The 71,599-nt window shown below is 47.2% G+C and overlaps 3 protein-coding genes and 1 pseudogene across 3 annotated transcripts; 1 reads left to right on the top strand and 3 right to left on the bottom strand.

Annotated features, from left to right (window-relative positions):
* Positions 1-39,749: 39,749 nt before the first annotated feature.
* On the top strand, positions 39,750-42,109 carry LOC120674799. Its single transcript, XM_039955919.1, has 4 exons — positions 39,750-41,190; positions 41,359-41,702; positions 41,793-41,972; positions 42,104-42,109. Exons 1-4 carry the CDS (start codon positions 39,750-39,752, stop codon positions 42,107-42,109), a joined length of 1,971 nt encoding a protein of 656 aa, XP_039811853.1.
* A 12,491-nt stretch (positions 42,110-54,600) lies between these two features.
* Positions 54,601-56,228, bottom strand: LOC120674798 (annotated as a pseudogene).
* Positions 56,229-57,237: 1,009 nt separating this feature from the next.
* On the bottom strand, positions 57,238-62,556 carry LOC120672833 (probable RNA-dependent RNA polymerase SHL2). The gene is made up of 2 exons (XM_039953438.1): positions 59,744-62,556; positions 57,238-58,483 (listed from the first exon to the last, which is right to left on the bottom strand). The coding sequence occupies exons 1-2, from the start codon at positions 62,507-62,509 to the stop codon at positions 57,614-57,616; spliced, it is 3,636 nt and encodes a 1,211-aa protein (XP_039809372.1). The 5' UTR covers positions 62,510-62,556; the 3' UTR covers positions 57,238-57,613.
* Positions 62,557-64,160: 1,604 nt separating this feature from the next.
* LOC120673680 (protoheme IX farnesyltransferase, mitochondrial-like) lies at positions 64,161-70,912 on the bottom strand. Its single transcript, XM_039954642.1, has 7 exons — positions 70,551-70,912; positions 66,509-66,638; positions 66,128-66,265; positions 65,867-66,000; positions 65,125-65,250; positions 64,905-65,008; positions 64,161-64,834 (listed from the first exon to the last, which is right to left on the bottom strand). Exons 1-7 carry the CDS (start codon positions 70,820-70,822, stop codon positions 64,461-64,463), a joined length of 1,278 nt encoding a protein of 425 aa, XP_039810576.1. The 5' UTR covers positions 70,823-70,912; the 3' UTR covers positions 64,161-64,460.
* Between the last annotated feature and the right edge of the window lie 687 nt (positions 70,913-71,599).

Below are 71,599 nucleotides of genomic sequence, written 5' to 3'. Positions count from 1 at the left end.
GCCATCAACTTCATATACGGCGGCCCCAGCAAACCATCATGCCGACGCAAACTCAAGCTGGATGATCGCGAAGTCAACCTGGTGTTCAAACACCCGGTTGAACCCCTTCGGTGGTCGGAAACACCGATCACCTTCGACCGCCGCGACCACTGGGTCCACCTGCCCAGGCCGGGTGCCTACCCTCTCATGTTCAGCCCGGTGGTGAGCCAGGTCCGCCTGGCCAAAGTACTCGTCGACGGTGGCAGCGCCCTCGAGATTATCTTCGCCAGCACATTGCAGAGCATGGGATACGACATGACATCCCTGGTCCCATCCGACCAGGCCTTCTACGGCATCATCCCTGGAGCTGGGTCGACTCCGGTCGGCCGGGCCACCCTGCCGGTCACCTTCGGCACCCACGACAACTACCGCACTGAGTACGTCAACTTCAAGGTCATCGAGTTTAAGAACTCCTACCACGCCATCTTGGGAAAGCCCTCCCTCGCCAAGTTCATGGCAATCCCCAACCACACGTATCTTCTCTTGAAGATGCAGCTCCAAAGGGGGTCCTCTCGGTCTACGGAGATTTGCAGACCTCCTTACGCATGTGAGGCCAAGAACATAGAGCTCTCCGACACCCTAGAACGATCCAGGAACTCGGTTCTTGTTGCCCAGGCAGCAAAGAACCTCCCGGCGGACTAGCAGCACATTCCCGCCAAGGAGTCGACTTCCGAGTCGCAGCTCGCACTAGCTGTGGCGACCAAGACCATCGTCCTCCGGGACGATGAACCGCACAAGACCGCCGTGATCGGGGCCAGCCTCGACTCGGCGTAGGAAGGCACGCTCACCTCCTTCCTCCGGGACAATTGGGACATCTTCGCATGGAAGCCATCTGACATGCCCGGAGTCCCAATGGAGGAGGCTGAGCACTCCTTAGATCTAGACAAGAAGGTGAAACACGTTAAGCAACGGCTCCGCCGCTTCGCGCAAGATCGAAAGGAGGCTATTAGGGTAGAAGTAACCCGGCTCCTAGCCGCTGGTTTCATCAGAGAAGTCGCACACCTAGATTGGCTGGCAAACCCAGTCCTTGTAAAAAAGAAAAATGGTGAATGGAGAATGTGTGTTGACTATACCGACCTCAACAAACACTGCCTAAAGGACCCCTTTCCTCTACCACGCATCGACCAAGTCGTCAACTCGACGGCCGGGTGCATTCTACTTTCTTTTCTTGACTGTTACTCAGGGTACCACTAGATAGCCCTCAAGGAGTCGGATCAAGAGAAGACGTCCTTCATCACCCCCTTCGGGGCCTACTGCTACAACACCATGACGTTCGGCCTCAAGAATGCTGGCGCAACCTACCAGAAGGCCATTCAGAGATGCCTCCAGGGGCAGATCGGGCGCAACGCCGAGGCCTATGTCGATGATGTCGTCGTCAAGACAAAACATAATGACCAGTTCATTACAGACCTCTTCAAGACATTTGAAAATCTCAGGAAATTCAAATGGAAGCTCAACCCGACCAAGTGTGTGTTCGGTGTCCCGTCCGGAAAACTACTCGGCTTCATAGTCAGTAGCCGGGGCATCGAAGCCAACCCCACCAAGGTCAATGCCATCAGGTTCATAAAGCGTCCCAGGAGCAAAAAGGACCTGATGAAGCTCACAGGGTGCATGGCCGCCTTGAGTAGGTTCATAAGCCGACTCAGCAACAGAGGCCTCCCCTTCTTCAAACTTCTCCAGAAGTCCGACAAGTTCGAGTGGAACGACGATGCTTCCAAAGCATTCCAGGAACTCAAGGATTTCCTCACTTCACCACCCGTCTTAACGGCACCAGAGGACGAGGAAGTCCTCCTCCTGTACATTGCCTCCACTACCAGTGTGGTGAGTACTGTCCTGGTCGTCGAGCGCGATGAGCCGGGTCACATCTACAAGGTATAACGACTCGTCTACTTCATCAGCGAAGTACTCGGCGAATCCAAGGCACGCTACCCACAAGTGCAGAAGCTGCTATATTCTATCCTCATCACGTCAAGGAAGCTCCGGCACTACTTCCAAGCTCACAAGATCAAGGTGGCCTCGTCATATCCACTCGGCGACATCCTGCACAACAAGGACGCCAACGGCCGAGTTGTCAAATGGTCAGTAGAACTCGGCGCATTCTTGATTGAATTTACGTCACGGTCCACCATCAAGTCTCAGGCATTGGCCGACTTTGTTGCCGAGTGGACCGAGATCCATGATCATCCACCTGACACCAAAGCCGAGCACTGGATCATGTACTTCGACGGTGCCCTCAACCGCGATGGAGCCGGTGCTGGAGTCCTCTTCATCTCCCCGAAAGGTGAATAACTCAAGTACGTCCTCCAATTACTTTTCAAGGCTACCAACAACGCTGCTGAGTATGAAGCTCTCATCCATAGTCTCCGGATCGCTGTCACACTCGGCATCAAGCGTCTGTTGGCCTATGGCGACTCCAAAGTCGTCATACAGCAAGTCAACAAGGACTGGGAGTGCACCAAGGAAAAGATGGATGCCTACTGTAGGGAGATCAGGAAGCTCGAAGCCAAGTTTTACGGTCTGGAGTTCCACCACGTCTCCAGGGACGACAACGTGGCGGCTGATGTCCTGTCCAAGCTCGGATCTAAACGGTCCATTGTACCACCCGGTGTGTTCGTCCAAGCACTCAACAGCCCTACGGTCAAGATGGAAGAGGATCCTCCTACAAAGCCTGACTTGGTCCCGGCCATAGGGCAGGAGGTCCTAACCCTCGACACTGACTGGCGCTCCCCAATCATCGACTTCATCAAGAACAATAAAAGCTATTCAAAGGGAAAGGAACATGAGAATCTTGCTCGCCGGTCAAGCAACTATGTCGTCATAGGGACCGAGTTGTTTAAGCAACTATGCGTCGCACATGATGAAGGAGTCCGACTCCTTAGCGATATCCACTTGGGCATCTGCGGCAACCACACGGGGCGCCTCTACCCTCGTGGGGAAAGCCTTTCGATCAGGCTTCTACTAGCCCACGGCCCATGCCGACGCCCGAAACATCGTCACACAATGTCCCGGGTGCCAGTTCTTCTCCAAGCAGCAACATGTCCCGGCTCGGGCCTTACGGACTATACCGCCTTCTTGGCCTTTTGCTTGCTGGGGACTCGACTTGGTGGGACGCCTAAAGACGGCCGTTGGTGGATACAGTCACATATTCGTGGCGATTGACAAATTTAAAAAATGGATCGAAGTCTAGCCAGTGACGGCCACTACAGCAGCCAAGGCAGCCGAGTTCATTGAGGAGATATCACACCGATTCGGGGTGCCTATTTAGATCATCACAGATCTGGGTACTTCATTCACGGGCTCCGAGTTCTGGGACTACTACCAAGAAAGCTGCATCGCCGTCTACTACGCCTCCATGGCGCACCCCAGGTGCAATGGCCAAGTTGAAAGGGCCAACGGCTTGATCCTCCAGGGGCCCAAAGCCAGAATTTCGACCCAATTGAAAAGTATGGTGCAAAGTGGCTCCAAGAACTACCCAGAGTAGTTTGGGGACTCTGCACACAAAGAAGCCGGGCCACCGGCTACTCGCCATTCTTCATGGTGTACGGTTCTGAAGCAGTCTTGCCATCGGACATAGCTTTTGGTGCTCCGCGCATCCAGAACTACGATGAGAACGAAGTCGAAGCAACTCGATGCACCGACATCGACTCGGCAGAGGAGCACCGCCTGACGGCCTCCATTCAGCACACGAGATATGAGCAGTAGCTCCGACGCTATCATGATCGCAACATCCACGAGTGCGACTTCAACATCAGCGACCTGGTTCTGTGACGAATCCAGTCGACCACCGGCGCTCACAAGCTGTCTTCCCCATGGGAGGGCCCCTTTGTAGTCAGTGGGATTGTGGTTCCAGTAACCTACCACCTATAGAGGCCAGACGGTACAGACGTGGGCAACCCATGGAATATCGAACACCTGCGTCGCTTCTATCCGTAGAAGCGTAGGAAATGCAAAGCTATGTACCCATCTACTCATCTAATAAAGTTTGTTATATTTTACATATTTCATTCTACTTACTCTTCGTTCTTTACCGAGTCGTTTTCAACACGATCGGGGGTTGCGTCTCGGCCACCCAGCCAGCCCCCACTCGGAGTTCGACCAATCAAACAAGAACACCCCGGTTTGTCTTTACTGAACACAGCCGAGTACATCCAGGAACCACTCTGTGTCACCCTAACTAAACGCGCACATTGATGATCCGCTCTCAAGTGCTACTCAAAGGGCTCAGAGATCGCTTTCCACCTACTCGGAAAATTCAGAAAAGAACTCGGACCACTGGCATAACATTAACATCAAATAAAATTAAAGCATTATTTACATAAATATTGTTCCTTGCTGGTCCATGTAACACCCGGTTTATAAAAGGACATAAACCGAGCAATCATATACGTGCCAGGATCAAGTCACACGTATATACAACAGAATGAACAATATATCACAGCACATATCACGTAAAAATATATAATAACGCGAATACGAATGTTATTTATTATAATAATGACAAAATGTCTGATACAGAGTATGCGGAAGCGTAAAACATATACGAAGTCTCTCGGAAGCTAGGCACCATAGGGACGTCGACTGGGAGACGAACGCCTAGAAGTCCTTGTACTCCTGGTAGCTCTGGGTGAACTCCCTCATGTCGGCAGGAACTGAGCAGTAGTAGAGCATCCCCAAAAAGAACAAGAGGAAAAGAGTAGAGTAGGCAAGTGTGAGTACACAACTAGTACTCAACAAGTATAACACAAACTATGAGGCTCTAAGGTTGGTTGACTCAACTGCATTAGCTTTTAATCTTGATAAAATTTTATTAAAGCTAATGACTACAAGTGGATGAATTACCATAAACCCAGTTACATAGTAATTAATCAAAATTAATTATGATACTACTGAGAACCAAACCGAAACCACCAAGGTAACCCCACTAATCAAAAGGAGGATCCGGGCCGCTCATGACCGTGAGCACGGCTAGTATACCAGTTTTACACTCTGCAGAGGTTGCACATCTTTACCCACAAGTCATGAGCTACGCTAGTTGTTCATCACACTTCCGTAGGTGAGATGGCTAGCAAACTCACTACGAGGCCGTTACAAAGAATCTCGTTGGTAAGGAGTAACCGCGAGGGTTGGATCGGCGACGATGGGGCCCACCTCACGGGGTACAAGACATGGAGCACAGACCAAGCCGGAGGAGTAGGGACCATTGAAGCTTACCACTCTTGCCCTGCAAGTAAGTTACTCCAAACCAAAAAGACCTAATTAGTAAGCCAAGACCATCCCATTCAAGTCTTGTGGTTGCGCGATTGTCCTAGGTTGTCGCTCTAATGACGTACGGTCCTTATGGAGAGTAGCTAGCACAAAACACAGTGCGAGCCCCCCTAAACCAAGTTTCTAGAAAAACCAATTTTTAACGAGACGTGAGCCACTCAAGCAGGCCACTCCCAGAATTAAGTTGCATATACCATTAATCAAATTAATTAAAAAGGACCAAGTGTGTTATAGCGCAGTAACCTAGCACAACTACCCAAAATGCATCCCAAGGGATATATATAAGGTAATAAAGTGGCTAGGAAAGTCCTTATAGGCATATAGTATTAAAATGCAGTATGAAAATGTATTTAAAGGTGATAGGTGTTGTTCATGTTATACTTGCTTTCCTCAAACTACTCCTGCTGCTGCTCAAACTGCCCTGAAGACGGTGGCTGTTCCAGGTACTGGTACTGATGCTCCTCCGGTAGCTCAACGTCTACTCACGAACACATGGCCAAAAACAAGGCAACAACATAAACATACATGCAAACAAAGGATAACACTAAGAAATAGTACAACAATACATAAAAACAGCAAATAAAACTAAGCTAGAACTATTCTACGCGTTACAACGATTGCGTGGACATAAAGAACGCTTAAAACAGAGCTAGAACGCGAAAACTAGGGCTAAAACAGGGTCCAGGAGTCTATCTGCAAGAAAACTGAAGTTCCAGGGGGTTCTGCGCAAAAACTAAGGGCTTAAACATAATTAACGGTTAGATCTAGGGTCTAATGCGCAAAAACAGCAGGTCTGGACCGCGAATTCTAAAAGAGAAAAACACAGGGGCCTAAGTGCTAAAAACTGGGCCTCAATGTAAATACTTTTACACTATATGGCCAGGGCGAAGGGGTATCTTCAGATATGATCCGTTGGATCAAGATCTGAGGGCTAGGGTTTGATGGCTCTGCAATCTAATTAGGGCTGTCGGGTTTAGATCGGGCGGTTCACGGGGGTTTGGTCGCGCTGGTGGCGGCGCCGGCCACCGGCGGCTCTGTTCCGCAGCCGCGCGGGCTGATGCTCATCGTAGTTCGCCACAATGGCGTCACAGGGCTCAACTCGACTGGATTTCGGGTCCAGGGGAATGCGCGTAACGTAGCTAACCTAGCTACAGCCTCGGCGCAGGGCCGTGGCACGGCGGCGTGCGAGCGCAGCGGCGGGGCGGGTCGGCCTACGCCGGCGAGCGATTCGTGCGAGCTTGGAGGCGCAGAAAAGGGGGAAAAGGGGGCGGATCGGTTGCTTACCACCACACGAAGCTCCCAGACACGCCGTCATCGAGGAAGGGGTGGCGGTACCGTGGGTCAACATGCGGCACAACGAGCTCGAGCTCGGCCACTGCGGGGCGGCGCTGCGCTAGGGTTTAGGGGAAAATTAGGGTGGGGATAGGGTTTAGGGGGGTGTGGGGCGCGTTAAAAAGGCGGTGGGGGTGATCCACGACGTGCGAGCCGCGGGAATCGCGGCGCGGGCGCTGCGTGCATGCAGCGGAATCATGCGCGATTCGAATCGGGTGCGGGGTCGTTCGGAGTGCGGGCTGTGCGCGCAAGGAGCGGGACTGAGACCCTGCAGGTGGGGTGCGGGGCAGCTGACCGGTGGCTTGGGCGTGCGTGCCCCGGAAGGGAGGCTCGCCGGGGATCTCGGCGTGACGGGCGAGCGAGGGACGCGGGGAGGAGGGGGATGACAGGCGGGGCTAGCACGTCAGAGAGGGGAGGGGAACGCGTGCGAGCGGCGCTGCTGTGTGGGCGCGGTGAGATGCTGGCGGGTGGGGGGCCACTGATCAGGAGGAGGCGCGCGCTGCCGTCGCCTGAGCGGGGAGGCGTGCGGGAGTGGGTTGAGGCAAAAACTTGTGCTGGGCCGCGGGGAAACGTGTTTGCTGGGCCGGACAAAGAGAAAGGAGGAGCGGACCGCGCTAGGCTACTGGCGCGGGAGAGGGGGTTGCGGGTTGGGCCGGCCAACTGGCTACTGGGCTGCCTGGGTTGATTTGCTTCTTCTCCTTTTCTTCCTCTTTTCTTTTTCCTCTCAACTCAAAAGTATTTGAATTCAAATTCAGATTTAAATTCAAAACCCTAGCACTCAAACAAAATGAAAACCATGCACCAGCATGAATGCACAAACAAGTTGAACCTAAGATAAATTTTAATTACTTTATGAAGCAAAAATAAATTATAAATGCAAGGCTAAGCAAATTAAATCCTAGAAAATTAAATAAAGCCAATTAAATTTATTATTAAATGCTGAAATTTAAATTAAGGTGTTACAGTCCACTCTGACCAAATTTCCTTGCAGCAAAGCAAATGAAACAAACTCCTAGAGACCGGCAGCCTACAGCTCGGCCATGATGCGCTCGGCGATCTCCAGGATGGCGGCGTGGTTGTCCTCCCATTCTACGTCAGAGCAGTCTTCGGGGACGCCGTCTCCCACCGGGTACAGATCCGCTTCCGGGAGGTGGATCTTCACCAGACCCAGGGTATGTTGCACTGCATCCTTGGCAGCTCCCCTGATGCAGGCCTCCAGTCGGCCGCGGGATGCCTCTAGCCTTCTAGCCAGGCTCCCGGCAACCGCCACGCCCTCGGGCTCGAAAGCCCCAAGCAGTGCCTCTAGCGGCCTGCTCAGGCGATCCAGCGTCGTCCGGCCCTATGCCGCCTGCTCCTCTGCTTCTGCAAAAAGAACCCGATAGGGTCATCCCAAGCCAAAGAATATGACTGAAAGAACATAGCAATATGATCTCCAGGTCGTACCTCGCTGAGCCTGCCGCTCCAGGCGAAGCTTCTCCTCGGTGGCGGCCTCCCACGTCTCAGCCACCTCTCGGAGCTTCTGCAGCTCATCGTTGGCCTTGGTGCAGGCCACCAGCTCTAAACAAAAGCAAGTCAGAGACTGTTGATGCTCCTTAGCGCCGCCGATTTATATACCACAAGCGCACGGTTTCGTGTAGCTTTTCCCTCAGAGTATTCCCCCAAGGTTTATCAATCCATGGAACCAAAGAGACAAGAAAAAATCTACAAGCATAGAGATTCATTTGTGTCGAGATGGTGAAAAACGAATCTAATCTATTAAAAACGACAAACACCGAAGGTAGCAAGAGAAAGTTAGAGATAACCAATCTAGATCACCTAGATCATGCATATGTTGTAGTTCCAGCTAGATGTAGTGAAGTAAGATAGATGTGAATCTCAATGAAAAGCATCTTTAAACTCAAAATCTCCAATCCGATCCCTCGATACCCCACCTACTTAGTGGCAACGGCCTGTCACAATGCCACCTCTTTCGATAAAAGTACCCTGAAGCAAGTCGAACCCCCTTTGGTAGTTCCGCCATGAACCTCTAGCCACTATTACTACAAGATCATGCTAAGCGATCTATCTCGATAATAGATCTAGGATGAAGCAAACCCAAAGAAAAGAACGAAATCGAAAGAGAGAAAATGGTCGCTAAACATTCGGAATCACAAATAACTTCACCATGAATGATTGTACATCACAAGATCACAACCGGGGCCCTACCTTAATGTTGATGATCCTAGCTCCAGAACTCCGACGTGGTCTTCCTTGCAAGGTTCCCACGTCGGCTAGGGAAACCCTAGACAACTAGCACGACCCTCGGCTCTCCGAGAGGTGTCCCTCTATCTTCTCTGCTCCTTGGCGTCGTCTCCCGAATTGATCCCTACGTGAACCTTGGGGAGGGGTCTTTAAATAGCCTTAGGGAACCCTCGGTCAAAGGGGAGGTCGAACCGACCTAAAAAAGGGCTGGGCCAGCCGGCCCAATGGGCCTAGGCCGGCCGGCCTAGCTCATTCCTTCGACGTCTCATGTTCTTCTTTCTCCCCAAGTCTCCTGGAATCTTCTAGAGTTTATGTCTTTCACGATTGCACCCCATTAGACGTCGTTATCTTTGAGATTTCTTCGAGGAGAAGGATAGGATGGAAAATCCTTCCTTAAATATCTCTTTGCTTTGCTTAGCCCCGAAGTATCTTGATCTTATCTTGTGGGCTTTGTCCTTTGGGCTTCATTGGAGGGTGGATGTGCATGAACGGGCCTCTAATCATCATGGCCTTCGATCCTTTGTTCGGGCTTTGGCCTTTGTCTTTCTTCGTGTCATCGTGCGATCGTGGGCCTCGCCATTTCATGCTCCAAAATTGGTAAAAAAAACCTGCAAAAACGAAGTACCTCCAAAATATATGTGCAAACGCGAAAACGACCAATAATTGGGCTGAGGTTAGGATGGTTAGTGATTCTGATATTAAATTCATGCCATTATCAAAGTTAAACAGGGGATAAAATGGATACTTAAGGAGCGCCAACATTCCCCCCATGCTTAAACCTTGCTCGTCCTCGAGTAAGTCTTTGATAAAAATCAGCGCTGCCTTTCAGTGTCCAATCCCTACACTTGATCATACACAAGAAAACACAATGCTCCCAAAATATTTTGCAGTTAATAGTTCAAGTTGTAACCAGCTTTTTCAATGTGGAAGGTAGATACAAGTTTAATGCTTCCCCACAATTATTAAGCACATGCTCTCAAAATTAAACAAGTCTCAGAATTAAGAAAGTAAGTTCCATAAGTAATGCTAAACCAAGATCGATAATTTAAACCTCTTTGCAAATTGCTCATGGAAACTCTCAGCTCATCTTGTCTCTCAAACTTGCTAGAACTACCTCCTTTCTTTCTCTCATATGTATGTGTGAGGCTTTATTTGGAGCTCTGGAAAGGTTAGTCCTAACAAAAGATATTATAATCAAGATATTATCAAAATAAGAAATACTTCTTATGGATTTACCGAGACTTGTCAAAAAGACCATTGGAAAATAATTTCTTTGTGGAGAGGAAGAGAATGGAACACACACTTTGGATGGTGGACATGTGCAAATGGCAACGGTTGATCCCAAGGCACAACTGAAGTCCTTGTTATCGGATTGCACATGGTTGGAATAATTGAGTATAGAATAATCTTCAAAGTACCTGGAGTTCAATGAAGCAAACGGGACCGAGGAGCTTTTCATCATCATTCATTTTTTTTATTTTTTTCTCTTCCTCTTTTTTTTTGTTTTTTTCTTTCTTTCTTTTTGCTCCTCAGAACCATTGGCAACACAATGCACTTACTCCACCTCCCCCCATGCTTGAACGTTTGCTTGTCCTCAAGCAATGAAGTGATGATAACTTGATGGAGTGAGTGCACAAAATCTTTATCAATTCTCTGGACTCAACTTTGGAATTCAATGGGGCATCTCCTCGTAAAAGATTGAAGCTAACAGAGGAGGAAAAGGGGCAGGCCGGCCAGCCTAGGGGTGTTGGGCCAGCCGGCCTTCTGCATGTAGGCCTCCACTTCTTCAGATTTTTCTTCTGCGAACTCTTTGATGCTTCCCAAGCTTATGTTTTACTGAATTTTGCTCTTGATTCTGTTGTTTTGCCGTCGAAATAAATATATACTCAATATATAGGTTGTGGTCAAGGAGGTGTTTCACAAAAAGATGTTTTTGGTTAAGGGTGGATATCCAGCGATGTTTGCGATGTTCCCGGTATAGAAACTCACAATGCATGGATAGAATGGCTAGCAAAAGAGAGGTACGCAAAAATACGGAATGGTCAGCTTCTTAGTCCCGTACCAAAGAAGATAAATCCTGAATTAATTCAACTGAAAATAATTCTTGCTCTATGGTTTGTTATGATATATCATTTAGGCTTGTAGAAAGGTAGAGCAATTGCAAAAGGTATCATTGACAAGGTTAGCTCAGAATTAAATCCAAATTAAATTTTCCTTTACAAGCTTAAGTAAGAGAGCAAGAATAAAAGATATGGGTCTTAATTTATCATAACCTCCACAATTGAATTAGCCGGCATTTAATTAATTTTTAGATCATGTTAGAGAGAGCATTAGTTTAATCATACATAAACCAAGCACAAGAAAGTAGACAAGGCGGCAACGATCATCATATTTTAACATGGCACAAACTTTCTATCATCATTACTGACCATAACATTAAAGCGTAGGTGATGCATTTATTTATCATGGTGATGAAAGCAAAAGAAAGCAAATTGCACACATGCTGAAATAAATAAAACAGAAAATTGCTACGCACACACAAGCTTGCACACATGCTGAAAATAAATGAAAAGATGTAGAAAAATCCAAACCACACGTGCGAGCATTTTATTCATGGTCTTGTCGTCGATCACTCTCCTTGATTGGCTCTTGCGTTGTATCCTTGGTCATAATACTGCTGAAATGCTCCTCCATTAAATTGTTCCGGTCGCGCCAGGCCTAGAAGTCCCATTTGATATGCAATTCTTGCGGTTCCATCTTCTAGTTGGGTTGTGTGCCTCCGGATGGCGTCTATATCTTCCATGTTTCTTCTTGCATAGGCACCCATGATTCTCATTCCTTGTTCCGGTTGAGGGAGGTCAAAATATTGTGCTCCAAATGACGGGTCGGGTATCTCTCCTTGGTATGACGAGGGTGGGTAGCCGTAGTTGCTAAATGGTGGGGGCGCCGCCGCAGCATGCCTCCATGCTTGTTCTTGGTTTCCTTCCCATTGACTCGTCCATCCTTGCGGGTATCCTTGTCCACTTGATGCACCTTGAAATTCATTCCTCCAATAAGCGGAACTTGGCGGTGGAAGGTTTACTTCCAAGTCTTCTTGTTGTGCCGATGCCGATGTTCTTTCAATTAACCTTCCTCTCTTTGATTTCTTCACCTTTTTCCAATATTTTCAACTCGCCAATCAATCCTCCCTCTTGCAAATAATTCCAGCCTTTGATCGGGGAGGGAAATAACCTTCTCAGAAATAGTGAATCCCTTCTTTTCATCTCCTCCGATATAATGGCCTTGCCTCAAATGTTCAATCCCAATATCTCTTCCCGGGACATAAATTTTTTGGATCACTCGTAACCTCGGATTCATGGCTCGGGCTATCATTGTGAGATAACACCCCGAACCAACTTCTCCCGTGCTGGATGATGCTTCACAAATCCACCTTTCAACCATGATGTGGGTGGGATCAATCACTTGCTTCTTCACCAATGCAGCATACATCCAATTTAATTCTTGGTTGGTGACCTTCGATTCTCTCATCCTCCCAAGAATTCTTTTGCTCAACCAAGAGTGGAATATTTGGAGGGTCACATTACTTATATTCTTCCTTTAGCGGTTGGCATCTTTTGCTATCTTTGTCCAAAATTCATCAAGCTCTCCATCTTCAACTTGCACCATTTCATATGCATTACTTTTGAATCCGAGTAAACTCCCTATTTCTCCATTGGTGATGACTTTTTCTTCATTTTTGAGCCAAAATTTCAGACATGGAACTTCTTCATCATCCACCACTTCCGTTGTTTTTTCTAGTGTCATGAACATCTCCAGAGCCACTTCTTCTTGCATGTCTACCGTGACACCGTCGGAAAATAACTTCCAACCGATGTTTTCCAAGAGCTCATAGATGTCATGATGGAATCCCAACTTCTCCAATGCTTCATCATCAAAATCATAATTTGCTCACAGTCTTCCCTTCATGAACTTGAGCCTTTCTTCTTCTTCCTTCGACAAGATAATAAACCCATATTCTGAATTCTTGGGCTTGTATGGTGGTGGTGCGGATGACCTTGTCGAACGCCGTGGAGGAGGTGCCATCCCTTCGGTGAATCTCATGGAGGAGCTTCTCGGGTCTCTCATCCCACCAAGGAGCAGCATGTCGCTCCTCGATGCGGGGTTGTCTTCCTCCATGCTTCGCGGAGACTCGGAGACCGAGTGCCTCCGCGAAGAACTTGCCGATGCGTCGGATGTTGATGTACGCGTCCTTCTCCTCCCGGCGATGAATTTCATGAGGCCACTCATGGTGACTCCTTGCTGCACACACTCAAAAACAAACACACCGGGGGTTTCTTGCCGGTGGGAGAATAATATATCGAAGAGTGGAAAAAACTAGGAATTGTGGTGAATTTTCTGAGATTTTTGGAGTAGGTTTTGGGGGACGAATTTTTCAGGGCTCTAACTGATGTTTCTAGGTGAAGAACTTGAAGAACATAAGTGAGGAACTGAATGAGGAGTGCACCTGCCAAAGGGCGTCACCAGAGGGCTTAAAAAGGGGCCAGGCCTGCCGGCCTAGGGCCTTGGGGCCGGCCGGCCTAGAGGTTTCCTGGCTCTCCTCCACTTCAATTTTCTCTGGTGGCTTCCTGGTGTAATTATTTGCTTCTGTCCAATACATCTTTGGTGCTTTGCACCGTCCAAATCCCGTGAACCACTCCTTCTTTGCCTTTGATGTCCACTTGCAACATTATTTCTTCACTTTATGTCATTCACCTTGTCCCATGCTTCATCATTCATCACATGGTGCCATCTTTGCTGAAAATCACATGTCCTTCCAATGCATGGCTGCTCCCTCCTTTGAATTATTTGTATGTGGTGGTAGGTAGAGAGCACAACTCTTTCCCGTGAACTCACTTTGATCAATGGATGTTAATCAAGCACATAAACCCTCTCCAAATCATGCTTAGATGTTTAATCCTCCCCTAACTTCGAAATTTCAGAATTGACTCAAAGCATGCAATGAGTTTAAATGAATAATCAGAGGGGGATTGAAACATCTTTACATTTGTAAGTCGAAAAATATTTCCCGACTACATTAATTTTCGTTGCACCGGAACCATTCACTTTCATGAATTGATAGCGAACAATCTCGAATTCAACCGTGGGTCTTGGGTTTAGGTTCTAATTTTTGCCAAAATGAGAGAGAGAATTTTGAAAAAGAGAATAAATAAGGTTAGGAAAATTCTAGTCCTATGGTAATGAAACCGAAAATTCTCTCTATGTTTGTGCGAACCTACGCATCAAGAATCTAAGTAATCTAAACATAGCGCGGTTCTACTCGTGTGTTTTATCTCAACTTGGTCCGGCCGTCATGGACAGGACGGTCGCCAAAAATGGGTATGGAATTTTGGATGTGGCTTTCTCAAGAAGAGGCAAATAAATCATAGGATGGCTCATGTCATTGGTTTAAAATAAGAAACAACATCGAAATGACCGAGTGAATAAAATCCAAATTGAATTGTTCGACCGAACGACCAATTGTTCAAAAGTTTATCAGGTCCTTGCGTAGCAAAATTCTTGACTCACTTACCAAAACCTTTCACGGGTTGTCCTCCCGGCAGCTTATTCTTGACTCGACGAACGGGTTGAACTCCCGGCAACTTTATTCTTGACTCGACGAACGGGTTGCCTCCCGCAAAGCGCTTCGTTTATAGTCTATAGCTAGACTTTCTTCTTCTTCACTTCGGACCAATGCTCGGTGATGGCGCTGCAGTCTTGGGTACCCACTTCCGCACAATCCGTGGTGCGGGTTTGTCTTCTAGGTTAGTCATCTTTTTGGTCTTCACAGGCGGGCTTTTAGCTTTCTTCTTGACGGGTGCAGCGATCTTCTTTGTCGCGATGGACGCGACGACTTCTATCTCCTTCTTCGCTTCCTTCTTGTTCAGCTCCTCCTCTTTCTTTGGCTTCTCCTCTGTGATACGGCGGTGAGGCGGAATATATTTGACATTGATCATGTTGCATACCTCGAGGCGTGGATGAAACTTGAATTCGCTTGTGGTGCCATTGATGTCGAACTTTATCTCCCCCTTGCCAACGTCGACATTCGCCCTTGCGGTCTTGAGGAAAGGCCTCCCAAGTATGAGAGGCGCCTTGCTCCCTTCTCCCATATCGAGAATCACAAAGTCAACGGGGACTAAGTGTTCTCCAATCTTCACGGGCACGTCTTCGGCGATTCCCAAAGGATAGCGAACGGAATTGTCCGCTAACTCTAGGCACATGGCGGTGGGCTCCGGCTCCGGTAAGCGTAGCTTCTCGAACACATTCTTTGGCATGACGCTCACACTTGCACCGAGATCACAAAGTGCTCTTTCGAACATAAGAGATCCAATGGAACACGGGATGGTAGGACATCTGGGGTCCCTCTTCTTTTCAGGAGCTTCATTAGCGATTGCTGCGCTACATTCCTCGGTTAGCTTGACAGTGCTTGGCGATATCTCGCGCTTGTTTCCCATGATGTCTTTGAAGTAGCGAGAATACGTCGGAACTTGTAGAGCGTCCAAGAGCGGCATATTGATGCTCAACCTGCGTACCATGTCAACAAATTTGTTGAATTGCTCATCTTCATGTTTACCTTTGCGGTATCGTGGCCTTGGCGGTAGAATCTTGGTGTCTATATCATCTAGCTCAAACTCCGGCTCTTCGGTGACTATCTCTGGCATAGGAGTAGGTGCCTTCTCCTTGATGATGGTCTCCACTTCAACTCTTGGCTTAGGCTTCCTTGCTCCCGCCGCATGTTCGGGTTCTTCGGTCTCCTTTCCCGAGCGAGTTTGAATTGCCTTTGCCGTCTCTGGACTTTGAGGTTGCCCCGGCAATTTTCCTTCGTTGCTAGATAAGCGTCCAGCGAGCTGGGCTACTTGCGTTTCTAGCATCTTCATTATGTTGAGTACTTGAAGGTTAGAGCTCCCGACCTCCGTCACCTTGCCATCAATGTTTTCCTAGATCTTGTCCATAGCCTTGAACTTGGTGACGGTGTCCTTGTTGATCTTGCCTTGCTCCTCCATGAACTCCTTCAATTGTATGCGAAGAGGCACCGAGTTTTGAATGGAAGAGCTTGCATTAAATTGGGGTCTATCTTGCCCATAGCGGAAATTGGTTGGCGGAATCCATTCTCCCTTCTTCATGTAGTCGAGCATCTTGGCTTCCTCCGGGCAATTCTTTTGGACATGGCCGTATTCTCCACATTCTTCACATGTAGACCTCGCTTCGGCCGCCTTCAAATTGATTGCTTGGGCTTCTCTCTTTTCCACTTCCATCTTCTCCAACCTTCTCATGAGTGAGTTGATCTTCCCTTGTAGCACTTCTTCACGTTCCACTTGCAATACAATCTTCGCGGCGCCCACAGCTTAGAGTGGTTGTAGGCGCCCCGATGATGCCCATGCGTCATTGTCCGCCACCTTCTTGAATAGCTTGAAAACTTGAGTAGGCGTGAGCTCAATGATAGAACCTCCGGCAGATGCGTCAATGATCCCCCTTGATGCAGTAGTGAGTCCTTGATAGAACTTCTGGACCACATCCTCCCTTGAGAACTTGTGATGAGGTACGGCGCGGATGTAGTCGTTGAAGTGCTCATAGGCTTCCGCAATAGTCTCCGTCGGGGCTTGCGCGAATGTTGCAATCTTGTTGCGCAGAATCTGGGTCCTGCCCGGTGAGTAGAACTCCGTCATGAACTCTTTCATCAAGGACTCCCAATTTTGCACCATGCGCGCTGGTAGAGAACGAAACCATTGCAACGCTCTCCCAAGTAGAGAGAACGGAAAGAGCCTCGCTCTTATTTGATCTTGAGTCATCCCTTGCATGTCGAAGGTGCGGCATAGTTGGAGGAACGCTTGAAGATGTAGATTAGCGTCTTCTTTTCTAGTGAAGGGCGAGCTTTGCACCATCCTTATGATTGAAGTCTTGATCTCGAACGGAACTCCGATGTTGTCGAGATTTTGGATCGGCAAGTCCCGAATGTCCGGAGTGCATAGCTCTCCGATCGTACGCTCCTGCTCCGGTAGCGCCATCCCTTGGTGAAGTGGCGCCTCCTTTGGACTTGTTGGTGGAGTTGCTTGAGGTGAAGACGATGAATTGTCGGCTTCGACTTTTGGATCTACTAGTTCCGGCTTCCTTGATCGTGCTTCTCGTCTCCTTTGCCTGTAAATTTTTTCTGGATCATCCACAAAATTTTCGGGTTTGTTGGAGAGGCTCCTATCCATCTCCTGTTAGGGGTTAGTGAAATGGAAAAATATATACCAGATCTAAAAGATGAATATACAGGATCTAAAACATAAAAGAAAATAAAGCAAAATAAAGCAAACTCTAGATTAGATTGATTTTAGTGGAATAGATCCGTTTTTTAGTTAGCTCAGAAAAATAAGAGATCTAAAAAGGTCAAAAAGAAAAATCAAGAAATATTTACGAATGCAAGGAAAGATTGGATCTTAAATCGATGGTTCCCCGGCAACGGCGCCAGAAAAGCTTGTTGACGCTCCTTGGCACCCCCGATTTATATACCGCAAGCGCACGGTTTCGTGTAGCTTTTCCCTCAGAGTATTCCCCCAAGGTTTATCAATCCACGGAACCAAAGAGACAAGAAATAATCTACTAGCATAGAGATTCCTTTGTGTTGAGATGGTGAAAAACGAATCTAATCTATTAAAAACGACAAACACCGAAGGTAGCAAGAGAAAGTTAGAGATAACCAATCTAGATCACCTAGATCATGCATATGTTGTAGTTCTAGCTAGATGTAGTGAAGTAAGATAGATGTGAATCTCAATGAAAAACATCTTTAAACTCAAAATCTCCAATCCGATCCCTCGATAACCCACCTACTTAGTGGCAACGGCCTGTCACGACGCCACCCCTTTCGACAAAAGTACCCTGAAGCAAGTCGAACCCTCTTTGGTAGTTCCGCCATGAACCTCTAGCCACCATGACTACAAGATCATGCTAAGCGATCTATCTCGATAATAGATCTAGGATGAAGCAAACCCAAAGAAAAGAACGAAATCGAAAGAGAGAACATGGTCGCTAAACATTCGGAATCACAAATAACTTCACCATGAATGATTGTACATCACATGATCACAACCGGGGCCCTACCTTGATCTTGATGATCCTAGCTCCAGAATTCCGACGTGGTCTTCCTTGCAAGGTTCCCACGTCGGCTAGGGAAACCCTAGACAACTAGCACGACCCTCGGCTCTCCGAGAGGTGTCCCTCTATCTTCTCTGCTCCTTGGCGTCGTCTCCCGAATTGATCCCTGCGTGAATCTTGGGGAGGGGTCTTTAAATAGCCTCAGGGAACCCTCGGTCAAAGGGGAGGTCAAACTGACCTAAAAAAGGCTGGGCCGGCCAGCCCAATGGGCCTAGGCCGGCCGGCCTAGCTCATTCCTTCGCCGTCTCGTGTTCTTCTTTCTCCCCAAGTCTCCTGGAATCTTCTAGAGTTTATGTCTTTCACGATTACACCCCATTAGACGTCGTTATCTTTGAGATTTCTTCGAGGAGAAGGATAGGATGGAAAATCCTTCCTTAAATATTTCTTTGCTTTGCTTAGCCCCGAAGTATCTTGATCTTATCTTGTGGGCTTTGTCCTTTGGGCTTCATTGGAGGGTGGATGTGCATGAACGGGCCGCTAATCATCATGGTCTTCGATCCTTTGTTCGGGATTTGGCCTTTGTGTTTCTTCGTGTCATCGCGCGATCGTGGGCCTCGCCATTTCATGCTCCAAAATTGGTCAAAAACCTGCAAAAACGAAGTACCTCCAAAATATATGTTCAAACGCGAAAACGACCAATAATTGGGCCGAGGTTAGGATGGTTAGTGATTCTGATATTAAATTCATGCCATTATCAAAGTTAAATAGGGGATAAAATGGATACTTAAGGAGCGCCAACAGAGACAAAACAGTGCGCAAAGAACTCAGCAGACATGTCTCCGACTACATACCGTGATTTTCCTTGCAAAAAGCATCCTCGGCCTTCACCTTGTCGGCCTCTAGTTGGCGGCTCCGCGCCTCCAGCTCGGCCACCCTGGCCTCGAGCCCCGCCACCCAACCGATGGCGGTGCTCCCCTCGGCCAGCTCCTGGGCGGCCTTCTCCGATAGCTCTACAAGAGCCTGACGAACAAATACGCATCACAAGACAATGCCTCCAAGAACAAGTCGGCTTCATAAATGGAGAGAGGCAGGAAACTCACCTCGACCCATTCATGGGTTAGCTTGGCGCACTCGACCATGTGGCTGCCGAGTGACTCGCCCTCCTCGGCCTCCTCCTTCGCCGGCGGGGGCCTGACCCCCTCGGTGGCCTCGGTCCGGGTCCTCTCGGCCTCGATGGCCGGGACCTCCAAGGCCCCGACCTGAACGTCCGCCGCCCCTTTGTCGTGGAGCGAATCCTGCATCTCCACGTCACAGGGAGGGGAGGAGACCATGTTACTGGCCTCCTCCTTCTTCTTCTTCTCCTCCTCCTCGCGGCGGGCACGACTCTTCACCGGGCTCGCCCGCGGCGAGGTCAGCTTCGCGGCATCACTAGAGCCGCCCTCATTGGACGACCCCTCCGCCTTCCTCTTGGCGCCGCTTAGCGTCACCCTCCTACGCCAACAAAAAGGGCGCTAAGAATGACTCCAGGGAACAAAAATCAAGAAAGAAGAGGATCAAGATTGCGGAACTTACCCGCCGCTGCGACGCAGCGGGAACTTTAGCCTCAGCGGCGCGGTCGGCGGAGTCCCAGAGCCTGTGACACCTCAGGTGTCTATCATACTAGAACATAGGATAATGTGTGAAATTTATGTTTATTTTTTTGTGTGAAGTTTAAATATGCAAAATTAGGGGTATTTCTATAATTTTAGAAAATTACAATCCCCTTTTTGCAAAAGTTTTTTGTAACTTAGGAAGCAAATTCAACTTTGTGAAGGGCATTCTTGCAAATATGCTACTAATCATTACTTGGCAGCTTTATTGCAAATAAGTCCCAAACTTATTGAAATTTGCTATCAAAAAGTACTTTTTTATTAAATAGAGTTCTTTTAAACTTTTGAAAATATTTAAAAATCCTTTGATCTACTACAAATTTGCACAACATGAAAGTTGTAGATCTTGAAAAATTGAACAACTTTCCTATAGGGCACTTTTTCATTTGAGCCCTAGTTCAGTGGCAAATTTTAGTTTTCACTTCAGCCCCTAAACTTTTCGCAAGTTGCAGACAAGTCCTCCAACTCATCCCCTACCTCCAGCTTCGCCGGAGCTCTGGCAGCGCCGCCGCCGCCGGTTTTCCCCGCCCATTGGCCGCCCCCGCTGCCAGCGACCAGCGCCGCCAGAACACGGCCGGCCTCCTCCCCTGTTTTCTTCTTCCTTGAACCAAGGACTTGATTGCTTGATTTAAATCTTTCTAGGGTCCTTTCTGCAAAATTTCAAACCCCTTTTCAATCTCTCAGCAGTTAAAGCATAAATTGAATGTTGAGATCAAAACCATTGAAATATAAATGGTTTTGCCCAACATGAAACTTGGCCCTCAAGTTTAGTCAAAACTTAAGACCATGGTTTTTCTATAACCATTTGAGCCCCAAGTTTTGTTAGAAACTTGGCCCTCAAGTTAAGTTTTGCTAGACACTTGGCCCTCAAGTTTAGTCGAAACTTAAGCCTTAAGTCTTGCCAAAAACCATTTGAGTCTCAAATAGTTTTGCTTGTGATCAGTGGGCAAAACCTCAATCTATGGGTATGGTTCCCCTATGTGTGTAGTGGCTATAAATAGAGGAAGAGGGGTAGAACTCAAGTCAAGTTATTTAGCCCTCTCTCTCTCTCTCTTACATATCTGATCATCTCTACCACTACCAACTATTGAATTTCATATAGAAGTCACCCCGCTAGCCGATGGAACGTACGAACCTATCCAAGAACCAGATAGGGATTTCTCCAAAGCTCAGACCAACGTTGTTGAATTAACTGAAGCCCCGAACTCTGATTTGGAAGACCCAAAGTCCACTAACTTTATAGACACCAATATAGGCAAGCCCCGATGCATAATCCTATTATTTTAAATTATGTAATTTATTACTATTTACTTGTGCATTTAAGTTATTAGAGTTGAATGAAAACCTTAGATGCATAATTCTAGGTACCTGTTGATTGAACACTAGAACTGAGTCCGTTTAGATGCTATGCTAATAGGATCGATAAAAGTCGGGTGATTACCTATTACTCGCGAGCTTTATAGGAGTTGATTGTTTATATTCTTGCAATCACTATAAGGACCATGGACGGATTTGGTTACAAGCTTCATAGTTGAAATCCGTCTGTGTTGATAAATTACTAAGGCCGCAGTGTGTGGTAGTGTTGGTTAAGCGTTTGAAAGTACTAGCCACATGCCATAAATATGGTACGCGGCAAGCCTAGGAACCAATCGGTCCAGCAAGTGGACATACCTCCCACTCTCTCTTAGGGATAGGATGAATAAAATGAATAAAATGGAATCGGTAGCGCTACACCACGGCTATGAGGTATGAGGTTAGTGCCCTATAGTCGGGGAAAGTTACGACTATGAGGGACAAGGTTGGTGCCCTATAGTCGGGGAGAGTGGCACTGATCCACGAACCGGAATGAAAGGCAAATGGTTGCTTGGGAGTGACTCGACGGTGCTCCAAGCGTGTGTGTTAGGTTTACCTTTCAAGGATTGAAATTCGGTTCAAACTGTTCCGCCGCTCACGGATAATGAGACTGCTTAATCTCTTTGCCACATAGAGTAAGAAGTGGAACAAAGATGATACTCAATTTTGTTGGATGCAAATAATTTTTCTCTACCATGCTTGTATAGATAGGTGCAAACCTAGAATGGTTAATGAAACTAGTACCTGAAAGCTAAAACTTAAAATTAAGGACCTACTCTTTGTTGCTTTTCAGCAAAAGAAACCCCAATGCCTTAGTAAACCTTGCATGTCTAGTTAAAGGGATGTTATATACCCTTAGACGGGTCAGTCTTGCTGAGTATTAGTATACTTAGTCTTGCTTGTGACCTTGTTTTCAAGAATAACTTTGGAACACCCAAACACTAGTTTGACTTGGCCTAGTGTTTTACCTCCTGGCTGGTCTATGGAATGGGATCCATCTTCGATCAACAATAACTTGGCTGAATGATGTCATGCTTGGGCTTACCATGACATTAACCCTACGACATTTGTATATAGTCGTGTTTTACTTTTCCGCTGCAGAACTTCTCTTTTACACTTAGTTTCTGTAAAACCTCTTTAAAGTTCCTTTGGTAATAAGTTTGTAAAAGCTAGAACTTCAGCTTTCTAGTTTCAAATTCTGATGTAAATTACACCCCTTATCAATGTGAAGTAAAATGTTGTGGAATGTTGTATCTCTGACTCGCCTTCGTGCGGGACGTATACTTGTGTTACGATCCGATATCAAGTGGTTTCATCGGGATTTTACCCGACACACCAGTGATTATACCGGTTGAGGTGCATTTAGGTGTTTAGTGCACTCAAATCGGTGTATTTCAAACTAGTTCTGCCACAGAGCCGGCGCGTGGGGGCGTCACTTCCCCGCGCAGTAGGCCCAGCATTTGGGCCGCCTCCTTCTCGACTTGGGAGCCGGCAGATGCCGACCCCACCTTAGCAGTGGCCGGGGGCGCCGATGCTCCCCGGACTTTGCTCACCCCCTTCCGGGTCGAGCTCCTCAGCATCTGCTACGCCGCCGCCAACCCAGCCTTTGACAGCTGGATCTTCTTGACGGTGTGGCGCGTCTTCCTCCTCAGGGCGGCCAACGGTGGCGGCCCCGAGGCTTCGGTGATCTCCACCTCTGGCTCACTCCCCACGAAAGAGTCGGAGGAGAACTCGGCCTCCTCCTCCGCCAGCTGGCGCAGCTCAACGGGGGCGGCGGCATCCTTCCCAGGGTCCCCCTCAGGCAGAGGAGTGGGGGACCAGTACTCCAAGACCTTGGCCTATAGAAGTCCCGAGTTGTTATACAGCCCAATGGGTGCGCTCGGAAAAACAGGGCAAAAACAGAGGAAACGATTCGGAATGCACAAAACAACTCGGAAAAGATCAAGAAGACTTACGGCGTCGGTCGGCCACTTCAGGCAGTGGGCTTTCGGGCAGTCCTTGTCCCGGATCTGCCCTGCCATGACGCAGGCGACCCAGTTCGCAATCTCTTCTCGGGGGACCTTGCGTTCATGCCCCCGGGTTGGGTCCCGATGACCCTTGTACTCGAAGGCCACGTGGACCCTCTCCTGGATCGGCTGCATGAGCCGCCTACAGAAGGAGATGGCCACCGCGGCCCCCGTCAGGCCCTACGCTGACAAGTCGGCGATCTCCTTGAATAGGCGCTCCACTTGCACCATCTCCTCGGTGGTCGGCGGCTCCTCCCAGCACGCCTTGTACTCTGGCGCGCAGCCGGTGCGCGCCGGGAGGCAGGGCGCTGGGTTTGCCACGACGAACCATTCCCGTGCCCACCCCTTGTTGGTGTCGCGGAGCTCGAAGTCGAAGTAGATGCTCCCCTGGCGCAGCGAGAAGTCGGCCCCGCCCACAGCGTTCCGGCGAACGTTGGATGGGTGCCCCTTGAGGCGGTACAGAGCCCGCCATAGATTGAAATGGGGGGCGATCCCCAAGTACCCCTCGCAAAGGTGGATAAAGATGGTGATATGTGCAATTGAATTGGGCTTGAGATGAGTTACCTCGAGCCCATAGAAATGGAGAAGCCCGCAGAGAAATGCCCCCACGGGCAGCGCGAAGCCCTTCTCGTAGAAGGACTTGAACATGACCGCCTGGTTTGTGTCCTCCGACGGGAACTCCTCCCCGTAGCAGTACCGCCACCCAGAGATCTGCTTCTCCGGGAGGATGCCACGCTCCACCATGTCCTGGATGTCGCTCTCTTGGAGCGAGCTTCTCTGCCATGATGATGATGGCGGCGGGGCCTCTCCGGAGCTCCCCGAAGTCGAAGATGCAGATGCAGCGGACAAGGCGGCCATGGCAACGGTGGCGAAGCTCAGGCGAGTGTAGGAAATCGCGAGGAAGACGAAGGCTGAGAGCTCTGGAAACTCGCCGTGTTAGCTAAGGCGGCAGAAAGCTCTGGAGCGCTCGGGAACAGGGTGGCTCCTCTACGCCGCCTCCCCTGTTTAAATATCAGAGGCCCCAAAACGGGCAGATCCGAAATCAACGGCCAGATCGGATCGGGCCAGCGATCTCACGGCAGATGAGGCGGGATAAACGGTAACTTCCTTTTTTAACCGATGCCCCTAACAACCCCACTCCCCTGTCAGTCGCGACAGATCCACGCAGAGAATAACGATTGGATTTTTACCCCGATACGAATATGCGTCTCCGTGACCCAGCCGGGGCCTTAGGGTCCGGACGCCGTGACAACTTGGCACGTCTCCGTGACTCCGCCAGCGACCCTGCACGGGGGCAAGGCGCCATCTACGACCCGGCGTGTCTCCGTAACCCAGCCAGGGCCTCAGGACCCGGACGTCGTGACAACTCGGCGCGTCTTTGTGACTCTGCCAGCGACCCTGCTCAGGGGCTGGGCGCCATCTACGCCCCGGTGTGTCTCTGAGACCTAGCCGGGGCCTTAGGGCACGGACGTCGTGACAACTCGGCGCGTCTTCGTGACTCCGCCAGCGATCCTGCTCAGGGGTTGGGCGCCATCTATGACCCGGCGTGTCTCCGTGACCCAGTCAGAGCCTCAGGGCCCGGACGCCGTGACAACTCGGCGCATCTCCGTGACTCCGCCAGCGACCCTGCTCGGGGGCTGGGCGCCATCTATGACACGACGTGTCTCCGTGACTCAGCAAGGGCCTCAGGGCCCGGACGCCGCGACAACTCGGCGCGTCTCCGTGACTCCGCCAGCGACCCTACACGGGGGCTGGGCGCCATCTACGACCTGGCGTGTCTCCGTGACCCAGCCAGGTCCTCAGGGCCCGGACGCCGCAACAACTCGATGCGTCTCCATGACTCCGCCAGTGACCTTGCACCGGGGCTGGGCGCCATCTACGACCCGGTGTGTCTCTGTGACCCAGCCAGGGCCTCAGGGCCCGGGCGCCGTTACAACTCGGTGCGTCTCCGTGACCCCGCCAGCGACCCTGCTCGGGGGCTGGGCGCCATCCACGATCCGGTGTGTCCCTGTGACCCAGCCAGGGCCTCAGGGCCCGGACGCCGTGACTTCCTAGTGAGTCTCCGTGACTTAGCTAAGGCTTCAGGGCCCAGACATCTGGACTACTCAGAAAGTCTTAGTGACTTAACCCATGGCTTTAGGGTCGGGGTAACTGAGTTAGGTTCGGTCACCATGGCGACCTCAGTGTGGCAAAACATTAATACCTTCAGGGGGCAGTATGACAAGAATGTCGGCTGGATGTTCAGGCATCCACATGGACGAGTTAGAGATCATTTCTTTGACCCTCGAAAAGCTTCTCCAAAACCTTCCGAGGCTCGAGGGCTACACCCAACGGGTGCGCCCAGGGGCGCATCCCGTTCTGGATCTGCAACCATGGTAGATAATCATCATGACGGAGGTACGCCAAATTCGACTCGGCCCTCCGGCGCTCGAGGGCTTGACGGAGGTAGATCTATGTACCTCCCTGCCGAGTGGGGTCCCCAAACTCGGGAGACTACCCTACTCGGTAACTCGGCTACGACTACTCGGTGTGCAGGACTCGGCTATGCGCAATGGGATCCTCAGCGGATTAGGATGAGAAGCTCCAACTAGAGGCCCAGATATCTAGGGATCTTAACCGACTATTGACGGCCATTATCTCACATTTTGACCGTCAACTTCTCGGAAATAAGTTGAGTTTTGCACTATGTTCCATGCATATTTTATTTGATTCTAATAAGTTCCACAAGTTTTGGATGAGTTGTGTTTGCAGGAATCCAGGGTCCAAAGATGGTCGAAATCAGAGAAAATCCCGGCCAGCTGCTACCTCTCTAAGGTATAGAATCTCCTATGTGTCGCAAGGTCATAGCCTGGCCATTTATCTTATCAGTTATCTGGCTTACCCTTGCTAAATTAGTCGGTCGATAATTTTAGTAAAGGTTATCACTATGATTTACGATACACTTTACCATAATGCTTCCCTGAGGATTTTCACGATACCTTGGAATACTCCAAGGTGAAGTGCTACATCGGTGAATTCAGTGCGCTTGCAGAATACCTATTCAGATTGAGCATAAGAGACACCAACACCGACCTCCTTCCTTGTAAAACAACCCGAGCATATCATTCCTTGTACCCCTACAGCTCTTGGTCTATATAAAGGAGACGTAGGACGACCCATAGAGAGACCCCCTTTTTTCGCAGCATTCCACAAACCCTAATGCAACCCCGAACACAAGACGTAGGGTATTACGCTCATTGCGGCCCGAACCTGTCTAAGTTCCTGTGTCTTCGTGTTACCATCAAGCTATTGGTCCTGAAATCCCCATCCTGAAACTCTACCGTCGGGTACAACCCTGGTGGACTGGCTGGAATAACAATCCGACAATGGCCACCTTCGTTTTTAGCACCATGGAGCATCCTCAAGGCACCACCTTCGTCTTCGGCTCGTGGGTCTGCGTTGCCGATGGTTTGGGAGACTACGACAGCCACCTAACCAACTCACCCGCACTGAAGATCATCACGTCGGAAGACTCCAACAAACTCGGCGGATCTGTTGATCATGGCATCATGTTGCTTTCCGATCGCACCAAGGAGATCGAGACGAAACTCGAAGACAACTTGAGTTCCACTCGGACTCAGATTGATCTCAAACCGAATTCTACTCAGATTGAGACTCCTACCGCTCAACCCATCTTCGGGTTGCGCAATTCATCAACTACATACAAATAGATTATCAGATCCATCTATGAGAATAGCTTGGATCATCTTCCATACGTCGAGAACCATTCAGTCACCGCCAGCCGGGAGGCACCCGTTTTCGACGTATACCCAGATCTAGTCGAGTCATCTCAAGACAGCCTGGATTTCATCACCAATGCGCTGGCAAAGATTCAACTCAAGTCTTGCCGAAGCCATACCCTCACGGAACTACTCGACAACCTTCGGGAAGTTGCCAGCATTGACGATCTTCTGTTTCAACACGGTATTCCCCTCGTAACCGAGAGGGAAACTGGGTCCGGAGAAACTGTCCTAGCTGATTACAACTCAGACCTGGAAAGATTCTCCCCCGAACATTTGGTTTCAATGATCATCCAACAACCTGAAGCTAGTCAGCATGATCCAAACGAAGCCTAGGATCAGATTTCAATAGACAATCTAACCTAAGACGCTCCACAAGATGAAGATGAAGCTACTCGCACAGCTCGCAGGGCAAGAAAACAACGTAAAAGGGAGCGCAGGGTTCAAGATGCTGAGTGAACTCGCCTTCCCCCATGCAACCTCAATAATGAATTCAACAATGTTGCGGATCCTGTCTTCAGAACCCCAATCGCCGCGATGACAGAAGCAACCCTACGACTCATGCAGATGCCTCGAAACCCGGAGATGGAACGAGTCATGCATCTTACCAAGAATGTTGTTGAACAACTCGAGAGACAAAACCCGTTGTCCTTGCTTCGTGGTACACGATCAAGGGCCACTGCAATAGTCATACCTCAAGCAAGTCGTACTCCTGGAGGCCATCATCGCCAACAACAGTTGGAGCAGCAAAATCAAAGAAACTAGGAGGATCAGGAAGTTGCAAGTAGACATCGACCCAGGGGTGGCCAACCACCGGCAAACCAAGCTCCTGGGCCCCAGCCAAATCGCAACAACAACAATCACGGGCACAACAGGGAGGAGGTAGCCGACTCTATAATGGATGCACGGGACATCATCAACGCAAGACGCAGATCGTAGCTTGCAGACAACTCCGATCGCTTCCAATCCCTCAGCAGAGTTTTCGACAACATCGAGTACCCAAAGGATTTCAAGCCCATGAACATCCAAAAGTACGACGGTAAGCAAGACCCTGCTCAATGGTTACGTTTATACTCGACCGCTGTTAGTGTTGCAGGGGGATACACAACCACCAAGGTCCTCTACTTCCCGATGGCTCTGGAGCCCGCACCCCTCACGTGGCTCGAAAGCTTGGCGCGCGAGTCCATACAATCGTGGGATGACCTCAAGAAGGCCTTCATCGACAACATCCAAGGCTCGCTACACCGAGTAGCTACTCGACACGCCTTGTCCATGTGCAAGCAGGAGCAAGGCGAGTCGATCAAATCCTACGTCAAGCGCTTCTTCGACACAAGAGCCACCATCCCCAACGTCGCTGACGACGACATCATCGACTACTTCCAGAGCGGCATCACCGTCCAGTCTCTATACCGTGACTTCGAGTGTAATCGCCCCAAAATGGTAGTGTAGCTACGAGACATGATGCAGCGCTGGGCAGACAAAGAAGAGCAAGAACGCAGTTGCTTCCCACGCCGTAACAACGACAACAATGGGAAGCGCCACAACGACCGTGGAGGGCCCAGCAACTAGCGGGATCCTGCACGCAATCGTAAGCCTGATGACACTTTCGGTACTATGGATCGCACCCCGCGTGGTAAGAAGGGTGACAAGCCGCAGGACCAGTTCGACAAGATTCTTCACAACAAGAGATGTCCAATCCACCCCAAGAGCAACCACTCGATGTGAGAGTGCACGATCCTACACAAATCCTTCCAGTCGGCACCTGCAGATGCTCCTAAGAAAAAACAGAACAAAGATGACGAAGATGATAAGAAAGACCCTGATGGTTTCCAACAGCAACAGAACATCGTCAACGTCATATTCGGAGGAGATCCCTGCTTCTCCAAGCGAGCCCAGAAGCTCCTACTCAGAGAGATCCTTTCAGTCGAGCCAGCAATTTAGAGACCACTGAAATACAGCGAGGTCCCCATTACCTTCTCCAGGCAAGATCAATGGACCAGCTTCTCTGAACCTGGAAAGTTCCCGCTAGTACTCGACATAGTCGTCCAAGGCTCCAAGCTCACTCGAGTACTCATCGACGGCAGAAGTGGGCGCAACTTGATATTCACAAGCACATTAGCGAAGATGCGACTTAGCTACATGAGTCTACTCACTCCGAGCAAGGCCTCGTTCTACGGCATCGTCCCTGGAAATTCTTCCACACCAATTGGCTCGATCACCCTTCCGGTCACATTTGGTACAGAACAGAACTTCCGAACGGAGTACATCAAGTTCGAAGTAGCCGACTTCGAATCTTCTTACCACACTATCCTGGGAAGACCAGCGTTAGCTAAATTCATGGCAGTACCACATTATGTGCACCTACTCCTCAAGATGCCAGGCAATACAGGAGTACTTTCCTTACGTGGAGACCTCCTCAAATCCTTCGAGTGCGACAAGGAAGCAATAGATCATGCTGCCACAATCCGGGTCCCTAGCTCTATCAGCGAAATACTTGTTGCTGCTAAGGAACTCTCCCTCAAGGAGTCGATGCCTTCCAAGAAGCCAAGCCATTCATCGGTTAAACCAATTGGTGACGTGGGCACCAAAACCATCCAGCTACAAGAGGGAGACGACTCCAAAGCCGCCATCATCGGAGCAGGATTGGGCGACAAATAGGAACTTGAGCTCGTCAACTTCCTTAGGGCCAACTGAGACGTATTCGCGTGGAAACCAGCAGATATGCCAGGTGTCGGATTGTTATTCTGGCAAGTGTCAGACCCGAGGCAGCGGGACTGCTTATAGGCATAGAATGTTCTACAGTAAGGGATAGCTCATGGATGTACCTTACCTCTCTTGTAACTACCCGAATAGGCGTAGGACTAGCCGCGGTACAAAGGAAACTACCCGATCGTGTTGTAGTAGGACTCCAACCGTACTTAGCTAGGGCTTTCCAGGTAAACTTGTCCCCTCGGATATATAAGGGTGGGCAGGTACCCCCTCAAAACACATCAACACCTAAGGCAATACCAACCACCACACAGGACGTAGGGTATTACGCAACTCGCGGCCCGAACCTGTCTAAATCTTTGTGTTCCTTGCACCATCGAGTTCCAGAGCCGTCGATCCCTACCTACAAACCCTACTACTAAGGGTATCCCTGAGCAAGCTTGGCGGTAAACACCGACAGCTGGCGCGCCAGGTAGGGGAAGCGGCGAGTTCATCGGTGAGTTCATCTGATGATCACGGCGTCATGTTGCTTCCTGACCTCGCTAAGGAGATCGAGGTGAAACTCGAAGACAACTCGAGTTCTACTTGGACTCAGATTGATCTCAAACCAAAATCTACTCAGATTGGGACTCCTTTTGCTCAACCCATTTTCGGATTGCGCAACTCATCATCCGTTTACAAACAGATGATTAGATCCATCTATGAAAATAGCTTGGATCGCCTACTCCATGTCAAAAACCAATCAGTCACCGCTAGCCGGGGAGGCACCCATTTTCGACGTATACCCAGATCCAGTCGAGTCACCTCAAGACAGCCTAGATTTCATAAGCAATGCGCTGGCAAAGATGCAACTCAAATCTTGCCAAAGCCATACTCTCGTGAAACTACTCGACAATCTTCGGGAAGTTGCCAGCATTGATGACATTCCCTACCAACACGGTACTCCCCTCGCGACCGTGAGGGAAACTGGGTCTGGAGGAACTGTTCTAGCTGATTATGAATCAGACCTGGAAAGCTTCTCTCCCGAACATTTGGTTCCGGTGATCATCCAACAACCCGGAGGTGCTCCCAGCTAGCACGATCCAAACAAAGCCTTGGATCAGATTTCAGCAGACAACCTGACCCAAGATGCTCCACCAAACGAAGATGAAGCCACTCGCACAGCCCGTAGGGCAAGGAATCAACGAAAAGAGGAGCGCAGGGTTCATGCGGCTGAACATGCTCGTATTCCACCGCGCAACCTTAACAACGAGTTCAACAATGTCGCAGACCATGTCTTCAGAACACCAATCACTGCGATGACAGAAACAACCCTGCGACTCATGATGATGCCCCAGAATCCAGAGATAGAACGAGTCATAAATCTCGCCAAGAATGTTGTTGAACAACTCGAGAGACAACCTGCTGTCCTCACTCCAAGGTACTGTGGCAGAACCAGTTTGAATTAGACTAATTCGAGTGCACTACGCATCTCATTCAGTATAATCAATGGTCCTTCGGGTAGAATCCTGATATAGCCACTCGATACCGGATCATAACAAATTATGTAAATAATTTCTTATAGACACAAATTATAATATAGGAAGAAAATTTTGAAAGAATATGCTATATTTCACTCATGGGTTTAGAAAAATTTTGGAAAGCTTCACAGGCTTTAAAGAACACATGGTTCAAAGTCCACCATTGGTATTGGTCTAGAACAAAAGATACAAAATAAAAAGGCCATAAAATAATCCTATTTATAGATTCAAATACACAAAGTTTCATCAAAACTTCATAACACCAAACTTGTAGATTTATTTACAAGGAACACAACAAAACTGGTTTGGTATTTTTTTGATTTTTCTAGAAATTACTAGGAATTTTCAAAGTTCACTAGAAAAAGAAAAAGAGAAAAGTTTGAAATTTTGCAGAAAGGACCTCAGAAAGACTTAAATCAAAGCAATCAAGTCCTTCGTCGGGTCAGAGCTGGGGGAGGGGGTTTGACCATCGATTCCGGCGATGGTGATTGCTGGCGGCGAGATCCGAGGGGCCAGTGAGGTCTTGCAGGTCAAGGCGCACCTGAAGGTACTCGTGGCGTAGTTGGAAGTGGCCAGGAAGGGGGTCGTCGGCGTTGGCACAGAGCACGGCGGCGAGGGCGCTCGTTGACGTCGAGCTCTGGTGAGGGACTGGTGGTGCAAGGGGGTGGATTAGCTTCACGAGGACTCAGTGAGGCTAATCGGAGCTTTGAGGTGGATGGGAAGTTGCCGTGGCGGCGGGTCGGCGATGAGCACAGGGTCACCAGAGTTGATGGAGGGGGCGGCGTTGTTTTGGGCGTGCGAATAGAGACTGCATTGCCTTTTATAGGCAATGTGAGAGGGGATGAGTACAAGGATGAGTACTCTAGGAGGATGAAATTGCTTGGGATACGAGTCGGGTGGCGGCATGTAATTCCACGGAGGACAGCGGTCGTGGCGCGAGCTGGGAGTACGGGCGGCGTGGCGCAGGGCATGGGAGCCAGCGAGAGGTGGTGCTGGGGTGGCGGGGCTTCACGTACTCAACGCGTGGAGCTGTTGGGAACAGCGGGCTAGCGAATCCACGGCAGCACGCTCGCCGGAGAGAAGAAACAGGGGCGGCGCATGGCGGCGTGGCGTGGAAGAGGGAGAGGGGCGCCAGCGAGGGGTGTGTGGGACCAGGGAGAGGCTAAAGGCGGCGGGTGGCACTCCAGAGGCGGCGCGGGTAGCCGGTGGGCGGGGGAAAACCACGGCGGCGGCGGCACAGCAAAGCTCCGGTGGAGCTGGAGGAAGACGAAGTGAGGGACTTGTTTGCAAATTTAGAAAAGTTCAGGGGCTGGATTGAAATATAAAATTTTCAGCTGTTCTAGGGCTCAAATGAAAAAGTGCCCAAAATGAAAGTTGTTCAGTCTTTCAAGATCTACAACTTTCATGTTGTGCAAATTTTCATTGGATCAAAGGATTTTGAAATATTTTCAAAATTTCAAAGGAACTCTATTTAATAAAGGAAAAATTACTTTTTGATAGCAATTTCACATCAAATTTGGGCTAAAGTGCAATAAAGCTGCCATGTAATGATTACTAGCATATTTGTAAGAAAGCCCTTCATAAATTTGAAAATACTTCCTATGTTAAAACTTTTTGCAAAAAGGGGCTAGTAATTTTTGTATAATTACATGTATGCCCTCAATTTGTATTGAAAAATTTTGACTATCACACAAGGATAAATTCACAAAATGCATACATAAACTTAGGTTCTAATAGCTAGACACCTGAAGTGTCACAGCCTTCCCCCCTAAAAAGAATCTCGTCCCGAGATTCCGGAGTAGAAAATGAACTGGAAGGTTAGGTACCTGGATTCATTCTAAGGAAGTCGGGAAAGTTTTGTTGGAGATAGTGCTCTGTCTCCCAGGTGGCTTCTTTCTCGGTGTGATTGTTCCATTGGATCTTGTACATTTTAATCTTTGCTCTTCTGGTACTTCTTTCCTTAGTGTCGAGGATTTTCATTGGATGCTCCATATACAATAAATCTGACTCTACTTCCAAGTCTTGTTGTTCAACAATTTCCTCGGGAACTCTAACACATTTCTTGAGTTGGGATATGTGGAAGACATCATGGATAGCTGATAACCGAGATGGAAGTCGAACTCGGTAAGCTACTAGTCCACAAATTTCAAGGATCTCAAAGGGTCCAATGTAACGAGGTGCTAACTTTCCTTTTAAGCCGAATCGTTGAACACCTTTGGTTGGAGATACTCTCAAATATACGTGATCTCCAACTTCAAATTGCAATGACTTTCTCCTCTTATCTGCATAACTCTTCTGTCGAGATTGAGCTGCTTTGAGATTTGCTTGGATAACCTTCACCTTGTTCTCAGCTTCAGTGACAAAGTCAGGTCCAAAGATTTTGCGTTCTCTTGTTTGTGACCAACTCAATGGAGTCCGACATCTCCGGCCATATAATGCTTCGAATGGTGCCATCTTCAAACTGGACAGATAACTATTGTTATATGAGAATTCTGCTAGAGCCAGACATTTATCCCAGTTTTTATCATATTGGATGACACACGCTCTGAGCATATCCTCAAGAATTTGGTTTACCCTTTCGGTTTGGCCATCCGTTTGAGGATGATATGCAGAGCTACGAATCAACTTAGTTCCCAGAGAATCCAGAGAATCTTGTAATTGCTCCTAGAAACATGCGATAAATTGTGCTCCACGATCAGATATTTGATCAAGGTAAATTTCTGCATATCTTTTAGCAGAATAAGTAGTATGCACGGGGAGAAAATGGGCAGTCTTCGTCAATCTATCAATGATCACCCATATTGAATCATGTTTCTGGGATGTGTTGGGTAAGGCAACAATGAAGTCTATACTAATGTTCTCCCATTTCCAGGATGGAATTGACAAGGGTTGAAGGGTACCTGTAACTTTGAGATGGCTGGCTTTAATTCTCTGACAGACATCACATTCGGAAACATACTTGGCTATCTCCCTTTTCATTCTGGTCTACCAATAATGTTGTCTGAGATCTTGATACATCTTAGTACTTCTGGGATGAATAGAGAACTTTGAGAGATGTGCTTCATCAAGAATTTGCCTTCGGAGTTAATTGTCCTTAGGGACAACAATGCGATTGTCGAACCATAAAACTCCCTTATGATCCAGGTGAAAGAACTTGTACTTTTCTTCGCCTCAAGCTAATTCTTGTTTGATGATCTTGACACTTTTATCGCGAAGTTGCGCTGAGATAATACTATCATGAATCGTAGGTTCGATAACTATGTGATTCAAGCTTCCTTGTGGAACCATTTCTAGGTTCAACTTCCTCATTTCATTGCATAGAGTCTCATTGTATGATTCTGCCTCTAAGCAATGACAATGTGACTTACGGCTGAGTGCATCTGCAACCACATTTGCTTTACCAGGATGATAATGAACTTCAATATCATAGTCTTTGATAAGCTCTAGCCATCGTTTTTTCCTCATATTCAGATCAGCTTGTGTGAAGATATATTTGAGACTCTTATGGTCGGTGTAGATATTGCAATGAGTTCTCATAAGATGATGCCTCCATATTTTGAGAGCATGGACAACTGCCGCTAACTCCAGATCATGAGTGGGGTAATTCTTCTCATGAGTCCGTAGTGCTCGTGATGCATAAGCAATCACCTGGTTGTTTTCCATAAGAACACATCTGAGTCCAGTGCCAGAAGCATCACAATACACATCAAATGGCTTTGTATTGTCTGGTTTAGCCAGTACTGGAGCAGTAGTTAGTTGCGCTCGAAGAGTGTGGAATGCTTCTTCACATTTATTATCCCAAACAAACTTAACTCCTTTCTTCAATAATTCTGTCATTGGTTTGGCTATTCTGGAGAAATCCAGAATGAAACGACGATAATAACCGGCTAAACCCAGGAAACTTCTGATCTGATGAACTGAAGTAGGGGGTTTCCAATCCATTACTTCTTGAACTTTGCTTGGATCAACGGATATGCCTTCACTGGAGATAGTATGTCCCAGAAATTTGACACTATCCAACCAGAATTCGCATTTGGAGAATTTAGCATATAGGCGATGATCCCGTAGCCTTTGAAGAACCACATGCAAATGCTTAGTATGATCCTCTTCATTTATGGAATAGATCAGAATGTCATCAATAAAAACAACGACAAACTTGTCCAACTCTGGCATAAACACCGAATTCATCAGGTACATGAAGTAAGCCGGTGCATTGGTAAGGCCAAAAGACATAACCAGATACTCATAGAGTCCATATCTAGTAGAGAAGGCCGTCTTTGGTATATCACATGGCCGAATTTTGATTTGATGGTAACCGGAACGGAGATCAATCTTGGAGAAAACCTTAACTCCGGCTAACTGATCAAATAAGATGTCAATGCGGGGAAGAGGATACTTGTTCTTAATCGTCACCGCATTGAGAGGTCTATAATCCACACATAGCCTCAAGCTGTCATCCTTTTTCTTCACGAATAGGGCTGGGCAACCCCAAGGTGAAGCACTTGGTCGAATGTAACCTTTGTCCAGAAGGTCTTGAAGCTGGATCTTTAATTCTGCTAACTCATTTGGTGGCATCCGGTAGGGCCTTTTAGAGATAGGAGCTGTGCCTGGCTGTAACTAAATCACAAACTCAATATCTCTATCAGGGGGTAGTCCGGGCAAATCATCCGGAAATACATCCGTATATTCGCATACTACCGCAATGTCTTCAAGTTTGATATCTTTCATGGCAAAGGTACAAGGAGTGGTGTACTCTTGTAATGGAAGATAAAGGGTAGTGGGTCCGTGGTATGGTGAATTGATCTCAACAGATCGGGAGGAGATATCTAAAAGTACTTTATTTTGGGTCATCCAGTCCATACCCAGAATAACATCCATACCCTCTAGACTTAGAGAAATCAAGTTGGTTTTAATCAACTTGCTACCCAACTGGATTGGTACATGTCTAAGGATCTGATTGGAAGTTATTTTACCACCAGGTGTGGTAATCATGTATTGTGCCGTAGCTTGACTAGATTCCAATCCTACTCTTGCCCCACACTTATTGCTAATAAAACTACGGGTTGCACCAGAATCAAACAGTATAACTGTAGGCTTATGATTGATAGAAAAGGTACCTGTCATAACTGGTGCTCCCTCTGGAAGCTCTGCAAGAGTAGTAAAGTTAATCTTTCCTTGTCGTACTTGCATGACCGGCTTCTTGCCCTTGCCCTGGTTGTTCTACTTCGAGTTTTGACCTTGGGCAGGCTTCTGATTTTGAGGACAAGCCCTGGCAAAGTGATCGAAACATCCACAAGTGAAGCAACGATTGTTGCCATTCGCATGGTTAAATTGTTGATTATTTGGTCCTGGCCCGAACTGTTGCTGTTGGTTATTTTGTCGTAGCCCAGGTTGTTGTTGTTGAAGCATAGGAGGTCTAACGGCTCCTTGTTGCTAGGGTGGCCTGACAACCCATCTACCTAATGGCGTATTCCTCTGCGGAGCCCTAGGAACGGTATTCTGCACTATGTGATACCTCGGTGGCTGCGCACCAGAGAGTCCAGTTGGTGTCTTCCGCTTCTTCTCAGCACGATGTGCTGCTATACAATCATCCTGAGTGATAGCTAGATTCACTAGCTCATTGAAATTGTCAGGGCAGACAAGATTGAGGCGCTCCCGGAGCTTGGTGTTGAGACCGCGGCAGAAACGATCCCGCTTCTTAGCATCACTATCAGCATGATAGCCCGCGTATTGGCACAGGTGGTTGAAAACCTGTGCATATTGCAACCCCGTGCAGGTTCCTTGTGTCAGTGCTAAGAACTCATTCATCTTCCTGTCCATGAGTCCTTCGGGAATATGATGCGCTCTAAAGACGGTCCTGAATTCGTCCCAGAGGACTACATGGTCTGCTGGTAGCATGGCGCGATAATTGTCCCACCAGATACGGGCGGTGCCATGTAACTACTGGGCGGCGAAGAGGGTCTTATTAGCTTTGGAGCATGGAACCGGCAGTAGAGCAAATTTCGACTCAATGGTCCGAAGCCAAGCATCTGCGTCTAGGGGCTCATCCATCTTGTGGAACAGTGGGGGCTGAGTACCAAAGAATTCCTGGTAACCAGCTACTGGTGGAACATGATCTTCACGGCCTCGCTGCTGAGAGCGAGGCTGATTTTGTTGCCCCTGTACTAGTTGTCATATCAGCTCGGTTTGCAAAGCCATGACTTCCGCCAAGCTAGGAGGTGGTGGTGGTGGTTGCTGAGATGCGCTAGCCTGGCCATGGCTAAATCCCTCCGGGGTACCACGTGTAGAGCCCATCATCTAAATCATGGAAGATATTCGTTAGATTATGATTTACTTTTGTTTCCATCGTTAAATGGCACAATGCAAAACGTAGTCTATCAAAAGAAAACAAGGATAGTTGCAAATAGAATGATGTTGATTGTAACAACATGCACATCTCACATTCTATCCAACTAATTTAGCTCAAAAAGCAAGAACGGTGAGGTTTTCACAAGAACAAAGCTATTTATTCCAAACTTCATGTTACAGTCATGGCTATGAATATGTTACAACAAGTTGGCTTCCCTTCAAACTATCTTACATCACTCACTATGTACATGGTTCTACTCCTAAGAGAGTTAAGCCCAAAAGTGTTGACGACCTAAAAATCGTCAAGATTGCCGACTGAAGACTCGCTGCCGAGAGATAGGTCACTGTTCTGAGCTTCGGGCTCTAAACCTTCTTTGATGAGGACATCACTCCTACGGATACAAACGACACTCCTCAAGATGATATACAAGGTCCTATTACTCGCGCACGTGCTCGACAATTGAACTTACAAGTGAGCTCGTTCCTATGTAATGTTTATTGTGAATCTGAGAATAGATTACTACCTAATGACTTAATTGTACTTAGGAACAAAGGAGAGGACCAGCAAGGGCGTGGAGAAGGCCTTGGAGGCGTGGAGGACCAGCAAGGACGTCCGGATCAAGATGGAGGCCCAAACCGATTCGACTTCGTTTCAGTTTCGGACTCCAGGAACAGGCTGCACTAAAACGGACGCCCAGGTTGCATACGAAGTTGGATTTGGGCGCACTTGATATGGATGGAAAGATAATTTCAAGACGCTTCTGATGGATCTGGTATCAGGCCCAAATTCATCTGGAGTCGACGGTAATCATCTGTGGAAGTTAACGTCCAGAATCTGTTCCGGTGCTGCGTCACTGTTTTTGGGCCGATGGCCCGTGTATCGTGTTGGAGCCCAATAGGGGCGCGTCCAGGAGGTTTTGCATGACCTAAACCTTTATTAGCAGCCGCCGCTGCCATCGTGAGACTTGGGTTTTGCTTAGATTATTCTGTCGAGAACAGTTTCGCCGCCGTGTCGGTTTGTGAGACCCCAACTTTGAGATTAATCTTTCATCTGCAGAGTCACTTCAATTGAGTTGCGTTCTTTCGAGTTCTTGCTTGTGTTCTTCGTTGCGCTTGCAGGGATTAGCCTTTTTGGCGAGGTCAACCGGATTGTGACACGATTGATAACCAGAGGAGTTGTGGTGCTAAGATTGCTGGATTCGGGTCTTAGGATCTGAAGCCGGATCGGTGTGTCTCGCTCCGCCTACAACGAGAGTTATCCAGAACCTGACGGAAGATCGGGAACCCACGTCCCCATTATTTGGTATTCAGAGACTCAGGTTTACTGTCAGGTTTTACATCTATCTTTAGTTCGAGTGTTTTTTTGTTGTCTTTCGTCCCATAGTCCACGAAAAGCCAAAAAAAATTAGGGTTTCGTTTTCCCGTCCCATAGCCGTGTTTAGCCTTTTGCATAATTCTTTTTCAGAGTCCGTCGTGTTGAGTTTTGTGTCCTAGTTCATCGTCTTGTTGCTGGTTAGTTCGTGTTTTGGTCCAGTAGTGTTTTTCATCCCCGCTGCCATCAGATCCACCATCGCTTACCACCCGATTTGGGTTTTGCTCTCCACAGAAACCCTAATCGGACCCCCGAACTTCAAACGGCCATAACTCTCACATACGGATTCGGAATCAGGTGAAATTTAACTTTTCGGACAAGAGAAAAAAATTTCACATCCGTCTATCCCCTAGCTTTGCCGGGTTGGGTGATTTCAGAATTGCAAAATTCGCATCAGAAAATTGTCTGTCGGAGCTCAGAAGTTTCTGCACGCTTTTTTAAAGTTTTTACAGAATTTCCATAGGCCACATCTTATAGCCGTTCGAGCTGAAATTTTGTGAGACGCCTATTCTAGTGAGGCAGATTGAGAAAAAAAATATCAAAAAAATAAAAGAAAAAAAAAGTTGATTTCTACTAGTGCCTCCACCTCACGACGAGCTCCATTGAGCCCGATTCAGTGCTGTTTATCATATCCATACTTGATCTTGATCTTGCTTGTTACCATTACTGTTCTAGGACACGTATAGGCCAGCAACTAGGACAAGTGTGCTTTTGGGCCATTATTCAGCATTGCTATCTGATTTTGAATTGTGTTCCACATACTTATACTTTTGAGCCTCCCAAAGCTCCACATATTATCTTCAGATCAATACACCCAGTGGATCTTGCAATCTTGGTACCACTTCCTCAGGTATCACGAACCAGCCACCGGTTGTACCATCCACTGCTCGCACTGGTAAGAACCTTGTAAGGGCTTTGTAAGACGCTCTCGTTAGTTGTGACCTTGAGAGGCACCACCACCTGAGTAGTCAGATTATTAGGGATAACCTTCACTGTTTGTTCCTGTTTTTGTGTCTACCATGGCAGGTGATGATGGAAGTGGGGGTCATACTCCCAAGGACTTCAACAAGTGTGTTAGCCAAGAACAGCTAGATGATGCCAAGAGAGAGATGCACGAGGTCGTCACCAAGGCAGTCACCGAGGCGATCATAGGCCTCAAGCTTGGTGAAATCATTGAGAGGGTTGACAGGCGGATATCCACGCTTACTGACAGGATCGATGTGCTGGAGGCTCGTCCACAGAACAATCAAGATGAGGACATGGTGTATGATGACAAGGGTAATATAGATGAAGCGGCCACACGGGAAGCACGGCTACGCCATCGTCTTCGCCGCAATACACAAGGTATGGGTGGTACTCACAACCACAACCACAACCACCAGCAAGGTAATCAGAATCGTGTACCCGATGATCCTTATGCTAAGGTTAAGTTTACCATACCTTCCTTTTCGGGATATTATGATGCTGAGGGGTACCTTGATTGGGAGATGACAGTAGAGCAGAAATTTAGTGCACACCTTGTACCTGAGCAACATAGAGTTAGACAAGCCACTAGTGAGTTTAAAGATTTTGCTATCATTTGGTGGACCGGTCTAATTGCTGAGGATGCTGCACCTACTACTTGGAATGATCTTAAGTCTGCTATGCGTGATAGATTTGTTCCCCCATCTTACCATAGAGATTTGCGTAAGAAAATGATGCGCTTAGAACAGGGAGATAAAACCGTGCAGGATTATTATGGTGAGCTTCAAAAGGGTTTGATGCGTTGTGCCATAGTTGAGGGAACTGAGGATGCTATATGTAGATTTTACTCGGGTTTGAGGCGTGACATTCAGGACATTGTTGATTACAAAGAATTTCACACTGTCAACCAGTTGTTTCAGTTTGCCATGCTTGCAGAGAAGGAGTTGCAGGGACGTCATTTGCAGAGCAGGAGCAAGGCCACCTACACCCCACGCGCGGCGCCGTCTTCGGGGCTGACCAAGCCTTCCTCTTTTCGATCGCCCCCTCCTGCGAGCAACAAGCGACCAGCAGCTTCGGAAGCTGCCACAATGCCAAAACCATCTCCTGCGCGAACTTCAGACTCAGGTAAAAAGCTTTTGCAGGAGCCAGCCAAGAGTTCGTCCTCTGTGGCCTCGACGGGAGGCACGACCGTTCAGTGCCACCGCTGCCATGTATTTGGACATGTGCGGATGGATTGTCCAAGTCAGCGGGCATACATTGCTACAGAAGACGGCTACATTAGTGCCTCCGACATTGATGATGAAGAAGAAGAAGCAGAAGAGGCTGCGGAGGCCGGCCATGTTCTGGGTAGCGAGAACACAGCAGCCTTCAGGAGCATCATTGTGAAGCGAGTGCTCAGCGTACAGGTACAACAACCAAAGAAGCTTCAACGCCATAATTTGTTCCAGATTTTCTTCGTCATCAACAATCGGCGAGCACGTGTCATCATTGATGGAGGTAGTTGCAATAATTTGGTGAGTTCAGATTTGGTCACCAAGCTTGGCTTGGCCACACGTCCACACCCCCATCCATATTATATTCAGTGGTTTAATGATGCGGGGAAAGCTAAGGTAACACAGTCTTGCAGAGTTTCTTTTTCCATTGGTTCATATGCTAATTCTGTAGATTGTGATGTTGTACCTATGGAGGCGTGTTCGCTTTTGTTGGGTCGACCTTGGGAATTTGATAATGATGCTTTACACCATGGTAGAAGTAATACTTACACCTTCATGCATAAGGGAAATAAAATTACTTTGCTTCCTATGACCCCTGCTGAAATTGTACAAGCTGAAAAAGAACGAGCTGCTACTTTGCATGAAACTAAATCTGAAAATCAGCAAGTTGCTAATTCTGTTTACCCACTTAAAAATGATAAGTCTGCACCTAGTTCCAAGACTGATGGGATTAAATTGAAGGGTGGAGTTTTACTTGCTAGAAAATGTGACCTAGCTGAAATTTCTGATGATGATGTTTGCTACACTTTGGTGTGTAAACAAACACTGTTTTCCCTTGATGATGATGTTAGCTCGATACCTCCTGTTGTCGCTAACCTTTTGCAGGAGTTTGAGGGCATTTTTCCAGCTGAGATACCTCCCGGATTGCCACCTATGAGGGGAATTGAGCATCAGATCGACTTGATTCCGGGAGCGACTTTGCCTAACCGAGCTGCTTATCGAACCAACCCCGACGAGACTAAGGAAATTCAGCGCCAAGTCCAAGAGCTTTTGGACCGCGGGTATGTACGTAAAAGCCTTAGTCCTTGTGCCGTTCCTGTGCTTTTGGTTCCTAAGAAAGATGGTACTTGGCGTATGTGTGTTGATTGTAGAGCCATAAATAACATTACCATTCGATATCGCCATCCTATTCCTAGACTTGATGATATGCTTGATGAGTTGTGTGGTGCTATAATTTTTACAAAGATTGACTTGCGTAGTGGTTACCACCAAATTAGAATGAAACTTGGAGATGAATGGAAAACAGCTTTGAAGACTAAATTCGGCTTGTATGAGTGGTTAGTAATGCCTTTTGGTTTGACTAATGCACCAAGTACTTTCATGCGACTAATGAATGAAGTTTTAAGAGCTTTTATTGGACGATTTGTGGTGGTTTACTTTGATGATATCTTGATTTACAGCAAGTCTTTGGATGAACATATGGATCACTTACGTGCTGTTTTTAATGCTTTACGTGATGCACGTTTATTTGGTAACCTTGACAAGTGCACCTTTTGCACGGATCGAGTTTCTTTTCTTGGCTATGTTGTTACTCCACAGGGAATTGAGGTGGATGAGACTAAAATTGAAGCCATAAAGAGCTGGCCGGTTCCCCAGACCATCACACAGGTGAGGAGTTTTCTTGGTCTTGCAGGATTTTATCGCCGCTTTGTCAAAGATTTCAGCACCATTGCTGCGCCGCTGCACGAGTTGACAAAGAAGGGTGTGGTGTTCCATTGGGGAAAGGCACATGAGGAGTCCTTTTGCACTTTGAAGGACAAGCTTACACATGCTCCTTTGCTGCAACTTCCAAATTTCGGTAAGACTTTTGAGCTTGAATGCGATGCTAGTGGAGTTGGCATTGGAGGTGTCTTGATGCAAGAAGGTAAACCCATTGCTTACTTTAGCGAGAAATTGCATGGCCCTGTTTTGAATTACTCTACGTATGATAAAGAATTGTATGCACTTGTACATTCTTTAGAGACGTGGCGTCACTATTTATGGCCTAAGGAATTTGTTATTCATTCCGATCATGAATCGCTTAAGTATCTTCGTTCTCAAAATAATCTGAATCGTAGACATGCTAAGTGGGTTGAATTTATTGAATCTTTTCCTTACATTATCAAACACAAGAAAGGGAAGGATAATGTGATTGCCGATGCTTTGTCTAGACGTTATACTATGCTGTCCCAACTTGATTGTCGGATTTTTGGGCTTGAATCGATCAAAGAACAATATGCGCTAGACCCTGATTTTAAAGATGTGTTGCTGAATTGTAAAGAGGGACATACATGGAACAAGTTTGTGATAAATGATGGATTTCTGTTTAGAGCTAACCGCATATGCATCCCAGTTGGTTTCGTTCGTCTTTTGTTGATGCAGGAAGCGCATGGAGGAGGTTTGATGGGACATTTTGGTGCGAAGAAGACGGAGGATGTTTTGGCCACACACTTCTTTTGGCCAAGGATGAGGAGAGACGTTGAGCGGTTCGTGGCTCGCTGTAATACATGTCAAAAAGCTAAGTCGCGCTTGAACCCACATGGTTTGTATATGTCTCTTCCTATTCCTTCGGTTCTGTGGGCAGATATTTCTATGGACTTTGTATTGGGATTGCCTCGGACGAAGAGGGGGAGTGATAGCGTTTTTGTCGTGGTCGATCGTTTTTCCAAGATGGCACATTTTATACCTTGCCATAAAACAGATGATGCCATTCATATTGCAAACCTCTTTTTCAAAGAGATTGTTCGCTTGCACGGTATGCCTTCTACTATTGTTTCAGATCGTGATGCAAATTTCTTGAATCATTTTTGGCGCACGCTATGGAACAAATTGGGGACAAAGTTGCTGTTTTCTACAACATGTCATCCCCAAACTGATGGACAAACAGAGGTGGTGAATAGAACATTGTCTACAATGATGCGAGCAATATTGAAACAAAATTTGAAGATGTGGGAAGAGTGTTTGCCGCATGTGGAGTTTGCATATAATCGGGTGGAACACTCCACCACCAAGGTAAGTCCTTTTCAGGTAGTGTATGGTTTTAACCCTCGTGCTCCCATTGATCTTTTGCCTCTACCTACTACTGAGCGTGTAGATAGTGATGCTAAGGAGCGTGCTGATTTTATTTTAAATTTGCATGCTTCAACTAAAGAGAACATTGAAAAGATGACTGAGAAATATAGAATTGCTGGTAGTCAAGGTAGAAAGGAAGTTAAACTTGAACCGGGTGATTTAGTATGGTTGCATTTGAGAAAAGAAAGATTTCCAGATTTGAGAAAGTCTAAATTGATGCCACGTGCTGCTGGACCATATAAAATTTTGGAAAAGATTAATGATAATGCATATAAACTTGAGTTGCCTCCCGAGTTTGGGGTTGGTCCCACCTTTAACATTTTAGATTTGAGGCCATATTTGGGAGAAGAAGATGAGCTTGAGTCGAGGACGACTCCAATTCAAGAGGGGGAGGATGATGAGGACATCACTCCTACGGATACAAACGACACTCCTCAAGATGATATACAAGGTCCTATTACTCGCGCACGTGCTCGACAATTGAACTTACAGGTGAGCTCGTTCCTAAGTAATGTTTATTGTGAATCTGAGAATAGATTGCTACCTAATGACTTAATTGTACTTAGGAACAAAGGAGAGGACCAGCAAGGGCGTGGAGAAGGCCTTGGAGGTGTGGAGGACCAGCAAGGACGTCCGGATAAAGATGGAGGCCCAAACCGATTTGACTTCGTTTCAGTTTCGGACTCCAGGAACAGGCTGCACTAAAACGGACGCCCAGGTTGCATACGAAGTCGGATTTGGGCGCACTTGATATGGATGGAAAGATAATTTCAAGACGCTTCTGATGGATCTGGTATCAGGCCCAAATTCATCGGGATTAGACGGAAATCATCTGTGGAAGTTGACGTCCAGAATCTGTTCCGGTGCTGCGTCACTGTTTTTTGGCCGATGGCCCGTGTATCGTGTTGGAGCCCAATAGGGGCGCGTCCAGGAGGTTTTGCATGACCTAAACCTTTATTAGCAGCCGCCGCTGCCATCGTGAGACTTGGGTTTTGCTTAGATTATTCTGTCGAGAACAGTTTCACCGCCGTGTCGGTTTGTGAGGCGCCAACTTTGAGATTAATCTTTCATCTGCAGAGTCACTTCAATTGAGCTGCGTTCTTTCAAGTTCTTGCTTGTGTTCTTCATTGGGCTTGCAGGGATTAGCCTTTTTGGCGAGGTCAACCGGGTTGTGACACGGTTGATAACCAGAGGAGTTGTGGTGCTAAGATTGCTGGATTCGGGTCTTAGGATCTGAAGCCGGATCGGTGTGTCTCGCTCCGCCTACAACGAGAGTTATCCAGAACCTAACGGAAGATCGGAAACCCACGTCCCCATTATTCTTGCTCAAAATCAAGTTCAGATACTCCTTCAATCTTCTCGGGATCTTCTTCTTCATTTCCCATGGGTGGTTCCGGAATTTCAGGTGGTACTGGCGGCACTTGGAGAAACTCAATGTAATCGTTAGCATCATTAAGCTCCAAAGTGAGGTCCTGGACCTACTCCTGAAGATACTCTATTACTATATTACGCTGACTGAGAAGAGCATCGTTCTCGGTAATTTGGTCTTCCCGATGGCCGATTGTCTCCTCATGTTGGGCTATCACCTCGTCTCGGGCAGTAACTGCTGCCTGAAGTTCCTGTACTTGAGCAATGTTTCTATCCAACTTGCTATGTGTGACTTGTGCCTCACTAGCCAAGTGGATAATGCCTCGTCATTGTAGCTCCTGAAGGCGAAGTTGAGCGTTCATGAATCTGACCATCATGCGCACTGTATCTCTAACTGAATTTCCAAGTAAATGTGCGCAGTGCTCTACCCTAAATGTCCACTCAGGGTCATGGTAATCTGCAGCAGGGAAAAGGCCGATAGGGTACTCCGCTACTTCATTTGGATGCTGCTCGTAGAAAGTAGTAATGGCTTCTAGAGCGGTGGCTTCGATAGTGTCAGCGAAGTGGTACCCAAACGCCTCGATCTCTATAGGCTGCCAATGAGCTCGGAAAGGATGTTGGGGTATGGTCATCTTTATGGTGCATCGGGTAACTCCTTCTGCTGTGTAGGTGTAGCAGTCGTATAGCAGCAGCTCCGTGTAACAAAAGAGCTGGAGAGATTCCCACAAAAGACGAGGAAAACCCTCCCAGTGGAGTCCATTGGTGTGGGCATGACCCGCACCATCCAAAGTAGTGCCCGGAACATCAGCCATCTGAAACAAAAATCCAAATGGTGAGATGTCGCCAAAAAGGGACACAAAAGCTGTAGAAAATGATTCATTGAAACGTAAAGTTTCAAAAGAATCACAAATGATCAAACTATAAACAAGGCTAGTTGATCACTTAGAAAATTCCTTGAACAAAAGATTAAGGGTTCAAACTTAGTCTAAACTCAAGTAGTTTACCTCTCCTAGGGTTAACTAGGTTTTAGAACAAGGCACTCACCATTCTATTAACACAAGCACTCTAAGAGTCCTTAAAAGATACTCAAGAAGCCAAACATTTAAGTTTTTAACAATGTATGCACGTGCTATCGTCCTCACAACCAAAAATAACTGCCAAATACCTTTGGTCTTACATGGTTAATTTCGGTGGCACAGATACGTCTCTCTCTATATTATCTAGCCGATAGATCCTATCCGTTCTTAGCCTATCGAAACATAGTTAGTGTACCTGCAGAAAACACATAGTTAAAAGCCACCTTGTAATACCCATATATCGTCACCCTAGGGATTTACGATCTAAGCACAATCCTTAACGAGTCCAACACAGTTTTATAAACTTTTTGTTGAGCACATCTTTTATTTAAAATCTTTCTAAGATTTGTTATATCATCATGAGTATACTTGCCTGCTCTGATACCAGCTATGGCAGAACCAGTTTGAATTACACCAATTCGAGTGCACTACGCATCTCATTCAGTATAATCAATGGTCCTTCGGGTATAATAATGATATAGCCACTCGATACCGGATCATAACACAAGTATACATCCCGCACGAAGGCGAGTCAGAGATACAACAATTCCACAATATTTTACATCACATAGATAAGAGGTGTAATTTACATCAAAGTCCCGAAGCTAACAAGCCGAAGCTTGAGCTTTTACAGTTTTATTTCAAAGGAAGAGGTTTCATAGAAGCAAACTATAAAGAAGAGGTCCTGCAGCGGAAAGTAAAACACGACTATATACAACCGTCGTAGGGGTGATGTCATAGTAAGCCCGGACATGACATCATTCATTCGAACCATAGCTGGTAGATGGTTCTCATTCCATCGTTCAGCCAGCAGGTAAACCACTAGGCCAAGTTGAGCTAGAGTCTTGGTCATCGGAAAACATTTCTGAAAACATTATCAAAAGCAAGTCTGAGTATACTAATACTTAGCAAGACTGACCCGTCTAAGGGTATAGCATAGCCCATTAACTAGACATGAAAGGTTTATGAAGGTTTTGGAGTTTCTTTTGCTGAAAAGCAACAAAGAGTAGATCCTTAAGATCATATTTTAGCTTTCAGATTCTAGGTAGTTTAACTAGTCTAGATATGCACCTATATATACAAACATGGTAAAAGATATATTTGCATCCAACCATATTGAGGTCATCATTGTTCCACTTCTTACTCTATGCAGCAAAGGGATTAAGCAGTCTCAATCTTCGTGAGAGGCGGACGATTCCGAATCGAATTTCAAACCTTGCAAGGATAAACCTAGCACACACGCTTGGAGCACTGTTGAGTCAATCCCAAGCAACCGTTTACTTCTCATTCCGGGTCATGGATCAGGGCCACTCTCCCCGACTACAGAGAACCGCTCTTCTCTGCACCCGTAGTTGTTGCACAACATAACATAACTTTCAACATAAATAACTTCCTATCTCTACGAGAGAGTGGGGTTGTATGTCCATTTGCCTGGCCGATCAGCTACTAGGTTTGCCGCGTACCATATTTACGGCATGTGGCTAGTACGTTCAAACGCTTAACCACCGCTACCACACACTGCGGCCTTAACAATTTAGCTACACAGACGGACTTCAAATGAAGAGGTTGACCAAATCCGTCTATGGTCCTTATAGTGATTGCAGAAGGTAAACAATCAACTCCTATAAATCTCGCGAGAGACAGGAAATCCCTCGACTTTTACCGGTCCTATTAGCAAAGCATCTTGTCGGACTCTGTTTTTAGTATTCAATCAATAGGTACCTAAGATTATGCATCTAGGTTTTCATTCAACTCCAATAACTTAAATGCACAAGTAAATGGTAATAAGTTGCATAAAATAATAGGATTATGCACCGGGGCTTGCCTGTAGAAGTGTCTGTAGGGTCAGTAAAGATTGGCTCTTCGGAATCAAAGTTCGGAGCTTCTGTTAGTTTGACAACGTTGGCCTGAGCTTCAGAAGAAAAATCCCCGTCTGGCTCCTGGGTGAGCTCGTAAGTACCGTCTGCTAGCGGGGTGACTTTTATATGAAATGCAAAAGTTGGAAATATAGTGAGGTGCTTGAGTATGGCTTTCCTTCACTATAGAGTAAATAGGGTGAAACTCTATAAAATAACATGGAAAAGGAGTTTTTATTTTAAGAAAATAATCCACAAGAAATTATGTAAATAATTTCTTATAGACTCAAATTATAACATAGGAAGAAAATTTTGAAAGTATATGCTATAGTTCACTCATGGGTTTAGAAAAATTTTGGAAAGCTTGACATGCTTTAAAGAAGGGAAAATTCGATTCATGCCACCACAACTCCGTGAATTTGGGTTTCATGTTCAAAATCATGCCACTCAATGGCATGGATTTCAACATGAAATCCAACTTCAAGAAATTGGTCTAGAACACATGGTTCAAAGTTCACCATTGTTATTGGTCTAGAACAAAAGATACAAAATAAAAAGGCCATAAACTAATTCTATTTCTAGATTCAAATACGCAAAGTTTCATCAAAACTTCATAACACCAAACTTGTAGATTTATGTACAAGGAACACAACAAAATTAGTTTGGTATTTTTTTATTTTTCTACAAATTACTAGGAATTTTCAAAATTCAAATGAAAAAGAAAAAGAAAAAAGTTTGAACTTTTGCAGAAAGGACCTCCGAAAGACTTAAATCAAAGCAATCAAGTCCTTCGTCGGGTCAGAACTGTGGGAGGGGGTTTGACCGTCGATTCTGGCGATGGTGATTGCCGGCGGCGAGGTCCGAGGGGCCAGTGAGGTCGAGCCGGTCAAGGCGCACCTGAAGGTACTCGTGGCGCAGTTGGAGGTGGCCGGGAAGAGGGTCGTCGGCGTTGGCGCAGAGCATGGCGGCGAGGGCGCTCGTCGACGGCAAGCTCTGGTGAGGGACTGGTGGCGCAAGGGTGTGGATTAGCTTCACGAGGACTCGGTGAAGCTGATCGGAGCTTTGAGGTGGATGGTATGTTGCCGTGGTGGCGGGTCGGCGATGAGCAGGGGGTCGCCCGAGTTGATGGAGGGGGCGCCGGTGTTTTGGGTGTGCGAATAGAGACTGCATTGCCTTTTATAGGCAATGTGAGAGGGGGTGAGTACGAGCATGAGTACTCCAGGAGGATGAACTTGCTTGGGATGTGAATTGGGTGGCGGCATGTAATTCCACGGTGGACGGCGGTCGTGGCGCGAGCTGGGAGTTCGGGGCGGCGTGGCGCGGGGCATGGGAGCCAGCAAGAGGCGGTGCTGGGGTGACGGGGCTTCACGTACTCAACGCGGGGAGCTGTTGGGAACAGCGGACTGGCGAATCCGCGGCGGCGCGCTCGCCGGAGAGAAGAAACAGGGGTGGTGTGGCGTGGAAGAGGGAGAGGGGCGCCAGTGAGGGGTGTGTGGGACCAGGGAGAGGCCAAAGGCGGCGGGTGGCACTCTAGAGGCGGCGTGGGCAGCCGGTGGGCGGGGGGAAAACCGCGGCGGCGACGGCGCAGCAAAGCTCCGGTGGAGCTGGAGGAGGAAGACGAAGTGAGGGACTTGTTTGCAAATTTAGAAAAGTTCAGGGGCTGGATTGAAATATATAATTTTTAGTTGTTCTAGGGCTCAAATGAAAAAGTGCCCAAAATGAAAGTTGTTCAGTTTTTCAATATCTACAACTTACATGTTGTGCAAATTTTCATTAGATCAAAGGATTTTGAAATATTTTCAAAATTTCAAAGGAACCCTATTTAATAAAGGAAAAATTACTTTTTGATAGCAATTTCACATCAAATTTGGGCTAAAGTGCAACAAAGCTGCCAAGTAATGATTACTAGCATATTTGCAAGAAAGCCCTTCATAAATTTGAAAATACTTCCAATGTTAAAACTTTTTGCAAAAAGGGGCTAGTAATTTTTGTATAATTACATATATGCCCTCAATTTGTATTGAAAATATTTGACTATCACACAAGGATAAATTCACAAAATGCATACATAAACTTAGGTTCTAATAGCTAGACACCTGAAGTGTCACAGGTACGCGATCAAGGGCTACTGCAACAGTCATACTTCAGGCAAATCGTGCCCCCGGAGGCCACCAGCGTCAACAACAACAGGAGCTGTAAAACCAAAGCAATCAAGAGGATCAAGAAGTCGCGAGCAACCATCGCCCCAGGGGTGGCCAACCATTGGCAAACCAAGCCCCTGGACCTCAGCCAAACCGCAACAACAACAATCGTGGGCACAACAGGGAAGAGGTAGCCGATTCTATCATGGATGCATGGGATATCATCAACGCAAGACGTAGAGCACAGCTTGCGGACAACTCCGATCGTTTCCAAGCTCTGAGCAGAGCCTTCGACAACATTGAGTACCCGAAGGATTTCAAGCCTACGAACATCCAATAGTACGACAGTAAGCAAGACCCTGCTCAATGGTTACGACCGATGTTAGTGTTACAGGGGGAGACACCAACACCAAGGTCCTTTACCTCCCGATGGCCCTAGAGCCCGTACCCCTCACGTGGCTCGAAAGCTTGGCGCGTGAGTCAATACACTCGTGGGAGGACCTCAAGAAGGCGTTTGTCGACAACTTCCAAGGGTCGCTACACCGAGTAGCTACTCGCCACGCCATGTCCATGTGCAAACAGGAGCAAGGCGAATCGATCAGATCCTACGTCAAGTGCTTCTTCGACACAAGAGCCACCATCCCCAACGTCGCCGACGACGATGTCATCGACTACTTCCAGAGCGGCATCACCGTCCAGTCTCTATACCGTGATTTTGGGCGTAATCACCCCAAAATGGTAGTAGAGTTACGAGATATGATGCAGCGCTGGGCAGACGAAGAAGAGCAAGAACGCAGTCGCTTCCCCCGACGCAACAACGACAACAATGGGAAGCGCCACAACGACGGTGGAGGGCCCAACAACCAGCGGGATCCTACGCGCAAGCGTAAGCCCAACGACACAGTCGGCACTATGGATCGCACACCGTGTGGTAAGAAGGGCGACAAGCCGCAGGATCAGTTCGACAAGATTCTTCACAACAAGAGATGTCCAATCCACCCCAATAGCAACCACTCAATGTGGGAGTGCACGATCCTGCGCAAATCCTTCCAGTCGGCATCTACAGTCGCCCCTAAGAAAGAACAAGATAAAGATGACAAAGACGACAAGAAAGACCTTGACGGTTTCCAACAGCAACAAAACGTCATCAACGTCATATTCGGAGGAGATCCTAGCTTCTCCAAGCGAGTTCAGAAGCTCCTACTGAGAGGGATCCTCTCAGTCGAGCCAGCAGTTCAGAGGCCACTGAAATACAGTGAGGTCCCCATTACCTTCTCTAGGGAGGATCAATGGACCAGCTTCTCTGAACCTGGAAAGTTCCCGCTAGTACTCGATCCAGTCGTCCAGGGCTCCAAGCTTACTCGAGTACTCATTGACGGTGGAAGTGGGCTCAACCTGATCTTTGCAAGTACAATGGCAAAGATAGGCCTCAATTACATGAGTCTACTTACTCCAAGCAAGGCTCCGTTCTACAGCATCGTCCCCGGGAATTCTTCTATACCAATCGGCTCGGTTGCTCTCCCAGTCACATTTGGTACAGAACAGAACTTTCGGACAGAGTATATCAAATTCGAAGTAGCCGACTTCGAATCTTCCTACCATTCTATCTTGGGAAGACCCGCACTAGCCAGGTTCATGGCAGTACCGCACTATGTCTACCTGCTCCTCAAAATACCAGGAAATACAGGAGTACTTTCATTACGTGGAGACCTCCTCAAGTCCTTCGAGTGTGACAAGGAAGCAATATATCATGCTGCCAAAATCCAGCTCCCTAGCTCTGTCAGCGAAATACTTGATGCTGCTAAGGAACTCTCACTCAAGGAGTCGATGCTTTCCAAGAAGCCAAGCCAATCATCGGTTAAACCAACCGGCGATGTGGGCACCAAGACTATCCAGCTACAAGAGGGAGACGACTCCAAAACAGCCATCATCGGAGCAGGACTAGGCGACGAATAGGAACTCGAGCTCGTCAACTTCCTTAGGGCCAACCGAGACGTATTCGCGTGGAAACCAGCGGATATGCCAGGGGTGCCCAAGGAGTTGATCGAGCATGCCTTAAAGTTCGACCCTAAAGCCACACCAAAAAAGCAACGGTTGCGGCATTTCTCACCGGACAAGCGAGAGGCCATCAAGAAAGAATTGGAGAAACTACTCGCAGCAGGGTTTATCAAGGAAGTCTACCATCCCGAATGGCTGGCTAACCCTGTGCTCGTCCAGAAGAAGAACAACAACAACAAGTGGAGGATGTGCGTCGACTACACCGATCTAAACAAGCATTGCCCAAAGGATCCTTTCGGGCTACCACGCATTGATCAAGTAATCAACTCGACAGCAGGATGTGTCCTATTATCCTTCCTCGACTGCTACTCTGGATATCATCAGATCACCCTGAAAGAAGAAGACCAAATAAAGACGGCCTTCATCACCCCTTATGGGGTATATGCCTACAAGACCATGTCCTTCGGGTTGAAGAACGCTGGTGCTACTTACCAGCGTGTGATACAGCTGTGCTTCGCTGATCAACTACAACGCAATATTGAAGCCTATGTTGACGACGTCATCGTCAAAACCAAGACCTAGGATCAATTCATTACTGACCTGGAGGAGACCTTCAACAGCCTCCGAAAATTCCGCTAGAAGCTCAACCCAACCAAGTGTGTCTTTAGCGTACCCTCTGGAAAACTACTCGGATTCATCGTCAGTAATCGAGCAATTGAGACTAATCCAGAGAAGATCAATGCCATCATGGCCATGGATGCTCCAGCTACCATCAAGGACGTCCAGAAGCTTACAGGCAGCATGGCAGTTTTAAATCGATTCTTGTCAAGGCTTGGTGAACGGGGCTTGCCCTTCTTCAAGCTCCTAAAGCGGCAAGATAAATTTGAGTGGACTACAGAAGCCGCGGAAGCACTCGAGAACCTCAACCATCACCTCCAGTCACCGCCAATTCTGGCAGCTCCACTACCCGGCGAGGAACTACTCCTCTACATCGCTGCAACTACTCATGTGGTCAGTACGGCGATAATAGTCGAACGCTCTGAGGAAGGTCATGCCTATGGCCAGTCTACTCAGCGAAGAATCTCTGAATCAAAGGTTAGATATCCATCAATTCAGAAACTTCTGTATGGAATTCTAATCACCTCCAGGAAGCTCCGGCATTATTCGACGAGTACAAGATCTCAGTTATAACTGACTTCCCATTGGGGGATATACTCCACAATCGGGATGCCACCGGACGAATTTCAAAGTGGGCAGTTGAACTGGGAGCCTTGGAAATCAACTTCAAGCCAAAAACAGCAATCAAGTCACAAGCACTAGTCGACTTCTTAGCTGAATGGCGGGAAAATCAAATTCCAGCACCCCAGAATATTCCAGAGCATTGGGTAATGTACTTCAACGGCTCACTCAAGCTCGATAGAGGCGGCGCGGGAGTTCTATTCATCTCCCCCAAGGGTGAGCAATTGAAGTATGTGTTCCAAATCCTGTTCAAGGTCAACAACAATGAAGCTGAATACGAGGCACTGCTACATGGTCTTCAACTAGCAGTTTCTCTTGGCATCAAGCGACTACTCGTTTACGGCGATTCTCTACTCGTCGTCCAACAAGTCAATAAAGAATGGAATATCAACAAGGATACAATGGATGCATACGTTGAAGAAATCAGAAAGCTCTAAAACAAATTCTCAGGGTTGGAAAACCACCACGTGGATCGCGATAAAAACGTGGGAGCTGATGTCCTCTCCAAACTTGGATCTACTCGAGCAACTATTCCACTGGGTGTCTTTGTCCATGAACTTCATCATTTATCAGTCAAGGTACCAAGCCAACAAGTCGCTGACACAGAGGCTCCGGCCACAGTCAGAGAAATACTGATGATTGAAGAAGATTGGCGGACCCAGTTTATCGATTTCATCAAGGAGTTCAAGCTTCCTCCACATGTTGATCCTAAAAGCGTTGAAGCTGCTCACATTATCAGGCGTAGCAAGGGTTTCGTCCTCATCGGTGACAACCTATACAAGCGCTCTGCTTTAGGCATCCTCATGAAGTGTGTTACCCTTGAAGAAGGCAAAGACATTCTCAGAGAAATACACGAAGGAGTTTGCGGCAATCACGCCGCATCAAGGACACTAGTCGGCAAGGCTTATAGGTCAGGTTTCTTCTGGCCAACAGCTATTTCAGATGCAGAAGACCTTGTCCGATGATGTCCTGACTGTCAGTTTTTTGGCAAAAAGACTCACGTTCTAGCACACAACTTGATAACAATCCCTCAATCATGGATGTTCGTCTGTTGGAGTTTGGACATGATCGGACCATTAACCGTAGCTCCAGAAGGATTCAATTATGTGCTGGTAGCAGTCGACAAGTTTATCAAGTGGATCGAGTACAAGCCCATTGTCAAGATTTTCGAAGGATATCATCCACACGCTGTCGCCCTGCCTCATCCTGCCCTTGGCCTCGATGTACGCCAGCTCGTACATCACCGAGCTGCTCGACGTGTAACCGAACCGGTGCAGCGTCATCCGCGACGCCTCCACGTCCTCGTCCGAGAGGCCGATGCCGCGCTGCACAGTGTCCACCACCCCCAGCGCCGCGGCGTGGACGCAGAAGTGCTCGAACGCCCTGCGGAAGTTTGGTTGGTAAGTCCCTACTGCCCGCCGGCTCAGGACGACCCTCCGAGCCACGGCGGAGAGCGCGAGCAGGAGCACCTCCGAGGCCGGGAGCACACGGGGCGCGAACGCCACGATGTTCGCCTTGATCTTGTCACCGGCGACGGCAGCGAAGCCTCTTTCCACCCTCGCCCCGAGGTTTCCCTTGTCGTCCTCCTCCTGGAACACGCTGCGGCATGCGCTGTCCTGAGCGGCCGAGCAGGTACGCACGGCGCAACCGAACCGGAACCGCGCGGCCGTCGCGGAGGTGGACATGAGCATCGCGGCGCCGCTCATGCGGTACAAGCAGTTGGCGGCCATCATAGAGAGATCGATGCCCACGTAGTAGCTCGAGGAGAGAATCTCCGTCGACACGACCAGCGCGCGCGCGCCCCGCGGCATGGCACGCAGGAGGCTCGCCGCGAGGTCCACCGCGATCAGCCCCGCGCCGCACCCCATCCCTGACAGATTGACGCTCCGCACGTCGCTGCGCATGCCGTACCTGTTGACGATCATGTCCGAGAGCGCCGGATCCGGTGCGCACACGCTGCAGCAGACGATCACCACGTCGACGTCGTCGTCCCGGCCCTGCCCTGCAGCGCGGAGTGATGCTGCCTTGGCGAACAGGCGTCCACGGCCGAGAAAATGACGAGCTCGGCCTCCTCGCGCGCCGCGCGAAGGCTCTTGTCGGGCGGGATGTAGCTGAGGGAGGGGGGCACGCAGGTCTCCTCCCCGAAGCCCGACCGCTCCAGCGTGCCCTCGGTGAAGGAGACGACAGCGGCGGCCGCGCCATCTTCGTCAAAGGCACCAGCATCATGAGGCGCGTGTGCTCGAGGAACGTGGCCGATGGGGCGCGGTAGGCGGGCGCAGCGCAGAAGCAGGCGTACTCGACGAGGTACACCGGCCGGGGGCGGCGCACGAAGTACAGGCGAGTCGCGGCGGCGGCCAGGAACAGCAAGAACAGGAGCATGATGGAGCTGGCTCCGGCCTCGAGGAGGACGGCGGTGGCGAGGAACGTGACACCGACGGCGGCAAGCAGGCTGCCGCCGATTGCAAGCCGGCCAGCGGCATCCATCAGGCGGTTGAGGTGCGCAGAAGATCCCATGGCGCCGGTTGATGCAAGTCTAATCACCTAAGTTTGTGCTGCTAAGCAGTGGCGAGCTGAGCGTGGCAAGGGTTTTATAGTGCGGGGGAACTTAATGGCCGTCGCCGCTTGGTGCAGTAGTTGTGCTTCGTCGTGACAAATGTGCACCGACAATGCCAAGTAGTCGCCCTTCGCTGAATCCGTTGCTTTCACAATTTTTCTCCTGTCCCATGAAGATAAGAACACTGTATTATAAGTTTATAACAAAACCAACTAAACTAGTCTTGGTTAAGGTGTGTTTTGATGGGCCAAAGTTGAGTGCTAAACATTCACACCTATTAGCACTTACTAGCATCGTGCTCGTGCATTGCTACAGGTAATTTGATTAGGACTTCGATTGATGTGTTTGGGTTCCGATTAGAATTTGGATTGATTTGTTCAGACTCCGATTTAGATTTTAATTGACGGACCAAGCAAACATTGCTTGCTTTGGAAATAGTAGAGATTATATTGCTAAAATTTTTAAATCTTGACTAAATTTTAACTCACCTATTACCACTTCTATTTGGATAGGCTAGTGCTAAAGTTTAGCACTTTTAGACGTTAGCACTTGGATCAAAACACCATACACAATTGCATCACATCGCAACCCATGCTTTCACTATAGGGGTTACGATACACATCGCAACCCATGCTTTCACTGTAGGGCAAGGCAATATATTTAATGAGATGTGAGTGTGAACTGTGAACCCATTATTTGGGACAGAAACATGGGTAAAAAAGTACATGTTTCTCCAAAATAGACAAACATCAAATTAACTTCGGAGGTAACACGGGACTTTCTACCTCAGGTAGTAGTAATGAATATCAGTTCCTCAATCCTTCATATGGCTACATATAAAGATTTGGCTGCAAACTGGAAATACACCTGCGTTAGCCCTGAATTCAGACGGTAATACTGTCACATACGTAGCTCGCAACTTCACAATATACTGGCGTTTGGGCAACTAAAATTCAAATCAGAAAACAGAAAACCATGCTAGACCACTTTCCGGGGGTGGGTTAACTGATCAAATTTCAGATAATAACCAACGACAAGTTACCTGCTAATAATTCACCTAGCAATAGTCTTCTGCTGCTTGCAGAAGCTACACACTAAATCACGAAGCATAGCACTCCACAAGTCTAAGCAGGGGCAAGGAGGAATTTAACAGGGTATATACAGAAACATTCCTGGTACTAAAGAGAGTTTGAAAAAAATCGGCAGATAAATTACGAAATCCAGGTAACAAACTGACTATGATGGAGGCATGCTTTAATGGCATGCCAAAAAGGCAGAGTGGTCTTGCTTTAGGACTGCAGGGAGCTTGGCAGAGTGGTCTTGCTTAGGACTGCAGGGAGCTTCACGCGAGCGGCTTGGCCATCTACATGCTCTCACAAATGTAGGCGGCAAGTCTCTCGACAGGTCTTTGGCTGTTAGCTTTCACATCTCCTCGGCACCTTATCTTTATGCGCGCCAAGTAATCCACCGCGATCCATGCAAAGCTAAGTCTCGCTGGCATTTCCTCGCAGTCTGGCCCAAGCATTTCCCTTGACTTCTGGACCCATTTCGGGTGGTAGGTAACCTGGTACCATGCAGAGGCCTTCATCTCATACACCCTATTTTTCTCATCATCAGATATCTCAGTTTGGTCGGTCTCAATGCTTTCAAAAGTACTCCGGAGCTCCTTGCCGAGAGCGGAGTATGCATTCTTTAACCTCTCCTTTATATCCCCCTGCTTCCTGCTACTGTATTTGGGAAGTGACCATATGTGCTCCGTCACAAGCTCTGCTTCAGTACGCACACCATATTGACTGAGCAGTGCGTTTAGCTGTGCTTCATAAGAGCACTTGCACTGCCAGGCACTTGAGAGAAAATCTGTCGCACCAGGAACTTCCATATCTGTGTCATAAGGCAGATCATTTAAAGTGCAAGTTTCTTCTGGAACCAGATCGCCATTGGAGTTTTCTTGGATTGACCGATAAAGCCTTCCAAGGATCTTATCTGATTTATAGGTGATTGCTTCATCCTTCTGCATGAAGTCAGGATATAATTTTGGTCGAAGGGATGGTGGCATTGACACAATTTTGCCCGTCTTGGGGAAGTCCACAGCAGTTGCTGCTAGTTCCGCCAATTGAATGCACTTCTCATCCATTGCTCCATACTCACTTGTGTCAGCATGAACAACATGAGCATTGCTTATTGGACCAAGTTTCTCATTTACCATGTTCTTCAAGAAGAAATCAACGATATCCTGTTAAAAGTACAAGAGCTTATTAATAAAATGTGTTAATAAGAAATATTTATCAACAACCAGGGTTGAAGCAATTTGTAAAAAACAGGTGAAACAAAGATGCACTTTATAATTTTTGTATATTAGCTATATTTATCAGATCAAATGGATAATAAGCATTCACCAATATTAATTTTCAAAAGAGAAGAGAAAGATCTAACAGATGAGATGAAAAAAAATTGTGCCAGGTAGGGTGTTCTGTAAGTGAACATAAGCCACAAACTAATGGTTAGGAGCTCTTGACTTAGTTGCTGGCAACAGGGCTTGCACCAAATTATGCAAATGTGGTATGGTATCCATCTAAAACTGCTATACCAGCAATTTGGTAAGTTAAATGTTTGATTGTACCATATAGCTATACTCATCCAAGAATCAAATAAAATGATATCGAAATCCAGCTGAACATAATAGACTTGCAGGCTCCATGATCTGGATCTTCAGAATTTATCTAGCCTTTAGCAACTACCTAAAACATAGAAAACAGTAAGCACTCCCGCCAGTCAAAAACAAGTGACTTTTTGCAACCAAACTATTTTAACTTGGACCAACTATATTGTTGTGAATGTAGATTGTCAAACGAAAATGTATAAACATATGTCACTTTTGCAAATGACATGTATGAAGTTCCTACAGATTACACATGTATCCTGTGCTATATTAGAAAGAAACTTTAGAGCTATGTGTAAAGTGCATTAACTAGAGCAATTGTTACAGAACAAATAACATGTTTGATCTTGCATGATGCATATTAAGATAGGAGAATAATTACAGAGCATACAAACAATTTCATGCAACTACCTATTGTCCTGTACAAGAGAGTTGGTCAGTGAAAACTGAAAAGCTGATATCTAAGAAATGATGGTACCTGACTGGGTCCCTAAACAAATGTAGGTAAATCTATAGTCATCCGATAATCAAATGGCAGACAATATAACCAAATAAAGATATAGCTCAAAAACTCTAGGATTTACCATGCCACTCAACACTCAACAAAAGCATGGAATTAGTAGGAAGGAATAAAATCTCTGGTTCAGGGTGGAAACTATGGAACAATTCTGATGATTGTTTATGCTCAAGTTCCTTGCTTCAGTAGCTACGGCAGGGTTTGTTTTACTATGACCACTAACATGTCAACCAGAAATCATTTATAGGAAGACATCCAAATATTGAACAAATATATAAGGGAAGAAATGCCTAAATGCCAAGAATAGTTGAACTTACATGTTGAACTACTTGACGTGGCAGCTGTTTTGCTTCGGCTGGGGTGTAGTCCATAGGGTTCCAGCTCTTTTTGCCTGGTGGTATAAGCTTTTCATCCCATGTCACAAAGTAGAGATCCCCATCAAGATCACTCCCAGATGCTTCATTGGCATGTGGCCTCTCACCTTTCTTTGGGAAGACCAAGCAATCAACAAGATGATGCAGTTCAGGCACATCAACAGCTTCAAGGATCCGTACATCCCCTGGATGAAGGCATGGGTTCTTCGCCATTACAACAGTACCCACAATTGTCTCTGCATTTTTGTTTGCTGAGGAAAATCTTGGTCCATGCTTCACCAGACAATTATTGAGCAATGGAGATGAGACCCGAATGAAGCATTGCCCTTGTTCAAGGATCCCAAGTTCATCAAGGCAGCCCATCAACCACCTTCCCTTTGGCACAAAAATCCTTGTTTTCTCCAAAAGACCCAATAGCTGTGAAGACCTTATAGCCAATAGCATTGCTTTCAGGTGTGGTTCAGTTCCAGGAGAAAAGCCAGCACTCAGCATCAGTGCCGCGGTGTTTCCTTGATCAGCACAAGAGGTAGTTACAACATCAAAAGCAACATCAGTGTCTGACAAAATATTGTTGAGATTAGATAGCATGGCTTCCTGCATTTGTGAAAAGATAGCATCTGAGACATTCAAGGAGGACAGTAATGTGATAATCTGACGGTTTAAGAATCCTGGCTGGAACTTTGTCCATGAGACCACCTCTAACACAGTGTGGGCAGACTCAAACTTGCGCATGCTTGGCCTCAGGGAAAGTCGTATCCCATCATTTTCTCCTTGCCAGACAGCTATAACACCCTTGAAGCCTGCATACCTAATCTGGTAAGCGGATGGGGGGTTATCTGTTAGTTGAAGTGTCTTAGCGACTTCCATTGCAAGGTCTGGCGTAATCTTGCCAATTCCATCAGAGAAAATATACCCATTGTGTTCAACTTCCTCAAGACACTCATCAACCTCATGTGGCTGCATCACTACTGTTGCATATGTAGATGAGAAGCACTGCCCCATCCGAGCAGCATGCTTTGCTACATTCTTACTAGTGAAGCGCCCCATCCATGTCCTTATGCTTTCCACTGTTCTTGTTCTGTCCTCGGCGAAGAACCAAGCTGACCTGTCCCTCAGCTGGTTCGATGAGAATGCAAGAAATGAGTACTTCCGACCACACATGTGAAAACCCTCAGTCAGAAATGTTTTAACGCGCTTGTACACTGTTGTCTTATGCGGGATCGACTTTGACATCAAATCCTTGACGATTTGCGCTGCAGAGAAGTGTAGCACATTACTGTTCAGTTGCTGCATCCCCTCATCCATATAAGTTACCCTCAAGAACCTATCAGCCACTTCACGATAATGCCGGATAACGCGGTTAGAGAGTTCTACTTCTGGTGGCAGACAATAAGCCCTGGTGGGTGTTATCACCAGCCTCCTCACCTCTGAATTTTCATCTCCAATCTTTTTGCGAAGAAGTTTCGGGTTCCTGGCAACCCTATCCTGCAGATTCTTCAGCCTCCTACATGCATCAAACACTGGAAATTTGTCCCCCCAAAATTCCCTCAATGCAGCCAAGTTCACCTCATCCTCCCTTCTCTGGAGCAAACCAAAGAATTCAGGCGTGAGCTGGTGTTGATTTATCACTCCCTTGTGCACCAGCGCATTCACGAGGAACAGCACCGGAAACTTGAGCCCCTCCGCGTGCTGCACGCAGAAGAATAGGTCCTGCATTCGCTCCCCATACTCGGGCTCATCACGCACTGTGAGCCCCCGCCTTGAACCCCACCCGCCACGGCACTCAATGATTTCCACCCTCCTCTCCCTCATGTATGCCAGGGTGCGTTCCATCTTTGGCCAGAACCGCCTCGAAAATGTGAGCCTGTACACCCCGCACCGCCCGATTGCGCCACTGGGGGTGATATCGGTGGTCCGTATCCATGGGTCGTCATCGTCGAGAAGGTCGAACGGCACGGATTCGTGGATGTCATCATCAGCCGTGCGGTAGTAGACTTGGGGCGTGGAGGACAGCCGGAGCAGCAGCGAGCTGTCGAGCTGGAACACCCTGACCTCTGCAACGTCGCGGACGGGGAACTCGAGCTTGACGTCGCAGCGCATGACCACGGCGGCCTGGGGGTACTCCGGGTACGCGAAGGCGGTGTCGCGGGTGAAGATGAAGCGGCAGGACCCGTCGAAGGGGTCGACGGAGAACTCAAGCCCGGCGTCCGGCCCGCGCCAGGCGGCGATGAAGGCGTCGGGGGCCGTGAGATCCCCTACCTCGAGCCGCGAGTCGGTGAAGCGGAACGGCGTGACGCTGCGGCGGCGGGAGGCGCGGAGGGAGCTATCCGGGGCGGAGGCAGCGCGGAGGGGCTTCCGGGAGAGGATGAGCTCCGACCGCCCCGCGGCGTCGGCGGCGCGGCGCGCAGCCTCCGGGCGCGCAAAGTGGACGAATGCGTGCGGGGGCACGCGGTCGTAGTGCAGCGGCTGCCCAGCGGCGCCGGCGGCGGGGGCGACCGCGGGGAGGAGGAAGTCGGGGTAGGCGTCCGGCGGCGTCCCGGAGGTATTGACGCGGCAGCGCCAGACCTGACCCACCTCGGTCTCGAGGAAGTCGGCGAGGTCTCGCGCCTTGACGGTGGCGTCGAAGCCGCCCAGGCTGACCTGCGTGATCACCAGGTCGCCCGCGCGCGGCGCCGGGGACGCAGCGGCCGCGCCCCGCACCGATCCCATGGGCGGCGGTTTGCCGCGGCGGGGTTGGGTTGGGGTGGGTACCGGGGGGGGATAATTTGTTTTTGGATTTTTTTGGGGTGATTGGTTTAGTTTTGATTAAACGAATCGGAAGGGTTTAACCGTCTGGGGGACGGATGGGTGCAATTGTGCAAACGCGCAGCGTGTGTTGGTCGGTCAATTGGGTGTCGTTGCCTCGTTGGGAAGATTGCACGGAGACGCTTATTCCTCTTTTTTCTTCGGTCATTTAAACCAGTCTTCAATCTGAATGCTGATTACATGAAAATTCATACCTCACATCATCAATTTTACTGATATGATATGATCAGGAAAGAGTAAGTTTTATGGAATGAGAGAAGAATTTCATCACTATGAAACTTAGCTAGCACAATTACACTGAAACTGTGTAGCGGGACCCATCTTATTACTTCTACCTATATGTGGCAGAGAAAGAGGAGGAAAAGGAGGATTGCATTATGGGCATTGACGATGGTAGCTGTTATCTTTGAACAGGCAAAGTTTAAAAGACATGCTAATTCTAAAGTGTGATAGATATGTTGTTTCAATTGCGCACCTTTAGAGCAAAGGCTTATGGTTCAGTCCGCTACTAGCTATGGAGAGCCTTTAATGTAGCAACGCCAGCAGTAGTGTAGCTAGGGGGAGTTGCATGCACGCAGCCGTGCGCATCCACCTGCTTTAGCCGGTGCTTCGCGAGCCGCCTGCTCCACATACTCTCTCCTTTTCTCTCTCCGCCTGTGGTGATTACTTCTGATGTGATTGTACTCTCCACCCGCATTGTTGGCTCTATAATACTTGCTTTTATTGTAGCCTAGATCTTTGTACGTACCTCCCCTCGTGCTAGAACCGTAACCTCTATACATAAACCTTGCAGCTAACTATCAAGTGTGATATCTCTAACTCTACACATAGTTTTCTTTTGGTGGAAGCTTTTCACATAGTTGTGAAAAAGAATTGTGCAACCTTGTGAGACAGTACATTATTTCTAAACAACATTTTTCTAGAATTGCTACTCATTGGGAAGTTTCAACCTGCACGTACATAGTAACATTTTTTCCTAAAACAAAATAAATAGTAGTGGGACGTGAAATCATGTATCCAAAGAATCTCGATCCTTAACTATTTTTTTATTTGTTCACTCTAGGCACTGTCTATGGGTTTAGTTGTAGACCCAAATTCTAACTTAGAGTGAATTATTTAAAAATTAAGGACAGTATAGTATACTTGATTCACTGCTGATTCAAAATGATTCTCCTAAAGGAACTAAAGATTATGAGTATAATAGACTTTTTTTTGTATTGAATATGTTAAGTGATTCTCTGAACAAACTAATGGACTATGGGCTAGAATAGAATAGCTTCACCAAATTCGCTTCTGACATAGACACTCTGTTAGAATTGAACCGAGAAGAGAATTACTTTCTGTTACAAAATCACTTCATAGAATCACTTAATTTATGAAATAAGAAAATGTAGCTTCACCAAACTTAATTTATGAAATAAGAAAATGCAGCCTTGTGAAACTCTAAATTCAAAGAGAACAAGTTTCTAACACTAACACAGTTCTACACCATCAATATGTGCCGTCAACATGAAGACCACCAGCAGTTTGCGTGAAACTTTTTTTTTGAACTTAATTTGCGTGAAACTTCAATGCGCGTTATTAATGTCAACCAAATTTGACAAAAGGAGCATCCTGAACGTCAGCGCAACCGTGTTGCTCGAGGCATCTGAATGAGGACCAGCAGCACTTTTTTTTTTTACATTCAGATGGACCGCAAAGAGCCCACCACCCAAAAAAATATTCTATAATTTCAACAACAACGAGACCAAGGACCCCTTGGCGGCAGAAAATTCATGTATGAAGCCAAAAGTGCATGAACATATTGCTCCGGCAGGCAGAGGCCCACTGATGCAGGAAGAACTGGAGAAGGTTTTCATGACTCGTATATGGGCACCGGCAAGAAAGGGAACGGAGCCACGGAAGCATAAGCAACTGGAGGGCGTGATTGCACACGAGAAGGTTTCCTGTCTTCGTGCTTCTGTCTCGCTCTTTGGTCATCCTGCAGATCAGCCCCATAGAGAACTCCATCGAGCTCACTTTTCTCAGTCAGATTGTGCACCTTATGTTCGTTAGGCAGCCGATGTAATAGAAGTCCAGCCATGAAAGCAGGGAGATACAGCAGGCTTCCATAGAACATTCTCCTTGCAGTTTTCGGGCTTGGTTCCAGCACAAACGATAGAGCTCCAATGGTAAGGCCCATTGTTAGTAGTGATGCTTCAAGGCCGAACCACTCAGATGAGAGGCCCCCTGCATTAGTCTCGTATATAAGATCTAAAATTGAAGTAAAAACTAGAAAATTAATATGATTAATACTCACAGTTGTAAGCAAAAAATCCCAAAGGCAGCATGTACAGGCAATTTCTGAGCGATACCCACGCAGTTTTTTTACCAGTAGGGTCAGCAAAAGAAAACATACGGTACCTGCAACAAGCAGACAATTTACATGCATGGAACAAATAGTGACCAGTGTTCTCATCTACAGCAAGAGACTCTTGACAGATAAATCTGCTAGTAATGAACAGAGACAAGTGAATTACCCTCCAGCAAGGTAATCATCACGACATAAGTATGCAAGCGCCATAAAATGGGGTATTTGCCAATAGTACAATGCAGCAGGGAGAATCATAGCATTTAGTGACAATTCAGTAGAAGCTGCTGCCCACCTGTACAGAGGAAGACACAGTAAATGATCACATCTTGTAATGTAGATAGCTCTATTAACACATTCAACAGATAAAATAGGAGCACAATAATATATAACGGCAAAATACTCTACAGCAAGAATTGGCCAATGTTACACACACTAGAAGTTTTCCACAGACCTTCTACAAGATCTAATGTAGAGTGCAAGGCACCTTGGAGGGGTGGATATTGATCACTATTGATCCAAAGAGTTATCAAGATCACAGTTTTGTATACAATATCGAACTTAATGCAGCCATAATATGCAGCTTGCCAAGTAAGAGATAATTGATTCTCAAGAGAGCATATCAAATGCAGCTCTTAATTTCACTCTACCACCGTGCAGCCCAGCCCATAATCCAAGGCTCCAAGCACCCCAAAGAAACTAGTTCAGCTATTAGGGATCATGTCTCATCCAGTTACAAGTTGATTTCAAGTTCAAAATTTAACCGCCTACAGAAAGAACCTTTCCTTGACCAATTACTGTGAATTATACATGCTTCTTAGATGCAGAAAATATGTTCAGTGGCATTAATATAAATAGATATTTTAAACTGCACTTTAGAATACAGCAAACATGTTCAGTACGTAACATACCCCAGAAGTGGTGGAATGGCACCAACAACTGCTCCTACCCATGTATTAACTGGGTGTATTTGCTTCAGTGGAGTATATACAAATGCGTACAGGACAAGATTAGAAGCTGCAAGCCCAGCTGCCAAGCCATTAGCCTGCACAAACCTTGCCAAATTTTGCATGTTTAGTTCAAGTGTCAGCTTTCTATCAACTTATGCAGCTGAGAAATTTCAAAAGAAAGTACACATTTGCATGTATAAAATGCAAAGAGAAAGCAAGAACCTTCCAGGCCAACAAAGCTGTTCCTGCAGCTCCAACACTCGTAGCCCACATGGCAGCATGTGCAGGACTAATTCGACCTGACGGCAGGGGCCGCCGCATTGTCCTTTTCATTTTGGTATCATTTTTTATCTCGAACACCTGAAAGTAGGTGTGAATGATCAGAGAGAATCCTGAGTTGTGTTGGCAGTTAAAGCAACTACAACAAGTTCACTCTCTCCACTCTCCAGACGCTAACAACAATATTAAGCAGAGCTATCCATATGGTGTAGGATACATTAAGAAATCTAATATTTGCTGCACGATCATGAACAAATAAAGCTTTGAATAAATCCTAATGCAATCAATATTGATTTACAATGCTAAAAAGTAAGAAACATGTACCTGGTTGAGGGTATTTGCAGATGCCGCAACCATCATTGTACCAGCGCATGTGCAACAAAGTCCGGCAACATCCACGACATTGCCACTACCAAGCACATAGCCAGCCCCAGAAGTTGCCACAACAAGAGCACTAAATACCATAAAAAATTGGATGGGTTATTAGATACAGAAGTGCAAGGAAAGGAGAAACTTCTACTTCAGTCATCAGCTATAAGTAGTCCCACATGAACAGACTACATTGAATTCAGAATCACAAGATTGTCTGAACCTATTATAAGTGAGGTACTACATTACAACTATGGTTCGTAAGGCATCGCCTAGGGGACGACTAGGTGTCAGGAAGCGCTGGGGTCCAAGGCATCCCTGTTGCCTAGCCAGTATGGTCTATGGCATCCGCCACAGGTGCAAGGCGTCCCCATGTTCTCTGGGTGTCCTGGAGGATGAGGCCGCCGCCATACACGAGTGTCACATGGGAAATCACAGGGCACAGAAGTGAAATTGAGGGGCAGGTGGGGGAAATCGACATGGGGCCACGAAATCAAACGTGACATGCAGTATACCTGGCCAATCGATGGAGGGAGGGAGAAAGAAGCAAAGAAGAGAATAAGAGGGAAGCAGGATGGAACCCAGAACTCACAGTAGTGGATCCTCAATGATCTCGCCCGTCTCCGCCTGTCCATGTACATGACACCCCGCGTCGCCGTCAATCTACGATTGCGACCCGGCACATCTCCGTTCCTCAACCCCGTTTGGCTCTGCCTCTGCTGGTACGCAGTCCCGCGTGGCCCCACTGGCTATGTTGCCCGGATACGCGGATACGGATACCGGTACGCGATACGGGGATACTCCGATACGCCATTTTTCCAAAAACAAGGATACGGGGATACGCCAATATATATATAAAATAAAAATAAATAAAAGTTTCAGGAACTAGAATGTGAGAAAATAGAAGTTCCAGGGACTATAATGCGTCATAAACTCATATATTCATATGTTCTATAATTATTAGAAAAGGGAAGGGGCAAAGGAAAAAAGAATCAACCTTCCCTTACCTGTTCGTCTGTTCCACAAATGGATGCCGGTCGTCTTCTTTCTCAACCTCCGGCACACACTCTCTCTCTCTTTCTCTGTGTAGCGGCCAACTCTGGCGGCCGCGGCTCCTCTCCCTCTCTGGAGGCTGCAGCTCATCCTCTCCCTCTCTAGCGGCTGCGCGGGCCGCGCGAGCCGTGCGAGGCTGCTGCGGGCCTGCGGCTGCGCGAGTGGGGATGAGAGGGTGGCACAGCTGAATGGAGGACCTTTATACGAAGCGATTGAGTGGTGTTGTTAGGGTTTGAAGGTATCGGACAGGTATCCACAGGTATCCCATGAGTATCCGATTTATTTTTATTATTTGAAAATACCTAAATAGTCCGATACTTACGGGATACGTATCTAGGAGTATCCGTGGAGTATGGGTATCCGATACGGTATCCGATACCGGTACGTGAGTTTTGCGAAGTATCCGCGTATCATAGCCCACTGGTCCACGACATGCGACACATGCCTCTAGTCTTCAGTCTCCAACAACATTTGTGTCATCCCCGTTCCCTCTGCTCTGCCTAGGTAACTATTCGCCTATTCATCTCCCGGTCTTGTGTTTGGATCAGCCAATTACGGAATTACCTCTGCTATGTGCCATCTTCCCTCTCGTCTCCTGCTTTCTCTGCTCTACTCTTCTTCTTGTGCTTGGCTGTGCCCTGCTTAGCAATTATAAATCATGTGCTCTTGTTCTTTGCACACCGGAGCCAACAAGGCCACAATGGAGAGAGCAGCTTTCTGTGGCAGGCGAGTATGACCCCAAGATTGATCCAAAACGAAGACCAGCAAACTCGAAAGATCCAGGCAAGGAGTGTGGCTATTTGGAAGACCCAATGGAGCAAGATAAGGTGGCATGTAAGCTGTGCAACAAGATAAGGTGGCATGTAAGCTGTGCAACAAGAGGATTGCAGGATGAACTAAAAGGTTTAAGAAACATCTAACTGGTGGAAATGGAGATGTGCTTCTATGTTCAATGGTTGGCACTGAGGTAAGGAAAAAGATGGTAGAATACATGGATGCCAACAATAATGCTGAGGATGGAGAGCAAGATGAAGATGAAAATGAGTTTGATGATTGATATTGAGAACTGAGAGTTGAGAGATTTTAGAATTATACATCTGCTTTTGGCTTATGCAATACTCATGCATGTGCTACTAAATTCCGCTGTCATAGTATATTTATGATATGCCTATGGTGTCGGCTAGGCATTGTGAGTGTGCGGGTCGCCACATGTCACCTGAACACCTTAAGGACCATGACTACATACAGATACACTATGTACAGATATTAAGTGAACCAACAATTCTTTCACAAGAAAAAAGGTGGTAAACTGAAAATTTTGATACCCAATTCATAGCAAGTTGAAATTGAAAATCCCATTGTATGACAATGTCCAAAGGACTTAAATGTCCAAAGAAATGGCAAATCCTCAAAGTTTCCAGGAAAAAATTATGAATGACCATATTTCTTAGCAAAATGCCAAAATGAGGCTAGTTATGCATAAAGGTCTAGACAGAACATGGACTATCACAGTTGTGCTTTCATTGAGTTTTGATTTGCAGTCCCAATCCAACTTATATAATCAAACATGATAGGTGATAGTAACAATGCGCATGGAAAAAGAGCGCAGGGCTGAACATAGAGGTTAGCAAGTTCTGTGCCATGGATTACAATTGCCATTCATGTTCATATGTTGATTAAAAAAGGGGATCTAAACCACAATTGTGATATATAGCCAAAACAGAGAAACTGAACAAATGGAACCGGAATGGTGGAGCAAATTTCTTTGGTTACAAAAAACTTTTCTTCAGGGGAATCGAAAACATATTGCCTGCCTGTCTACCAAATATCTCAATTAGAAAACGACATTCAATTTTTTGACCACTTTAAGAATGCCAGTTTTGTACAATCCTAAAGTTAACAGGAGATGTTTCTATTATAGAGGACAGGCAGACAGTTTTTTCCCCTAGAGAAACGACCTTTTTACTGATAACTATGGTAGATTATTCTGGTTTCATGTGCTGAGCTAGCTAGTTCAAAACATGGACAACGACAAGTCTGCTGCGATTGAATTTTGAACCACTGTCTCAATCCCATTTATACACTCTAACCAGAGAAGAGTGTCTAATGTTCTAAAATTCGTGGCCAGATCCAGAGAAACAACATTACAGAAGGTTTCATTATTCATTTCAAGATTCAAACATAGCAGAGGCAGAGGTTAGGTAGTGCAATCTGCATGCTAATAGGCAGAAATTACATTTGGCATCATGCTCACGTACAATTAAAAATGAAAGGAATGTCCACCACAAAAGTAAGAAGTGTCTTTTTTCCTGAAGTTCGGCATACTTAGAATACATTAAAGCCTGATGTGCTTCGAGAAAAGGCATCACAATGGTTAAGTTTGAATCCCCAGCATCACCGACAGGCCGCAGCAGAATTCTCACTTAGAAACCAGTATGTGTAAACTTAATGTATGGATTCTACATGGCATATTCATGAATACATATAAGGTTTTGCTCAATTGTATATAAACAAAAACTGTGCAAGACATGTCAAACATCAATGTTAATACAAAAAAAAGTGCATATAAAATTCAAAGTTCTACATTTTCTTAGAATCCAACATAAGTACAAAAGCATATACCCTTAATCTAACATGATTGGATTTGAAGCACCAAGGTAACATTCACAAGGAACAAAACGAAAGTCACATTGCCGAACTTGTGGTCCTTAATCTTCTACAATTGCATAGGGCATCGGACCAGGTCTGCTCAACAAAAGGAGTTGTGTAACTGGTTATACAACCAAATTGCATCGACGGCAACAAAACCTATTTATGGCACCACTATGCTCAGTGACAACTCTGGTTACATGAAACCAAGGCGTGTTTTCTCAATTTATTTCGGATGCTATTCCAAGAAACATTGCAATAGATCCATGGGGAACAGGAAAAGCAAATCGCGCACCTGAGGCGAGCTTTGGAGAGCTCCCAGTAGCACCTCCCGTAGTGATATAGCGCGTTGGAAAAGGATCCGGCCTGATGGGAGACGGATACGGCCGCCGCCGCTGCTTCTTCAACGACGTTGTTCGCTGCTGCGGCGGCGGAGGGTGCGGAGGAGGAGGCACGCGCCGAGGCGATAGGAGCGAGCGACGTGGCCGGGTGGTGGATGGGGTCGGGGATGAGGCGCGAGCGAAGAGCCCTTGCGGCGGCGGCGGCGGTGGCGCCGCCCCTCCACATGGCGGCCGCGGCGGCGGCGCAGGCGGCGACGACGATGCCCGGTTGCCGGTGGGAAGGGGAGATACGGCGTGAGTCCAGGTCGTTGATGGGTGAGCTGGGGAGAGAGGCCAGGAGTGAATGGTCATATGAGATGGGCCGGGCCCAACTTCACCTCACCCAGGTAGCGCATTAATTAGGCCCTTCACGTGTTTCACTTCGTCAATTTGCGGCTGATAGGCGGGGCGGCCTCTTTCTATTTGGAAAAATCTAAACGACCTGTCGCGCGCGACTATTGAGCCCAGCAGGCCGCGGGCCTTTTTCCCATGGTTATCCTAGTGCTACATGGAAACGTTGTTGACTTGTTAGGTGACGGATCATGGTCTGTGCACGTGGTCCACTCCTCCACGCCCCCTGCCTCCCTTGCATGGTTTTTCATTGAATAGTATTGACCCATAAAAATATTTTTTTCATATTATTCCTGTTTCGAGAACCGATTACACTATTGTGTTCTACGCAAAATGATGAACAAAATTAGACCTCATTTGCATATATTTTAATGATGTTTGTAAACTGGTAGTAACTTATATGATGGTTTGCTCTCTTTTTATAGCAATTTATATGTATAACGGCTTACTATAGTAACAACTTGTGTGCATAATAATTTTTGTATTGTGACAACTTCTTGTATAAGTAAATGATAGATTTTGTTTTTTTATAACTTTTATCTTATATATGTTTGGCAACTTATATGTATAATAGGTTCTGATAATGTATTAAATTTATGTGTATGACAATTTA

The sequence above is a fragment of the Panicum virgatum genome, chromosome 5N (genome assembly GCF_016808335.1).
Source record: "Panicum virgatum strain AP13 chromosome 5N, P.virgatum_v5, whole genome shotgun sequence".
NCBI classification, from domain to species: Eukaryota; Viridiplantae; Streptophyta; class Magnoliopsida; order Poales; family Poaceae; genus Panicum; species Panicum virgatum.
The sequence above is the reverse complement of the archived record's forward strand: the minus strand, read 5'-3'. Positions and strand labels throughout refer to the sequence as shown.

Excerpts from the sequence above, each read along its gene's own strand:
- LOC120674799 (XM_039955919.1), top strand. The coding sequence starts at position 39,750 with ATGGCAGGTGATGATGGAAGTGGGGGTCATACTCCCAAGGACTTCAAC. Across the intron at positions 41,191-41,358 it reads ACGTGTCATCATTGATGGAG|ATTGTGATGTTGTACCTATG; the intron begins GTAGTTGCAATA and ends CTAATTCTGTAG. Across the intron at positions 41,703-41,792 it reads CTGAAATTTCTGATGATGAT|GAGTTTGAGGGCATTTTTCC; the intron begins GTTTGCTACACT and ends AACCTTTTGCAG.
- LOC120672833 (XM_039953438.1), bottom strand. The coding sequence starts at position 62,509 with ATGGGATCGGTGCGGGGCGCGGCCGCTGCGTCCCCGGCGCCGCGCGCG. Across the intron at positions 58,484-59,743 it reads CACGTCAAGTAGTTCAACAT|GATATCGTTGATTTCTTCTT; the intron begins GTAAGTTCAACT and ends TACTTTTAACAG.
- LOC120673680 (XM_039954642.1), bottom strand. The coding sequence starts at position 70,822 with ATGTGGAGGGGCGGCGCCACCGCCGCCGCCGCCGCAAGGGCTCTTCGC. Across the intron at positions 66,001-66,127 it reads CAGCTTTGTTGGCCTGGAAG|GCTAATGGCTTGGCAGCTGG; the intron begins GTTCTTGCTTTC and ends AGGTTTGTGCAG. Across the intron at positions 65,251-65,866 it reads GCCATTCCACCACTTCTGGG|GTGGGCAGCAGCTTCTACTG; the intron begins GTATGTTACGTA and ends TCCTCTGTACAG.